Genomic DNA, 72,089 nt, shown 5'->3' with positions numbered 1-72,089 from the left:
CTGTAATTTTTCTAGCATTGCCAAACCATTGACCGATTTGACCAAGAAGGGTGCTGATTTGGTTAATTGGTCTTCTGCTGCTGTGGAAGCTTTTCAGGAGTTGAAGCGTCGTTTTTGTTCTGCCCCTGTGTTGTGTCAGCCAGATGTTTCTCTTCCGTTCCAGGTCGAGGTTGATGCTTCTGAGATTGGAGCAGGGGCGGTTTTGTCACAGAGAGGTTCTGATTGCTCAGTGATGAAACCATGTGCTTTCTTTTCCAGGAAGTTTTCGCCCGCTGAGCGTAATTATGATGTGGGCAATCGAGAGTTGCTGGCCATGAAGTGGGCATTCGAGGAGTGGCGTCATTAGCTTGAAGGAGCTAAGCATCGTGTGGTGGTATTGACTGATCATAAGAACTTGACTTATCTCGAGTCTGCCAAGCGCTTGAATCCTAGACAGGCCCGTTGGTCGTTATTTTTTGCCCGCTTCGACTTTGTGATTTCGTACCTTCCGGGCTCTAAAAATGTGAAGGCGGATGCTCTGTCTAGGAGTTTTGTGCCCGACTCTCCGGGTTTATCTGAGCCAGCGGGTATCCTCAAGGAAGGAGTCATTGTGTCTGCCATCTCCCCTGATTTGCGGCGGGTGCTGCAAAAATTTCAGGCGAATAAACCTGATCGTTGTCCAGCAGAGAAACTGTTCGTCCCTGATAGGTGGACTAATAAACTTATCTCTGAACTTCATTGTTCGGTGTTGGCTGGTCATCCTGGAATCTTTGGTACCAGAGAGTTAGTGGCTAGATCCTTCTGGTGGCCATCTCTGTCACGGGATGTACGTACTTTTGTGCAGTCCTGTGGGATTTGTGCTAGGGCTAAGCCCTGCTGTTCTCGTGCCAGTGGGTTGCTTTTGCCCTTGCCGGTCCCAAAGAGGCCTTGGACACATATTTCGATGGATTTCATTTCTGACCTTCCCGTTTCTCAAAAGATGTCAGTCATTTGGGTGGTCTGTGATCGCTTTTCTAAAATGGTCCATCTGGTGCCCTTGGCTAAATTGCCTTCCTCCTCTGATTTGGTACCTTTGTTCTTTCAGCATGTGGTTCGGTTGCATGACATTCCTGAGAATATTGTTTCTGACAGAGGTTCCCAGTTTGTTTCAAGGTTTTGGCGAGCCTTTTGTGGTAGGATGGGCATTGACCTATCCTTTTCCTCGGCTTTCCATCCTCAGACTAATGGCCAGACCGAACGAACCAATCAGACCTTGGAAACATATCTGAAGATGTTTTGTTTCTGCAGACCAGGATGATTGGGTGTCCTTTTTGCCGTTGGCTGAGTTCGCCCTTAATAATCGGGCCAGCTCGGCTACCTTGGTTTCTCCATTTTTTTGCAATTCTGGGTTCCATCCTCGTTTCTCTTCAGGACAGGTTGAGTCTTTGGACTGTCCTGGTGTGGATTCTGTGGTGGATAGGTTGCAGCAGATCTGGACTCAGGTAGTGGACAATTTGATCTTGTCCCAGGAGAAAGCTCAACTTTTCGCTAATCGCAGACGCCGTGTGGGTCCCCGACTTCGTGTTGGGGATCTGGTTTGGTTATCTTCTCGTCATATTCCTATGAAGGTTTCCTCTCCTAAATTTAAACCTCGTTTTATTGGTCCGTATAGGATTTCTGAGGTTCTCAATCCTGTGTCTTTTCGTTTGACCCTCCCAGACTCCTTTTCCATACATAATTTATTCCATAGGTCGTTGTTGCGGAGATACGTGGCACCTATGGTTCCATCTGTTGAGCCTCCTGCCCCGGTTTTGGTGGAGGGGGAATTGGAGTATATTGTGGAGAAGATTTTGGATTCTCGTGTTTCTAGACGGAAACTCCAGTATCTGGTTAAATGGAAGGGTTATGCTCAGGAAGATAATTCCTGGGTTTTTGCCTCTGATGTTCATGCTTCCGATCTTGTTCGTGCCTTTCATGCGGCTCATCCTGGTCGGCCTGGGGGCTCTGGTGAGGGTTCGGTGACCCCTCCTCAAGGGGGGGTACTGTTGTGAATTCTGTGGCTGAATTCACTCCTGTGGTCACAAGTGGTACTGCAGCTTCTGAGCTTCCTCCCTCAGGTGTTCTGGTGAGCTCGTTAACTGCTTCATTACTTAACTCCGCCTGATGCTGCTATCCTTGCTCCTTGTCAATGTTTCAGTGTTGGATCTGAGCTTCTCCTGATTGTTCCTGTGACCTGCTGCTCTGTATAGCTAAGTGCTTTTTGCTTTTTTGTTGCTTTTTTTCTGTCCAGCTTGTCTTTTGTTTTGCTGGTAGCTCTGAGACGCAAAGGGTGTACCGCCGTGCCGTTAGTTCGGCACGGTGGGTTTTTTTTTGCCCCCTTTGCGTGGTTTTGCTTTAGGGTTTTTTGTAGACTGCAAAGTTCGCTTTACTGTCCTCGCTCTGTCCTAGAATATCGGGCCCCACTTTGCTGAATCTATTTCATCCCTACGTTTTGTCTTTTCATCTTACTCACAGTCATTATATGTGGGGGGCTGCCTTTTCCTTTGGGGAATTTCTCTGGGGCAAGTCAGGCCTATTTTTCTATCTTCAGGCTAGCTAGTTTCTTAGGCTGTGCCGAGTTGCCTAGGTAGTTGTTAGGCGCAATCCACAGCCGCTTTTAGTTGTGTTTAGGATAGGATCAGGTGTGCAGTCTACAGAGTTTCCACGTCTCAGAGCTCGTTCTTGTATTTTTGGGTATTTGTCAGATCACTGTGTGCGCTCTGATCGCTAAGCACACTGTGTTTCTGAATATCCTTCATAACACCTGTCATTAGCAAACATAACAGGTGCTACATTATACCCATTGAGGGGGCTGCATTATACCCTATCAGAGTTTCCATCATGGCCGATTAATCCCCCTTCTGCCAAATTAAATAAATACCATTAAAACGAAGGCGACGTGCTCCTTCTCAGCACAGGAATAGAAGCAATCAGATGCTTCTGGCTCCTCTGTTGCAAAACACAACAGAAAAAATACAGTGAAAAAAGGTCCAAGAAGGTAATAAGATATATTGCAACAAGTATATTTATTAACCCCTTTACCCCCAAGGGTGGTTTGCACGTTAATGACCAGGCCAATTTTTACAATTCTGACCACTGTCCCTTTATGAGGTTATAACTCCGAAACGCTTCAACGGATCCTGGTGATTCTGACATTGTTTTCTCGTGACATATTGTACTTCATGATAGTGGTAAAATTTCTTTGATAGTACCTGCGTTTATTTGTGAAAAAAACGGAAATTTGGCGAAAATTTTGAAAATTTCGCAATTTTCAAACTTTGAATTTTTATGCAATTAAATCACAGAGATATGTCACACAAAATACTTAATAAGTAACATTTCCCACATGTCTCCTTTACATCAGCATAATTTTGGAACCAAATTTTTTTTTTGTTAGGGAGTTATAAGGGTTAAAAGTTGACCTGCAATTTCTCATTTTTACAACACCATTTTATTTTAGGGACCACGTCTCATTTGAAGTCATTTTGAGGGGTCTATATGATAGAAAATGCCCAAGTGTGACACCATTCTAAAAACTGCACCCCTCAAGGTGCTCAAAACCACATTCAAGAAGTTTATTAACCCTTCAGGTGTTTAATAGGAATTTTTGGAATGTTTAAATAAAAATGAACATTTAACTTTTTTACACAAAAAATTTACTTCAGCTCCAATTTGTTTTATTTTACCAAGGGTAACAGGAGAAATTGGACCCAAAAAGTTGTTGTCCAATTTGTCCTGAGTACGCTGATACCCCATATGTGGCAGTAAACCACTGTTTGGGCGCATGGGAGAGCTCGGAAGGGAAGGAGCGCTATTTGACTTTTCAATGCAAAATTGACAGGAATTGAGATGGGACGCCATGTTGCGTTTGGAGAGCCACTGATGTGCCTAAACATTGAAACCCCCCACAAGTGACACCATTTTGGAAAGTAGACCCCCTAAGGAACTTATCTGGATGTGTGGTGAGCACTTTGACCCACCAAGTGCTTCACAGAAGTTTATAATGCAGAACCGTAAAAATAAAAAATCATATTTTTTCACAAAAATTATATTTTTGCCCCCAATTTTTTATTTTTCCAAGGGTAAGAGAAGAAATTGGACCTCAAAAGTTGTTATCCAATTTGTCCTGAGTACGCTGATACCCCATATGTGGCAGTAAACCACTGTTTGGGCGCATGGGAGAGCTCGGAAGGGAAGGAGTGCAGTTTGACTTTTCAATGCAAAATTGACAGAAATTGAGATGGGACGCCATGTTGCGTTTGGAGAGCCACTGATGTGCCTAAACATTGAAACCCCCCACAAGTGACACCATTTTGGAAAGTAGACCCCCTAAGGAACTTATCTGGATGTGTGGTGAGCACTTTGACCCACCAAGGGCTTCACAGAAGTTTATAATGCAGAGCCATAAAAATAAAACAAAATTTTTTTCCCACAAAAATTATTTTTTAGCCCCCAGTTTTGTATTTTCCCTAGGGTAACAGGAGAAATTGGACCCCAAAAGTTGTTGTCCAATTTGTCCTGAGTACGCTGATACCCCATATGTGGGGGGGAACCACCGTTTGGGCGCATGGGAGGGTTCGGAAGGGAAGGAGCGCCATTTGGAATGCAGACTTAGATGGAATGGTCTGCAGGCGTCACATTGCGTTTGCAGAGCCCCTAATGTACCTAAACAGTAGAAACCCCCCACAAGTGACACCATTTTGGAAAGTAGACCCCCTAAGGAACTCATCTTGATGTGTTGTGAGAGCTTTGAACCCCCAAGTATTTCACTACAGTTTATAACGCAGAGCCATGCAAATAAAAAATTTTTTTTTTTCCACAAAAATTATATTTTAGCCCCCAGTTTTGTATTTTTCCAAGGTTAGCAGGAGAAATTGGACCCTAAATGTTGTTGTCCAATTTGTCCTGAGTACGCTGATACCCCATATGTGGGGGGAACCACCGTTTGGGCGCATGGGAGGGTTCGGAAGGGAAGGAGCGCCATTTGGAATGCAGACTTAGATGGAATGGTCTGCAGGCGTCACATTGCGTTTGCAGAGCCCCTAATGTACCTAAACAGTAGAAACCCCCACAAGTGACACCATTTTGGAAAGTAGGCCCCTAAGGAACTCATCTTGATGTGTTGTGAGAGCTTTGTACCCCCAAGTATTTCACTACAGTTTATAACGCAGAGCCATGCAAATAAAAAATATTTTTTTTTCCACAAAAATTATATTTTAGCCCCCAGTTTTGTATTTTTCCAAGGTTAGCAGGAGAAATTGGACCCTAAATGTTGTTGTCCAATTTGTCTTGAGTACGCTGATACCCGATATGTGGGGGGGAACCACCGTTTGGGCGCATGGGAGGGCTCGGAAGGGAAGGAGCATCATTTGGAATGCAGACTTAGATGGATTGATCTGCAGGCGTCACATTGCGTTTGCAGAGCCCCTAATGTACCTAAACAGTAGAAACCCCCACAAGTGACCCCATATTGGAAACTAGACCCCTCAATGAACTTATCTAGATGTGTTGTGAGAACTTTGAACCCCCAAGTGTTTCACTACAGTTTATAACGCAGAGCCGTGAAAATAAAAAATCTTTTTGTTTTCCCACAAAAATTATTTTTTAGCCCCCAGTTTTGTATTTTCCCAAGGGTAACAGGAGAAATTGGTCCACAAAAGTTGTTGTCCAATTTGTCCTGAGTACGCTGATACCCCATATGTTGGGGTAAACCCCTGTTTGGGCACACAGGAGAGCTCGGAAGGGAAGGAGCACTGTTTTACTTTTTCAACGCAGAATTGGCTGGAATTGAGATCGGACGCCATGTCGTGTTTGGAGAGCCCCTGATGTGCCGAAACAGTGGAAACCCCCCAATTATAACTGAAACCCTAATCTAAACACACCCCTAACCCTAATTCCAACGGTAAACCTAACCACACCTCTAACCCTGACACACCCCTAACCCTAATCCCAACCCTATTCCCAACTGTAAATGTAATCTAAACCCTAACCCTAACTTTAGCCCCAACCCTAACTGTAGCCCCAACCCTAGCCCTAACCCTAGCCCTAACCCTAGCCCTAACCCTAGCCCTATCCCTAGCCCTAGCCCTAACCCTAGCCCTAACCCTAGCCCTAGCCCTAACCCTAGCCCTAACCCTAGCCCTAACCCTAACCCTAGCCCTAACCCTAGCCCTAACCCTAGCCCTAACCCTAGCCCTAACCCTAGCCCTAACCCTAGCCCTAGCCCTAACCCTAGCCCTAACCCTAGCCCTAATGGGAAAATGGAAATAAATACATTTTTTTTTATTTTTCCCTAACTAAGGGGGTGATGAAGGGGGGTTTGATTTACTTTTATAGCGAGTTTTTTAGCGGATTTTTATGATTGGCAGCCGTCACACACTGAAAGACCCTTTTTATTGCAAAAAATATTTTTTGCAATACCACATTTTGAGAGCTATAATTTTTCCATATTTTGGTCCACAGAGTCATGTGAGGTCTTGTTTTTTGCGGGACGAGTTGACGTTTTTATTGAAAACATTTTTGGGCACGTGACATTTATTTATCGCTTTTTATTCCGATTTTTGTGAGGAAGAATGACCAAAAGCCAGCTATTCATGAATTTCTATTGGGGGAGGCGTTTATACCGTTCCGCGTTTGGTAAAATTGATAAATCAGTTTTATTCTTCGGGTCAGTACGATTACAGCGACACCTCATTTATATCATTTTTTTATGGTTTGGTGCTTTTATACGATAAAAACTATTTTACAGAAAAAATAATTATTTTTACATCGCTTTATTCTCAGGACTATAACTTTTTTATTTTTTTGCTGATGATGCTGTATGGCGGCTCTTTTTTTGCGGGACAATATGACGCTTTCAGCAGTACCATGGTTATTTATATCTGTCCTTTTGATCGCGTGTTATTCCACTTTTTGTTCGGCGGTATGATAATAAAGCGTTGTTTTTTGCCTCGTTTTTTTTTTTTTTTTCTTACGGTGTTTACTGAAGGGGTTAACTAGTGGGACAGTTTTATAGGTCGGGTCGTTACGGACGCGGCGATACTAAATATGTGTACTTTTATTGTTTTTTTTTTTTTTATTTAGATGAAGAAATGTATTTATGGGAATAATATTTTTTTTTTTTTTTCATTATTTTGGAATATTTTTTTTTATTTTTTTTACACATTTGGAAAATTTTTTTTTTACTTTTTTACTTTGTCCCGGGGGGGGACATCACAGATCAGTGATCTGACAGTTTGCACAGCACTCTGTCAGATCACTGATCTGACATGCAGCGCTGCAGGCTTCACAGTGCCTGCTCTGAGCAGGCTCTGTGAAGCCACCTCCCTCCCTGCAGGACCCGGATCCGCGGCCATCTTGGATCCGGGGCTGGAGGGAGCAGGGAGGGAGGTGAGACCCTCGCAGCAACGCGATCACATCGCGTTGCTCCGGGGGTCTCAGGGAAGCCCGCAGGGAGCCCCCTCCCTGCGCGGTGCTTCCCTGCACCGCCGGCACATCGCGATCATCTTTGATCGCGGTGTGCCAGGGGTTAATGTGCCGGGGGCGGTCCGTGACCGCTCCTGGCACATAGTGCCGGATGTCAGCTGCGATAAGCAGCTGACACCCGGCCGCGATCGGCCGCGCTCCCCCCGTGAGCGCGGCCGATCGGCTATGACGTACTATCCCGTCCAGGGTCAGATAAGCCCAGGGCACCTCGACGGGATAGTACGTCTAAGGTCACAGAGGGGTTAATACAAAAAGGTCAACTGACAAAGACATGACTAAAAGGTTACAGACAATGCCACATACACGCAGGCGGTGATAAACAGCATGATACCCCTGGAATGATGAATAAATACAGACATATACAGTTAGGGCCAGAAATATTTGGACAGTGACACAAGTTTTGTTATTTTAGCTGTTTACAAAAACATGTTCAGAAATACAATTATATATATAATATGGGCTGAAAGTGCACACTCCCAGCTGCAATATGATAGTTTCCACATCCAAATCGGAGAAAGGGTTTAGGAATCATAGCTCTGTAATGCATAGCGTCCTCTTTTTCAAGGGACCAAAAGTAATTGGACAATGGACTCTAAGGGCTGCAATTAACTCTGAAGGCGTCTCCCTCGTTAATCTGTAATCAATGAAGTAGTTAAAAGGTCAGGGGTGGATTACAGGTGTGTGGTTTTGCATTTGGAAGCTGTTGCTGTGAGCCGACAACATGCGGTCAAAGGAACTCTCAATTGAGGTGAAGCAGAACATCCTGAGGCTGAAAAAAAAGAAAAAATCCATCAGAGAGATAGCAGACATGCTTGGAGTAGCAAAATCAACAGTTGGGTACATTCTGAGAAAAAAGGAATTGACTGGTGAGCTTGGGAACTCAAAAAGGCCTGGGCGTCCACGGATGACAACAGTGGTGGATGATCGCCGCATACTTAATTTGGTGAAGAAGAACCCGTTCACAAGATCAACTGAAGTCCAGAACACTCTCAGTGAAGTAGGTGTATCTGTCTCTAAGTCAACAGTAAAGAGAAGACTCCATGACAGTAAATACAAAGGGTTCACATCTAGATGCAAACCATTCGTTAATACCAAAAATAGACAGGCCAGAGTTAAATTTGCAGAAAAACACCTCAAGAAGCCAGCTCAGTTCTGGAAAAGTATTCTATGGCAGATGAGACAAAGATCAACCTGTACCAGAATGATGGGAAGAAAAAAGTTTGGAGAAGAAAGGGAACGGCACATGATCCAAGGCACACCACATCCTCTGTAAAACATGGTGGAGGCAACGTGATGGCATGGGCATGCATGGCTTTCAATGGCACTGGGTCACTTGTGTTTATTGATGACATAAGAGCAGACAAGAGTAGCCGGATGAATTCTGAAGTGTACCGGGATATACTTTCAGCCCAGATTCAGCCAAATGCTGCAAAGTTGATTGGACGGCGCTTCATAGTACAGATGGACAATGACCCCAAGCATACAGCCAAAGCTACCCAGGAGTTCATGAGTGCCAAAAAGTGGAACATTCTGCAATGGCCAAGTCAATCTCCAGATCTAAACCCAATTGAGCATGCATTTCACTTGCTCAAATCCAGACTTAAGACGGAAAGACCCACAAACAAGCAAGACCTGAAGGCTGCGGCTGTAAAGGCCTGGCAAAGCATTAAGAAGGAGGAAACCCAGCGTTTGGTGATGTCCATGGGTTCCAGACTTAAGGCAGTGATTGCCTCCAAAGGATTTGCAACAAAATATTGAAAATAAAAATATTTTGTTTGGGTTATGTTTATTTGTCCAATTACTTTTGACCTCCTAAAACGTGGAGTGTTTGTAAAGAAATGTGTACAATTCCTACATTTTCTATCAGATATTTTTGTTCAACCCTTCAAATTAAACGTTACAATCTGCACTTGAATTCTGTTGTAGAGGTTTCATTTCAAATCCAATGTCGTGGCATGCAGAGCCCAAATCGCGAAAATTGTGTCACTGTCCAAATATTTCTGGCCCTAACTGTAACTGCCCAAATAGTAGTACATAATATCAACATGAAAGTCACATACCTAGTGGTACAAAACAGAGGCGCATGCAATCTCCCGCCCTCCCCGACGCGCGTTTCGGAAGTTCTCCTTCCTTCCTCAGGGAAATATTGTCAATATTTACATCGAGTATGTTGCATTCCTATAGCTATATGTATTTTTCTGCTTGTTTCCTCTCTGTTGCAGTAATCCCATGACACATTGTATATCTGTATGCCTTCACTTTAATTGTATTATCATCTGACTCCACTAGGTGGATTTATTGTGCAATGAATTGTTGATTCATATGACCCTTTTTGTGATATACTTGTATTTTTTTCTGTGATTTTTTTACCAATATTAATCACAATTTCTCCATATGGTCTCATAGTTCTTTTAGTATTTTCTGTACCATCTAATGAATGCTTCATAAATAATATAGCTAATATATAATAAATATTATTATATTAATATATATAACATAGCTAATCTTTTATATTTCCAGTGATATGACTTTGCAGTCAGGGTCGGACTGGCCCACTGGAGAACTGGAGGATTCTTCGGTGGGCACAGGCACTGACATCTGCTGGCATACAGGGCCGGCTGCTGCCTAGGGTTCTCGCTGCCTCAGGGGCCCGCAGCTAGTGGCGAGTCGCTAATAGCGGCACACTACGCAGCTGCTATGGGGCCCATGAGTTAGGAGGCCCACCTGGCATCAGCGGAGCAGCAGTAGTGTAGCAGCGAGTGACAATAGGCAGGAGCCAGATGCTGCTGTTAAAGCCTGTGTCTGCTGCTAAAGAGAAATTAATATTCACTGCTCCCCATTCTCCCATGGGGGGGCTGCATTATACCCTATGAGGGGGCTGCATTATACCCTGTGAGGAGGGACTGATTATATCCTATCAGGGGGGCTACATTATATTTTATGGGGTGGCTGCATTATACCATATGGGGGGCTGCATTATACTATTTGAGGGGGTTAAATTATATTCTGTGGGAGGGTTGCATTATACCCTATGAAAGGACTACATTATATTCTATGGGTGGGCTGCATAATACCCTATGAAGGAGCTACATTACACCATATAAAGTGGCTACATTATATTCTATGGGGGCTGCATTATACCCTATAAGGGGGATACATTATATTCTATTGGGGGACTGCATTGTATCCCATGAGGGGGTTACATTATACTCTGGGGGGCTGTATTATACCCTATGAGGAGGCTGCATTATACCCTATGGGGGGCTGCATAATATTCTATGGGGGGCTACATTATATTCTATGGGTGGGCGGCATTATACTATTTGAGGGGGCTACTTTATAATCTATGGAGGACTGCATTATACGCTATGAAGGGCTACATTATATTCTATGAAGAGGGGCTGCATTATAGCTTATGAGGGGGTACATTATATTCTATGGGGGTCTGTATTATACCCTATGAGGAGACAGCATTATACCCTATCGGGGGCGACATTATTCCCTATGAGGGGGCTGCATGCTGCATTATACCGTATGAGGGGGCTGTACTATACTCTGCGGTAGCTGCATTATATTCTATGGGGGGCTGCATTATACCCTATGAGGGGGCTGCATTACACTCTGAGAGGGCTGCATTATATTTTATGGGGGCTGCATTATATCCTATGAGGAGGCTGCATTATACCCTATGGGGCTGCATTATATCCTGTGAGGGGCTGCATTATATCCTATGAGGGGGCTGCATTATACAGTTAAGTCCATATATATTTGGACCGAGGCAACATTTTTCTAATTTTGGTTATAGACATTAACACAATAAATTTAAAAAAAATTAAGATGCAGTTGAAGTTCAGACTTTCAGCTTTCATTTGAGGGTATCCACATTAAAATTCGATGAAGGCTTTAGGAGTTTCAGCTCTTTAACATGTGCCACCCTGTTTTTAAAGGGACCAAAAGTAATTGGACAGATTAAATAATTTTAAATAAAATGTTAATTTCTAGTACTTGGTTGAAAACCCTTTATAGCAATGACTACCTGAAGTATTGAACACATGGACATCACCAGACTCGGTGTTTTCTCCTTTTGGTGCTCTGCCAGGCCTTCACTGCGGTGGTTTTCAGTTGCTGTTTGTTTGTGGGCCTTTCTGTCTGAAGTTTAGTCTTTAACAAGTGAAATGCATTCTCAATTGGGTTGAGATCAGGTGACTGACTTGGCCATTCAAGAATATTCCACTTCTTTGCTTTAGGATAAGCAGGAATTAAAACATAAATTTTAATGTGTATATATAAAAAGAAAACAAAGTACAAAAAATAGTGTCACCTAAAGAGGAATATAAAAAGGGTACTACATAATGTGACCTGTCAGGTACTACATCATAACTGGATTAGTACTCCTAAGGGTATAATAAAACAACACTCGCAATGCCCCAGTGTGTTTATTAATCAACCAAGGTACCTTATTTGATAAGGGTAACACACACATGCAAAAGTACTGATTGAGTGCCAAAACAAATAAATGGATAACCTTGGTTGCATAAATATCAGCAGGTATCACAAAAAAGGAGCAGGGGTCAAATGGCGTGAAACATGAACAAATATATAAAATGGAACAGTCTCACCAATTGCCAAGGACCAGTAAAGTGGAGCCAAAACTTGCTGGAATGAAAGAATCCATCATGCCACAGCGTCGGCAGACAATACCCTGTCAATCCCTATAGGGGCTATCAATAAAGCTGAATCCCCAAGCTCCCGCCTTTACAAGGGCAGTCCACATCAACCCTTAAAATATAACGTGCCCTGCACTGTCCCTATATCGGTATCCCAACGCGTTTCTTTCAAGCTGGATCATCAGGGGACTAGCTTGCATGGGAGATAAAGTGCTAAAGTGCTACATGAAAAGGCATAGAGACTTGCCACCCTCTATGCTACACTGCAGAGAGTACGAGGAACAATCAGTTCCCCTTAAAAAGGTGTGCTGCAAGGCTTAAAAAGCCTATCACCAACTTCACAAGAATCATGTGACAGGCTTAATTAGACAGATGGTATAATATGTACGACATTTATAATGGATGAAACTGATGCTATGGGATTTACCCAAAATACATCTCTAATAGAGAGACATGCCGCGATGTATAACGCCCCATAATTCATGAAAATGACCTGTTTAATCTTTTCTGACAGGCTGGAAAATGCTAAGCGTACATTGTAGAGCCACAAGAACAACAACTTCCGGTAGCGACCGGAAGTTGACGTTGCTCAGACAACGGGACGCCAGCAGACGCATGAGACCAGGCATCAGAGCATCCGCCAGTGGGCGGTAAGCCATAAAGTGTTGCTGTACTATAAATGAGGGCAGATACATCATTGACAATATTATATCAAGGCGTTGGATTCATAGAAAGCTGCCCCAATTCGTCAATCAAACGGCGCATGCGCGCATGTTGATTAGAGGCAAAAAACATATTGTTGGCGTCTACATGGATACGTATACTAATAAACAATAGGGCATTACAGGCCAATATATTAAGCTTTGAAACAGCCCGTCTCCAAAAGGGCGCATTGCGCCAACAAATCGAAACTTTTTAATTATCAAAAAGATCAAGCTGCGTATGCGCACGTATGGAAAGCCTATTTCATCCTATATTTCCCGGCATATCATAAGCGAAACCTCATTAAATCCCCACAAGTGTTATATGGAAATGCTCAAGATAAAATCTAGCTGACATTGCTCAGACAACGGAACGCCAGCCGAACGACGCGTGAAACCAGGCATCACAGTCAGAGGATCCGCTAGTGGGCAGTAAGCCATAACGTGCTGCTGTACTGTAAATAAGGGCAAATACATCATTTATAATAACATGTCAAGGCACTTGATTAATAAAAAAGCTGCCCCAATTTGCCAAACAAACGGCGCATGCGCGCATGTGGATTAAAGGCAAAGAACATATTGTTGGCGTCTACTTGGATACGTATGCTAATAAATAATAGGTTATTACAGGCCAATATATTAAGCTTTGAAACAGCCCTTCTCCAAAAGGGTGCATTGCGCCAACAAATCAAAACTTTTTAATTATCAAAAAGATCAAGCAGCGTATGCGCACGTTTGGAAAGCCTATTTCATCCTATATTTCCCGGCATATCATAAGCGAAACCTCATTAAATCCCCACAAGTGTTATATGGGAATGCTCAAGGTAAAATCTAGTTGACATTGCTCAGACAACGGGACGCCAGCCAAACGACGCGTGAAACCAGGCATCACAGTCAGAGGATACGCCAGTGGGCGGTAAGCCATAATGTGCTGCTGTACTGTAAATAAGGGCAAATACATCATTTACAATAACATGTCAAGGCGCTTGATTCATAAAAAAGCTGCCCAAATTCGCCAAACAAACGGCGCATGCGCGCATGTGGATTAAAGGCAGAGAACATATTGTTGGCATTTACATGGATACATACAGTAAAGACCAAAAGTTTGGACACACCTTGTCATTTAAAGATTTTTCTGTATTTTCATGACTATGAAAATTGGTAAATTCACACTGAAGGCATCAAAACTATGAATTAACACATGTGGAATTATATACTTAACAAAAAAGTGTGAAACAACTGAAAATATGTCTTATATTCTAGGTTCTTCAAAGTAGCCACCTTTTGCTTTGATGACTGCTTTGCACACTCTTGGCATTCCCTTGATGAGCTGCAAGAGGTAGTCACCGGAAATGGTCTTCCAACAATCTTGAAGGAGTTCCCAGAGATGCTTAGCACTTGCTGGTCCTTTTGCCTTCACTCTGCGGTCCAGCTCACCCCAAACAATCAGGTCATCTGGCGTAGCACTCCATCACTCTCCTTCTTGGTCAAATAGCCCTTAAACAGCCTGGAGGTGTGTTTGGGGTCATTGTCCTGTTGAAAAATAAATGATGAACCAACTAAGTGCAAACCGGATGGAATAGCATGCCACTGCAAGATGCTGTGGTAGCCATGCTGGTTCAGTATGCCTTCAATTTTGAATAAATCCCCAACAGTGTCACCAGCAAAGCACCCCCACACCATCACACCTCCTCCTCCATGCTTCACGGTGGGAACCAGGCATCTAGAGTCCATCCGTTCATCTTTTCTGTGTCGCACAAAGACACTGTGGTTGGAACCAAAGATCTCATATTTGGACTCATCAGAACAAAGCACAGATTTCCACTGGTCTAATGTCCATTCCTTGTGTTCTTTAGCCCAAACAAGTCTCTTCTGCTTGTTGCCTGTCCTTAGCAGTGGTTTCCTAGCAGCTATTTTACCATGAAGGCCTGCTTCACAAAGTCTCCTCTTAACAGTTGTTGTAGAGATGTGTCTGCTGCTAGAACTCTGTGTGGCATTGACCTGGTCTCTAAGGCTACGTTCACACTAGCGTTCGGCTAGTGTGCGTCGCGCTAGCGTCGGGCGACGCAGCGGCGACGCACGCGTCATGCGCCCCTATGTTTAACATGGGGGACGCATGCGTTTTTGTGTGTTGCGTTTTCCGACACGTGCGTCTTTTTTTACGCTAGCGTCGGACCAAGAAAACGCAACAAGTTGCATTTTTCTTGCGTCCGATTTTCGTCAAAAAACGACGCACGCGTCGAAAAACGCAGCGTTTTTGCGTGCGTTTGCACGCGTTTTTCGGTGTGTTGTGCGTCGTGTCGCCGACGCAGCGGCGCACAACGCTAGTGTGAACGTAGCCTAATCTGAGCTGCTGTTAACCTGCAATTTCTGAGGCTGGAGACTCAGATAAACTTATCTTCAGAAGCAGAGGTGACTTTCCTGGGGCGGTCCTCATGTGAGCCAGGTTCTTTGTAGCGCTTGATGGTTTTTGCAACTGCACTTGGGATACTTTAAAAGTTTTCCCAATTTTTTGGACTGACTGACCTTCATTTCTTAAAGTAATGATGGACACTCGTTTTTCTTTACTTAGAATTTGTATTATGGCAAGAAAAAATCAGCTAACAGTCTATTCAGAAGGACTATCAGCTGTGTATCCACCAGACTTCTGCTCAAAAAAACTGATGGTCCTAACCCCATTTATAAGGCAAGAAATCCCACTTATTAAACCTGTCAGGGCACACCTGTAAAGTGAAAACCATTCTTGGTGACTACCTCTTGAAGCTCATCAAGAGAATGCCAAGAGTGTGCAAAGCAGTTATCAAAGCAAAAGGTGGCTACTTTGAAGAACCTAGAATATAAGACGTATTTTCAGCTGTTTCACACTTTTTTGTCAAATATAATTCCACATGTGTTAATTCATAGCTTTGATGCCTTCAGTGTGAATTTACAATTTTCATAGTTATGAAAATAAGGAAAAATCTTTAAATGAGAAGGTGTGTCCATACTTTTGGTCTGTACTGTATGCTAATAGACAATAAGGCATTACAGGCCAATTTTTTGGACTGACTGACCTTCATTTCTTAAAGTAATGATGGCCACTCGTTTTTCTTTACTTAGAATTTGTATTATGGCAAGAAAAAATCAGCTAACAGTCTATTCAGAAGGACTATCAGCTGTGTATCCACCAGACTTCTGCTCAAAAAAACTGATGGTCCTAACCCCATTTATAAGGCAAGAAATCCCACTTATTAAACCTGTCAGGGCACACCTGTAAAGTGAAAACCATTCTTGGTGACTACCTCTTGAAGCTCATCAAGAGAATGCCAAGAGTGTGCAAAGCAGTTATCAAAGCAAAAGGTGGCTACTTTGAAGAACCTAGAATATAAGACGTATTTTCAGCTGTTTCACACTTTTTTGTCAAATATAATTCCACATGTGTTAATTCATAGCTTTGATGCCTTCAGTGTGAATTTACAATTTTCATAGTTATGAAAATAAGGAAAAATCTTTAAATGAGAAGGTGTGTCCATACTTTTGGTCTGTACTGTATGCTAATAGACAATAAGGCATTACAGGCCAATTTATTAGGCTGCCATCACACTCGCAGTATTTGGTCAGTGTTTTACCTCAGTATTTGTAAGCCAAAACCAGGAGAGGAACAAATAGAGGAGAAGTATAATAGAAACATATGCACCACTTCTGCATTTATCACCCACTCCTGGTTTTGGCTTACAAATACTGATGTAAAATACTGACCAAATACTGATAGCGTGACGGCAGCCTTAGACTTTGAAACAGCCCATCTACAAAAGGGCGCATTGTGCCAACAAATCAAAACATTTCAATTATCCAAAGGATACACACATCAAAGGATCAAACAGCGCATGCGCACATATAGAAAGCCTCTTTAACCCTATATTTCCCGGCATGTCATGAGCAAAACCTCATTAAGTTTCCACACATGTTATATGGGAATGCTCGAGGTGGAAAATACCATCTAGTATCAACAATTTAATATAACAAGTATGCCCCATATTACGTTAATATATTAGAGGCCATGATGATAACAGTCAATAAAAATGCAAAAACCCAAAAGGGTGACAAAACAAAAAGGATTAATGGAGAGGCACACTATGTGTGAAAGACAATTGGATATCAACAGAGAAAGTTCAACAGAAACATCAAATAAAACATCCATTCGATTTGTTGGCGCAATGCGCCCTTTTGGAGACGGGCTGTTTCAAAGCTTAATATATTGGCCTGTAATGCCCTATTGTTTATTAGCATACGTATCCATGTAGATGCTAACAATATGTTTTTTGCCTTTAATCCACATGCGCGCATGCGCCGTTTGTTTGGTGAATTGGGGCAGCTTTTTTATGAATCAAGCGCTTTGACATGTTATTATAAATTATGTATTTGCCCTTATTTACAGTACAACAGCACATTATGGCTTACCGCCCACTGGCGGATCCTCTGACTGTGATGCCTGGTTTCACGCGTCATTCGGCTGGTGTCCCGTTGTCTGAGCAATGTCAACTAGATGTTACTTCGAGCATTCCCATATAACACTTGTGGAGATTTAATGAGGTTTCGCTTATGATATCCCGGGAAATATAGAATGAAATAGGCTTTCCATACGTGCGCATACGCAGCTTGATCTTTTTGATAATTAAAAAGTTTCGATTTGTTGGCGCAATGCACCCTTTTGGAAACGGGCTGTTTCAAAGCTTAATATATTGGTCTGTAATGCCCTATTGTTTATTAGTATACATATCCATGTAGACGCCAACAATATGTTTTTTGCCTCTAATCAACATGTGCGCATGTGCCGTTTGATTGACGAATTGGGGCAGCTTTCTATGAATCCAACGCCTTGATATAATATTGTCAATGATGTATCTGCCCTCATTTATAGTACAGCAACACGTTATGGCTTACCGCCCACTGGCGGATTCTGTGATGCCTGGTCTCATGCGTCTGCTGGCGTCCCGTTGTCTGAGCAACGTCAACTTCCGGTCGCTACCGGAAGTTGTTGTTCTTGTGGCTCTACAATGTACGCTTAGCATTTTCCAGCCTGTCAGAAAAGATTAAACAGGTCATTTTCATGAATTATGGGGCGTTATACATCGCGGCATGTCTCTCTATTAGAGATGTATTTTGGGTAAATCCCATAGCATCAGTTTCATCCATTATAAACGTTGTACATATTATACCATCTGTCTAATTAAGTCTGTCACATGATTCTTGTGAAGTTGGTGATAGGCTGTTTAAGCCTTGCAGCACACCTTTTTAAGGGGAACTGATTGTTCCTCGCACTCTCTGCAGTGTAGCATAGAGGGTGGCAAGTCTCTATGCCTTTTCATGTAGCACTTTAGCACTTTATCTCCCATGCAAGCTAGTCCCCTGATGATCCAGCTTAAAAGAAACGCGTTGGGATACCGATATAGGGACAGTGCAGGGCACGTTATATTTTAGGGGTTGATGTGGACTGCCCTTGTGAAGGCGGGAGCTTGGGGATTCAGCTTTATTGATAGCCCCTATAGGGATTGACAGGGTATTGTCTCCCGACGCTGTGGCATGATGGATTCTTTCATTCCAGCAAGTTTTGGCTCCACTTTACTGGTCCTTGGCAATTGGTGAGACTGTTCCATTTTATATATTTGTTCATGTTTCACACCATTTGACCCCTGCTCCTTTTTTGTGATACCTGCTGATATTTATGCAACCAAGGTTATCCATTTATTTGTTTTGGCACTCAATCAGTACTTTTGCATGTGTGTGTTACCCTTATCAAAAAAGGTACCTTGGGTTGATTAATAAACACACTGGGCCATTGTGAGTGTTGTTTTATTAAACCCTTAGGAGTACTAATCCAGTTATGATGTAGTACCTGACAGGTCACATTATGTAGTACCCTTTTTATATTCCTCTTTAGGTGACACTATTTTTTGTACTTTGTTTTCTTTTTATATATACACATTAAAATTTATGTTTTAATTCCTGCTTATGCTATGTTCCCAGATATTTGGTAGGATCATTTGATGCGTTCAAATTGTTGTTATATATTGCTTTTTTCATATCACTTCTTTGCTTTAATAAACTCCTGGGTTGCTTTGGCTTTATGTTTTGGGTCATTGTCCATCTGTAGTATGAAATGACGACCAATCAGTTTGGCTGCATTTGGCTGGATCTGAGCACACAGTATGTCTCTGAATACCTCAGAATTCATTCCTGTGTCACATCATCAATAAACACTAGTGACCCAGTGCCACTGGCAGCCATGCATGCCCGAGGCATCACACTGCCACCGCCGTGTTTTACAGATGATGTGGTATGCTTTGGATCATGAGCTGTACCACGCCTTCGCCATACTTTTCTCTTTCCATCATTCTGGTAGAGGTTGATCTTGGTTTCATCTGTCCAAAGAATGTTGTTCCAGAACTGTGCTGGCTTTTTTAGATGTGTTTAGCAAAGTCCAGTCTAGCCTTTTTATTCTTGATACTTATGAGTGGCTTGCACCGTGCAGTGAACCCTCTGTAGTTACTTTCATGCAGTCTTCTCTTTATGGTAGATTTGGATATTGACACGCCTACCTCCTGGAGAGTGTTGGTCACTTGGTTGGCTGTTGTGAAGGGGTTTCTTTTCACCATGGAGATTATTCTGCGATCATCCACCACTGTTGTCTTCCGTGGGTGCCCAAGTCTTTTTGCACTGATGAGTTCACCAGTGCTTTCTTTCTATCTTTCTCAGGATGTACTAAACTGTAGATTTTGCCACTCCTAATATTGTAGCAATTTCTCGGATGGGTTTTTTCTGTTTTCGCAGCTTAAGGATGGCTTTTTTCACCTGCATGGAGAGCACCTTTGACTGCATGTTTACTTCACAGCAAAACCTTCCAAATGCAAGCACCACACCTCAAATCAACTCCAGGCCTTTTATCTGGTTAATTGAGAATGACATAACGAAGGGATTGCCCACACCTGTCCATGAAATAGCCTTAGAGTCAATTGTCCAATTACTTTTGGTCCCTTTAAAAACAGGGTGGCACATGTTAAGGAGCTGAAACCCTCAAATGAAAGCTGAAAGTCTGAACTACAACTGCATCTGAATTGTTTTGTTTAAAATTCATTGTGGTAATGTCTATAACCAAAATTAGAAAAATCTTGATCTCTGTCCAAATATATATGGACTTAACTGTATACTATGAGGAGCTGCATTATACCCTTTGAGAACAAACAGAAAAAATGAAGTTAACAGCTTAAATGAGAAGAAAATCAGTATCTGAACATCAAACATAAATAATAGTAGCATGTACGTCATAAACATTGAATGGCAAACCATTCAGGAGTAGAGAAAACCGAAGAAACCCCTGAACATGAGTTATAAAATAAGATAGGTAATGGGACACTGGTATAGATTACGGTATATAAAACGCCTTTATTGAAAGGTGAACGGCAAAAGTTGGCACTGTGTGGAAGAGTGCCCCCACAAATTAAATAATGAAATAAAAAGGACAATTAAAAAAAGGCAGCTCTGTACAACATATAATTAATGCAAGTGAATAGGGGACCACAAAAAAGATGTTACAAGAACCTGCTAATCAAAGGTGCAAAAGCTCTGAAAATGATCATAGGAAGGGGTACATGGGGCACATATATTAAAGTTTATATAAATAGGAAATAATAAAACGTATTGTTAGACGTATGAATAGCAGAGTGCCCATCACGGTATACATGAATACCAAGCAGGTGTAGGTGGTGCCACCACTCTATATATAGCCAAGTTTTCAGCAGTGCAAAAAATGAATCCATGCTGTATAATGTAAGTCAATATCCTAATTAAGAAAGAAAGTAATCATGAGAAAGAGATGTACTGACCGCATAATACACAGAGATAAAAGGTATGGATGGAAGTAATATGGAAGTAATATACATATCATCAATGGATGTTACCTGGTGGTGGTCCAGTTCCCGGTTCGAGGTGTGGCACACACCCCGACGCGCCTTCCGGAACTGCATCCTTCGCATATACCCTATGGGGGGCTGCATTATACTCTGAGGGATCTACATTATATTCAATGGGGGCTGCATGACACTATATGAGGGGGCTGCATTATACCCTATGAGGGGGTAGCATTATACTCTGTGAGGGGACTGCATTATACCCTATGAGGGGGCTGCACTATACCCAATGAGGGGGCTACATTATATTCTATGAAGGGGGCTACATTATATTCTATGTGGGGGCTACCTTAACCCTTGCTATATCATTAAGAAGTGTACTATGCTATACCCTGATATTAGCGTGTTTTACCACATAATTGGTGGTCATTTATTTATTTCTATGTAGCTACATAGGGGGCCCCAAGAATGATTTTCTCTGATTGGCCCAAGGTGTTCCAGTCTGAAGCTGTTTACAGTAGATTCCCTTTTAATCTTGTTTTGACGGTTTTGTTTGAATATATGTTAATTCTTAATAAAATGTATATTTTAACTATTCTATATGGGGGTATCTCTTTTGGCTATATGATCTATTTAAACTCCCATAAACTTGTAAGATCTTTTCTGCCTTTCTGAATAAAATGTAAAGTAGCAATGTTGTAACCCCTGTGCCCTGAAGCTGGTTTTCACCTTCCTGACCAGGCCCGTTTACAATTTTGACCACTGTCAATTTATTTGGTCATAACTCTAAAAAGCTTCAAAGCATACCACTGATTCTGAGCATGTTTTCTCATGACATATTGTACTTCATGATAGTGATAACATTTGTTTGATATGACTTGCTGTTATTTGTGAAAAAAAATGGAAATTTTCAAAAATTTTGTAAATTTCACAATTTTCAAACTTTTAATTTTTATTCCTTTAACTCAGAGAGTCATATCACACAAAATAATTAATAGATAACATTTCCAACATGTCTACTTTACATCAACATAATTTTTGAAACATAATTTTCTTTGTTAGGAAGTTATAAGCGTTAAAACTTGACCAGCGATTTCTCATTTTTACAACAAAATTTGCAAAAACATTTTTTTAAGGGATCACCTCTCATTTGAAGTGACTTTGAGAGGCCTATATAACAGAAAACACCCAAAAGTAACAGCATTCTAAAAACTGCACCCCTCAAGTTTCTCAAAACCACATTCAAGAAGTTTATTAACCCTTCAGGTGCTTCACAGAAATTTTTGGAATGTGGAAGGAAAAGATAAACAGCACCATTTGACTTTTTGAATGTAAAATTTGCAGAAATAATTAGGGGATGCCATGTCGTATTTGGAGAGCCCCTGATGTGCCTAAACAGTGGAAATTCCTCACAAGTGACACCATTTTGGAAACTAGACCCCTTTAGGAACTTATCTAAATATGTTTTGAACACCTTGAACCCCCAGGTGCTTCACAGAAGTTTATAATGTTAAGCCATGAAAATAAAAAAAAATCACATTTTTCCCAGATAAATCTTTTTATCTCCAAATTTTGCATTTTCATAAGGGTAACAAGAAATTGCTTCATACAATTTGTTGTGCAATTTGTGGAGGAAAACAATAGTTTGGGCGCACGGCAGAGCTTGGAAGGGAAGTGTCACGAATAGTGTTGAGCGATACCTTCCGATATCGGAAAGTATCGGTATCGGTTTGGATCGGCCGATATTCAAAAAATATCGGATATCGCCGATACCGATACCCGATCCCAATGCAAGTCAATGGGACCAAAATATCGGAATTAAAATAAACCCTTTCTTTCCTTGTAGGTTCATTCTACATGAAGGAAAACAACTAAGAATAATGCCGGATGTATTTGGGGAGGTGGCGGAGACATTAAAGTCATAGAGGTTTATCCCAATCAAATAGAATAGCATGTTTTTTGTTTTCTTTTAAGACGTTCGGAGTGACAAAGATATTGACTATGTAAATTTTTTTTTTATTTTGTCAGATATTGATGTTTCACTATTCCACGCCCTTCCCCTTCTTTTTTTTCTTTTTTTTTTTCTTTTCCCACACTTTCATCTTCATCATCATCAGCATCTTTGACATCAACTTCTTCACCTTATTCATCTTCTTCTTCATCTTCTACCTATTTTTTTTTTTTTATTACATTCTTCATATTCATTTTATTCAACTATTATTATTCTTCTTATTCTACATATTCTTTTTATTCCACTGTTATTATTCTTCCTATTCTACTTCTTCATCATATTCTCATTTGTGACAGGCATTCCCGTAGTTGTTATCTATAAAAGTTTGAAGATTACACCTTCCGTTCTGCCAGTCACAAAAGTTACATTTGTCCGCGTTCAGTTTGGCCTGCAGCATCAGGCTTTATCCAGGGGCACCACGAGGAGGAACGGACTCACCCCCATACACTGCTTAGTCTTCTTCTGCATATAATTTAGATAATATCTTTTGCTCTGATATTAAGTCTTATGCTTAATGTTCTTCTGCTCTTTGTTCTGCAGCCTCTTGTTCTTCTGCTTCTCGGTCTTCCATGTTGTCGTCTCCAGGGTCGTCGTCTCCAGTGTCGTCATCTCCGCCGTCGTCGTCGTCGTCATCGGGGTGGTCTTCCGTGTCGTCGTCATCGTGGTGGTCTTCCGGGTCGTCGACGTTAGGGTCTTCAACTTGGAAATGTAGCAGAAGGTACAAGAAGGCTGAGAAAATGCCAAGAACCAGCTGATGGAACTGGAACTCGGATGGCTACCCGAAGGTTCAAGAGCCTATGGAACTACCGAGGACCAGCTGACGTTACTGGAACCCGGTTACTAAGCAGGAGGTACCCGTGCTAAAAAGCACTACCAAGGACCGCCTGACGTTGACGGAACTCGGATACCCAGAAGGAGGCACCTAAGCCAAAGGCTCTGCCCGGAACCAGCTGACGTTACTGGAACCAGGATGGGGAGCAGAAGGTACAAGAGCAAAAGACACTGCCGAGAACCAGCTGACGGTACTGGAACCCGGATGGGTAGCCGAAGGTCCAAGAGCCAATGGAACTACCGAGGACCAGCTGACGTTACTGGAACCCGGTTACTAAGCAGGAGGTACCCGTGCCTGAAAGCACTACCAAGGACCACCTGACGTTGGTGGAACTTGGATACCCAGAAGGAGGCACCTAAGCCAAAGGCTCTGCCCGGAACCAGCTGACGGTACTGGAACCAGGATGGGGAGCAGAAGGTACAAGAGCAAAAGACACTGCCGAGAACCAGCTGACGGTGCTGGAACCAGGTGGTGGACCCGAAGGCCCACAGGAGAGGAGAGAACAGCTAGGCCGCGAGGCAGCCGCAGTTACCGAACCCCAACAGTCCTACAGGGGGAGCTGGGCCTACTGGCACTACAGAACCAGCCTTGACTACCAGTTCACGCAGCCCACATAGGAAGCTCCTAAACTGGAGGCACCCTGGAGTTGGCTAACCCGACCGCACCACGACGAGGCAAGCATAGGTGTCTCAGTGAGCTTGACACAACCCGGAAACAGCTGACGGTGCTGAAACCAGGCTTGGCACGAGGGAGTACCTGTGACAAAAACACTGCCGAGAACCAGCTGGCGGTGCTGGAACCCGGATGCGTTGCCCCAGTGTGCAAGAGCCAATGGCACGACCGAGGACCAGCTGACGGTGCTGGAACCCGGTTACTAAGCTGTAGGTGCCCGCGCTTAAAAGCACTACCAAGGACCGCCTGGCGTTGGCGGAACTCGGATACCCAGGAGGAGGCACCTAAGCCAAAGGCTCGGCCCGGAACCAGCTGACGGTGCTGGAACCAGGTGGTGGACCCGAAGGTCCACAGGAGAGGAGAGAACAGCTAGGCCGCGAGGCAGCCGCAGTTACCGAACCCCAACAGTCCTACAGGGGGAGCTGGGCCTACTGGCACTACAGAACCAGCCTTGACTACCAGTTCACGCAGCCCACATAGGAAGCTCCTAAACTGGAGGCACCCTGGAGTTGGCTAACCCGACCGCACCACGACGAGGCAAGCATAGGTGTCTCAGTGAAGTTGACACAACCCGGAAACAGCTGACGGTGCTGAAACCAGGCTTGGCACGAGGGAGTACCTGTGACAAGAACACTGCCGAGAACCAGCTGGCGGTGCTGGAACCCGGATGCGTTGCCCCAGTGTGCAAGAGCCAATGGCACGACCGAGGACCAGCTGACGGTGCTGGAACCCGGTTACTAAGCTGTAGGTGCCCGCGCTTAAAAGCACTACCAAGGACCGCCTGGCGTTGGCGGAACTCGGATACCCAGGAGGAGGCACCTAAGCCAAAGGCTCGGCCCGGAACCAGCTGACGGTGCTGGAACCAGGTGGTGGACCCGAAGGTCCACAGGAGAGGAGAGAACAGCTAGGCCGCGAGGCAGCCGCAGTTACCGAACCCCAACAGTCCTACAGGGGGAGCTGGGCCTACTGGCACTACAGAACCAGCCTTGACTACCAGTTCACGCAGCCCACATAGGAAGCTCCTAAACTGGAGGCACCCTGGAGTTGGCTAACCCGACCGCACCACGACGAGGCAAGCATAGGTGTCTCAGTGAAGTTGACACAACCCGGAAACAGCTGACGGTGCTGAAACCAGGCTTGGCACGAGGGAGTACCTGTGACAAGAACACTGCCGAGAACCAGCTGGCGGTGCTAGAACCCGGATGCGTTGCCCCAGTGTGCAAGAGCCAATGGCACGACCGAGGACCAGCTGACGGTGCTGGAACCCGGTTACTAAGCTGTAGGTGCCCGCGCTTAAAAGCACTACCAAGGACCGCCTGGCGTTGGCGGAACTCGGATACCCAGGAGGAGGCACCTAAGCCAAAGGCTCGGCCCGGAACCAGCTGACGGTGCTGGAACCAGGTGGTGGACCCGAAGGTCCACAGGAGAGGAGAGAACAGCTAGGCCGCGAGGCAGCCGCAGTTACCGAACCCCAACAGTCCTACAGGGGGAGCTGGGCCTACTGGCACTACAGAACCAGCCTTGACTACCAGTTCACGCAGCCCACATAGGAAGCTCCTAAACTGGAGGCACCCTGGAGTTGGCTAACCCGACCGCACCACGACGAGGCAAGCATAGGTGTCTCAGTGAGCTTGACACAACCCGGAAACAGCTGACGGTGCTGAAACCAGGCTTGGCACGAGGGAGTACCTGTGACAAAAACACTGCCGAGAACCAGCTGGCGGTGCTGGAACCCGGATGCGTTGCCTTGCCTATTAAAGATTGTCTTCCTAGAGCCCCAACTAGCGGTGTTGGAGCAAAGGGTAAGCAGGGGGAGATGAGTGTAGGCCGAAGCCTGCACTGGAGGCAGCTTTGTGTCTGCGTTGCGTTTGCAGGACACTTTGCCGGCTACACACTGGGGGAACAGCTGGCGTTGCTGAACCCCACTAACACAATGGCGTGTGTTTTTCTCTGTGCAGCTAGCACTTGCGGGCAAAAACTAGCGATGTTAGAGCCCGTGTTGAAGCAGGAGGAGGAGGAGAGGAGCAGAGTGTAGGCCGAAGCTTAGTTGAACCAATTTCAAAGGAAACCTTTAACCCCCCCCTCAGGTGTTACAAAGTACAAGAGACACACCTTGTGCAGTATTAATGCTGCACAAGTGAAAGGTTGCTCTATTAATTTGTCTACTTGCACACGCTGAATGAAAGACATACACAATTTACCCCATTCTACAGTCAAACTGTAGTGGATGCGTGACTTGGTTTTTTGATGAGACGCAGCACAGGTGTCCAAAATAACGCCTTGGTGCTTGGAGCAGCTTCCTGAGCGTTGTTATTTGCTGTACAGGAGTCTGCGCTCTTGTGTTATCCCTTGGCAATGCCCTGTTAGCGCTGCCCATCTTATGACATCATTTCATGTTGGCCGGTGCGGTTAACGATGGCCATAAATCCCAGACCCACAGTGTCTTTTCATAAAGCCACACTGCGGTGCTGGGATTCGTGGCCTTGAGCAGTAAATATTTTGGCCGCTCACACACGTCCTTACACCTGCTTCAGACTGGGCGGCCTCTGCTGATCCCTTCTTGCATGCCGCGGCCATGAGGCTGCACAGTCTGAAGAAGGCTGAAGGAGATGAGTTAAGACAGGCGAAGATATGCACTGCTCGTGCCCATCAATCACACCCTCGCAGTCAAAATAATTAAGACAACGAGGAGCATTTTATTCAGGCAGGGCGGACGAACAGGCGCAAGTAGCCAACCAATGATGTCAGAAGACGGGAAGCGCTACCAAGGGGGGTGCTGCGTATCATTAGAAAGGAAAGTCACACCTCAGGGACAGTGGAATGGTCTCAAAGAGACACATTTTGTACGTGTTGAGTTCCACGTGGGCAAGGAGAAAACATCAGCCACCTTGTACAAATGCAGCAGTACTGCTGTACAAGGTGGCTGTTATACATAGAAACACCTGGGGGTGGGGGCCAGGCTCCCTTCAATTTCAGTTCATGTGCCTGCGTGGCGTTTGCAGGTCACGTTGCAAGCTGCACAGCAGGGGAACAGCTGGCGGTGCTGAACCCCACTAACACATTGGCTGGTGTTTTTCTCTGTGCAGCTAGCATTTCCGGGCAAAAACTAGCGGTGTTTGAGCCCAGGGTCAGCAGGAGGAGGAGGAGAGGAGCAAAGTGTAGGCCGAAGCCTGCACTGGTGGCAGCTTTTGGTCGGTTGTGCCAGCGTGGCTTGTGCTGGACACGATGCCGGCTACACAGCGGGGGAACAGCTGGCGTTGCTGAACCCCACTAACACATTGGCTGGTGTTTTTCTCTGTGCAGCTAGCATTTCCGGGCAAAAACTAGCGGTGTTTGAGCCCAGGGTCAGCAGGAGGAGGAGGAGAGGAGCAAAGTGTAGGCCGAAGCCTGCACTGGTGGCAGCTTTTGGTCGGTTGTGCCAGCGTGGCTTGTGCTGGACACGATGCCGGCTACACAGCGGGGGAACAGCTGGCGTTGCTGAACCCCACTAACACATTGGCTGGTGTTTTTCTCTGTGCAGCTAGCATTTCCGGGCAAAAACTAGCGTTGTTAGAGCCCAGGGTCAGCAGGAGGAGGAGGAGAGGAGCAAAGTGTAGGCCGAAGCCTAGTTGAACCAATTTCAAAGGTTACCTTTAACCCCCCCTCAGGTGTTACAAAGAACAAGAGCCACTCCTTCTGCAGCATTAATGCTGCACAAGTAAAAGGTTGCTCTATTAATTTGTCTACTTGCACAAGCTGAATGCAACACGTAGACTATTTAGCCCATTATACTGTTTAACAGTAGTGGAGGCGTGACTTGTCTTTTTAAAGAAAAGCAGCACAGGTGTCGAAAACACCTTTTTGCATGGGCGCAGCTTCCTGAGCGTTGTTAGTTGCTGTACAGGAGTCTGCGCTCTTGTGATCCTTTGGCCATGCGCTGTGAGCGCTTCCTGTCTTATGACCTCATTTCATGTTGGCCGTTGCGGTTAGCGATGGACATGAATCCCAGACCCACAGTGTGTTTTTAAAAAATCACACTGCGGTGCTGGGATTCGTGCCCTGGTGCAGTAAATATGTTTGCCGCTCACACATGTCCTTACACCTGCTTCAGACTGGACGGCCTCATCTGATCCCTTATCGCCTGCCGAGGCCATGAGGACACCCAGTCTGAAGAAGGCGGAAGGAGATGAGTGAACACAGGCAAACATATGCACTGCACATGCCCATCAATCACACCCTCGCTGTCCAAAAAAATAAGACACCGAGGGGCGTTGTTTCGAGCAGGGGAGATGCACAGGCGCAGCCAGCTAACCAATGATGTCAAAAGACGGGCAGCGCTAACAAGGGTGGTGCTGCGTGTCATTACAAAGGAAAGTCACACCTCAGGGACATTGTAATGGTCTCTAATGAGACACATTTTGTACGTGTTGAGTTCCACGTGGGCAAGGAGAAAAAGTCAGCCACCTCGTACAAATGCAGCAGTACTGCTGTACAAGGTGGCTGTTATACATAGAAACACCTGTGGGTGGGGGGCAGGCTCCCTTCAATTTCAGTTCATGTGCCTGCGTGGCGTTTGCAGGTCACGTTGCAAGCTACACAGCAGGGGAACAGCTGGCGTTGCTGAACCCCACTGACACATTGACTGGTGTTTTTCTCTGTGCAGATTGCATGTCCGGGCAAAAACTAGCGGTGTTAGAGCCCAGGGTCAGCAGGAGGAGGAGGAGAGGAGCAAAGTGTAGGCCGAAGCCTGCACTGGTGGCAGCTTTTGGTCGGTTGTGCCAGCGTGGCTTGTGCTGGACACGATGCCGGCTACACAGCGGGGGAACAGCTGGCGGTGCTGAACCCCACTAACACATTGGCTGGTGTTTTTCTCTGTGCAGCTAGCATTTCCGGGCAAAAACTAGCGGTGTTTGAGCCCAGGGTCAGCAGGAGGAGTAGAGGAGCAGAGTGTAGGCCGAAGCCTAGTTGAACCAATTTCCAAGGTTACCTTTAACCCCCCCCCTCAGGTGTTGCAAGGTACAAGAGCCACACCTTGAACAGCATTAATGATGCACAAGTCAAAGGTTGCTCTATTTAATTTTGCTCCTTGCACACGCTGAATTAAACACGTACACTATTTAGCCCATTATACTGTCAAACAGTAGTGGAGGCGTGACTACTAGTCTTTTTAAGGAGACGCAGCACAGGTGTACAAATTTACACCTAGGTGCTGTGCGCAGATTCCTTACCGTTGTTATTTGCAGTACAGGAAACTGCGCTCTTGTGTTATCCCTTGGCAATACCCTGTTAGTGCAGGCCGTCTCATGACCTCATTTCATGTTGGCCGGTGCGGTTAACGATGGCCATAAATCCCAGACCCACAGTGGCTTTTCCTAAAGTCACACTGCGGTGCTGGGATTCGTGGCCTTGTGCAGTAAATATGTTCGCCGCTCACACATGTCCTTACACCTGCTTCAGACTGGGCGGCCTCAGCTGATCCCTTATCGCATGCCGCGGCCATGAGGCCGCACAGTCAGAAGAAGGCGGAAGGAGGGGAGTGAAAACAGGGGAACATATGCACTGCTCGTGCCCATCAATCACACCCTCGCAGTCAAAATATATGAGACAACGGGGGGCGTTGTGTCGGGCAGGGGGGACGCACAGGCACAGCCAGCCAACCAATGATGTCAGGAGACGGGCAGCGCTAACAATGGGGGTGCTGCGTGTCATTAAAAAGGAAAGTCACACCTCAGGGACATTGTAATGGTCTGTAATGAGACACATTTTGTACTTGTTGAGTTCCACGTGTGCAAGGAGAAAAAGTCAGCCACCTTGTACAAATGCAGCAGTACTGCTGTACAAGGTGGCTGTTATACATAGAAACACCTGGGGGTGTGGGGGGCAGGCTCCCTTCAATTTCAGTTCATGTGCCTGCGTGGCGTTTGCAGGTCACGTTGCAAGCTACACAGCAGGGGAACAGCTGGCGTTGCTGAACCCCACTGACACATTGACTGGTGTTTTTCTCTGTGCAGATTGCATGTCCGGGCAAAAACTAGCGGTGTTAGAGCCCAGGGTCAGCAGGAGGAGGAGGAGAGGAGCAAAGTGTAGGCCGAAGCCTGCACTGGTGGCAGCTTTTGTTCTGTTGTGCCAGCGTGGCTTGTGCTGGACACGTTGCCGACTACACAGCAGGGGAACAGCTGGCGGTGCTGAACCCCACTAACACATTGGCTGGTGTTTTTCTCTGTGCAGCTAGCATTTCCGGGCAAAAACTAGCGGTGTTTGAGCCCAGGGTCAGCAGGAGGAGTAGAGGAGCAGAGTGTAGGCCGAAGCCTAGTTGAACCAATTTCAAAGGTTACCTTTAACCCCCCCCTCAGGTGTTGCAAGGTACAAGAGCCACACCTTGAACAGCATTAATGATGCACAAGTCAAAGGTTGCTCTATTTAATTTTGCTCCTTGCACACGCTGAATTAAACACGTACACTATTTAGCCCATTATACTGTCAAACAGTTGTGGAGGCGTGACTTGTCTTTTTAACGAGACGCAGCACAGGTGTCAAAATTTGCACCTAGGTACTGGGCGCAGATTCCTGAGCGTTGTTATTTGCTGTACAGGAGTCTGCGCTCTTGTGTTATCCCTTGGCAATACCCTGTTAGTGCAGGCCGTCTCATGACCTCATTTCATGTTGGCCGGTGCGGTTAACGATGGCCATAAATCCCAGACCCACAGTGGCTTTTCCTAAAGTCACACTGCGGTGCTGGGATTCGTGGCCTTGTGCAGTAAATATGTTCGCCGCTCACACATGTCCTTACACCTGCTTCAGACTGGGCGGCCTCAGCTGATCCCTTATCGCATGCCGCGGCCATGAGGCCGCACAGTCAGAAGAAGGCGGAAGGAGGGGAGTGAAAACAGGGGAACATATGCACTGCTCGTGCCCATCAATCACACCCTCGCAGTCAAAATATATGAGACAACGGGGGGCGTTGTGTCGGGCAGGGGGGACGCACAGGCACAGCCAGCCAACCAATGATGTCAGGAGACGGGCAGCGCTAACAATGGGGGTGCTGCGTGTCATTACAAAGGAAAGTCACACCTCAGGGACATTGTAATGGTCTCTAATGAGACACATTTTGTACGTGTTGAGTTCCACGTGGGCAAGGAGAAAAAGTCAGCCACCTCGTACAAATGCAGCAGTACTGCTGTACAAGGTGGCTGATATACATAGAAACACCTGTGGGTGGGGGGCAGGCTCCCTTCAATTTCAGTTCATGTGCCTGCGTGGCGTTTGCAGGTCACGTTGCAAGCTACACAGCAGGGGAACAGCTGGCGTTGCTGAACCCCACTAACACATTGGCTGGTGTTTTTCTCTGTGCAGCTAGCATGTCCGGGCAGAAACTGGCGTTGTTTGAGCCCAGGGTCAGCAGGAGGAGGAGAGGAGCAAAGTGTAGGCCGAAGCCTGCACTGGTGGCAGCTTTTGGTCGGTTGTGCCAGCGTGGCTTGTGCTGGACACGATGCCGGCTACACAGCGGGGGAACAGCAGGCGGTGCTGAACCCCACTAACACATTGGCTGGTGTTTTTCTCTGTGCAGCTAGCATGTCCGGGCAGAAACTGGCGTTGTTTGAGCCCAGGGTCAGCAGGAGGAGGAGAGGAGCAAAGTGTAGGCCGAAGCCTGCACTGGTGGCAGCTTTTGGTCGGTTGTGCCAGCGTGGCTTGTGCTGGACACGATGCCGGCTACACAGCGGGGGAACAGCAGGCGGTGCTGAACCCCACTAACACATTGGCTGGTGTTTTTCTCTGTGCAGCTAGCATGTCCGGGCAGAAACTGGCGTTGTTTGAGCCCAGGGTCAGCAGGAGGAGGAGAGGAGCAAAGTGTAGGCCGAAGCCTGCACTGGTGGCAGCTTTTGGTCGGTTGTGCCAGCGTGGCTTGTGCTGGACACGTTGCCGACTACACAGCAGGGGAACAGCTGGCGGTGCTGAACCCCACTAACACATTGGCTGGTGTTTTTCTCTGTGCAGCTAGCATTTCCGGGCAAAAACTAGCGGTGTTTGAGCCCAGGGTCAGCAGGAGGAGTAGAGGAGCAGAGTGTAGGCCGAAGCCTAGTTGAACCAATTTCAAAGGTTACCTTTAACCCCCCCCTCAGGTGTTGCAAGGTACAAGAGCCACACCTTGTGCAGCATTAATGCTGCACAAGTAAAAGGTTGCTCTATTTGTTTTGCTCCTTGCACACGCTGACTAAAACACGTACACTATTTAGCCCATTATACTGTCAAACAGTTGTGGAGGCGTGACTTGTCTTTTTAACGAGACGCAGCACAGGTGTCAAAATTTGCACCTAGGTACTGGGCGCAGATTCCTGAGCGTTGTTATTTGCTGTACAGGAGTCTGCGCTATTGTGATCCCTTGGCCATGCGCTGTGAGCGCTTCCTGTCTTCTGACCTCATTTCATGTCGGCCGTTGCGGTTAGCGATGGACATGAATCCCAGACCCACAGTGTGTTTTTAAAAAATCACACTGCGGTGCTGGGATTCGTGCCCTGGTGCACTAAATATGTTTGCCGCTCACACATGTCCTTACACCTGCTTCAGACTGGGCGGCCTCATCTGATCCCTTATCGCCTGCCGCGGCCATGAGGACACCCAGTCTGAAGAAGGCGGAAGGAGATGAGTGAACACAGGCAAACATATGCACTGCACATGCCCATCAATCACACCCTCGCTGTCCAAAAAAATAAGACACCGAGGGCCGTTGTTTCGAGCAGGGGAGATGCACAGGCGCAGCCAGCTAACCAATGATGTCAAAAGACGGGCAGCGCTAACAAGGGTGGTGCTGCGTGTCATCACAAAGGAAAGTCACACCTCAGGGACATTGTAATGGTCTCTAATGAGACACATTTTGTACGTGTTGAGTTCCACGTGGGCAAGGAGAAAAAGTCAGCCACCTCGTACAAATGCAGCAGTACTGCTGTACAAGGTGGCTGATATACATAGAAACACCTGTGGGTGGGGGGCAGGCTCCCTTCAATTTCAGTTCATGTGCCTGCGTGGCGTTTGCAGGTCACGTTGCAAGCTACACAGCAGGGGAACAGCTGGCGTTGCTGAACCCCACTGACACATTGACTGGTGTTTTTCTCTGTGCAGATTGCATGTCCGGGCAGAAACTGGCGTTGTTTGAGCCCAGGGTCAGCAGGAGGAGGAGAGGAGCAAAGTGTAGGCCGAAGCCTGCACTGGTGGCAGCTTTTGGTCGGTTGTGCCAGCGTGGCTTGTGCTGGACACGATGCCGGCTACACAGCGGGGGAACAGCAGGCGGTGCTGAACCCCACTAACACATTGGCTGGTGTTTTTCTCTGTGCAGCTAGCATGTCCGGGCAGAAACTGGCGTTGTTTGAGCCCAGGGTCAGCAGGAGGAGGAGAGGAGCAAAGTGTAGGCCGAAGCCTGCACTGGTGGCAGCTTTTGGTCGGTTGTGCCAGCGTGGCTTGTGCTGGACACGTTGCCGACTACACAGCAGGGGAACAGCTGGCGGTGCTGAACCCCACTAACACATTGGCTGGTGTTTTTCTCTGTGCAGCTAGCATTTCCGGGCAAAAACTAGCGGTGTTTGAGCCCAGGGTCAGCAGGAGGAGTAGAGGAGCAGAGTGTAGGCCGAAGCCTAGTTGAACCAATTTCAAAGGTTACCTTTAACCCCCCCCTCAGGTGTTGCAAGGTACAAGAGCCACACCTTGTGCAGCATTAATGCTGCACAAGTAAAAGGTTGCTCTATTTGTTTTGCTCCTTGCACACGCTGACTAAAACACGTACACTATTTAGCCCATTATACTGTCAAACAGTTGTGGAGGCGTGACTTGTCTTTTTAACGAGACGCAGCACAGGTGTCAAAATTTGCACCTAGGTACTGGGCGCAGATTCCTGAGCGTTGTTATTTGCTGTACAGGAGTCTGCGCTATTGTGATCCCTTGGCCATGCGCTGTGAGCGCTTCCTGTCTTCTGACCTCATTTCATGTCGGCCGTTGCGGTTAGCGATGGACATGAATCCCAGACCCACAGTGTGTTTTCAAACAATCACACTACGTGGCTGGGATTCGTGGCCTTGTGCAGTAAATAGGTTTGCCGCTTACACATGTCCTTACACCGGCTCCAGACTGGGCGGCCTCAGCTGATCCCTTATCGCCTACCACGGCCAGGAGGCCGCACAGTCTGAAGAAGGCGGAAGGAGATGAGTTAAGACAGGCGAACATATGCACTGCTCGTGCCCATAAACCACACCCTCGCTGACAAAATAAATATGACAACGAGGGGCGTTGTTTCTAGCAGGGCGGATGCACAGGCGCAGCCAGCTAACCATGATGACAAAAGACGGGAAACGCTACCAAGGGGGGTGCTGCGTATCATTACAAAGGAAAGTCACACCTCAGGGACAGTGGAATGGTCTCAATGAGACACATTTTGTACGTGTTGAGTTCCACGTGGGCAAGGAGAAAAAGTCAGCCACCTTGTACAAATGCAGCAGTACTGCTGTACTAGGTGGCTGTTATACATAGAAACACCTGGGGGGGTGGGGCCAGGTTCCCTTTTAATTTCAGTTCCTGTGCCTGCATGGCGTTTGCAGGTCACGTTGCCGGCTACACAGCAGGGGAACAGCTGGCGTTGCTGAACCCCACTAACACATTGGCTGGTGTTTTTCTCTGTGCAGCTAGCACTTCCGGGCAAAAACTAGCGGTGTTTGAGCCCAGGGTCAGCAGGAGGAGGAGAGGAGCAGAGTGTAGGCCGAAGCCTGCACTGGTGGCAGCTTTTGTTCTGTTGTGCCAGCGTGGCTTGTGCTGGACACGTTGCCGACTACACAGCAGGGGAACAGCTGGCGGTGCTGAACCCCACTGACACATCACCTAGTGTTTTTTTCTGTGTAGACAACACTTCCAGGTGGCAACTGACAGTGTTGAAACCCAGGGAATCAAAGAGGAGCAGAGTGTAGGCCGAAGCCTGCAGTGGAGCAAGTTGAAAGGGAACCTTTAACCCCCCCCCCCAGGCATTTGTTGCTGAAAGAGCCATCTTGTACAGCAGTAATACTGCACATGGAAAATGGTGGCTCCGAAAATTATGCTCCTTGCAAACGCTGAAGTACACACTCATATAATGTGTCCCCTCACACCGTCAAACCATCCCGGAAGTGGGACTTTCCTTTGTAATGTGACACAGCACAGCCGTCATTCCAACCCCCTTGGTGCCGGGCACCACCTCCTCAACGTTGTTTGGTTCTGTCACGGAGCCCGCACTGTAATGTTATCCCTTGGCCATGCACAGTTAGCGGTGCCCGTCTTCTGACATCATGTAGGTGTCAGGCTGGCAGTGCCTGTGCGTCCAAGCTGCCCGAGATCCAACCTTGCAGTGTCATCTAATGTAGTCCCACTGCGGGCCAGGGATCCATGGGCATGCGCAGTGCATATCATCGCCTCTCACTCACCTCCTTCCTGCTTCTTCAGACTGTGCGGCGTCACGGCCGTGGCATGCTATTAGGGATCAGCTGACGCCGCCTAGTCTGAAGAAGCGTGAAGAAGGGGAGTGAGAGGCTAGTATATGCACTGCGCATGGCCATGGATACCAGGCCCACTGTGGGATCACATTAGACGACACTGCGAGGTGTGATTTCGGGCAGCGTGGACGCACAGGCGCAGCCAGGACGACAACAAATGATGTCAGAGGACGGGCAGCGCAAACTGTGCATGGCCAAGGGATAACATAACAGCGCAGGGTCCATGACGGAATCAAACAACGCTAAGGAGGCAGCGCACGGTGCCAAGGGGGTAGCAATGACGGCTGTGCTGTGTCACATTACAAAGGAAAGTCCCACCTCCGGGACGGTTGGACGGTGTGAGGGGACACATTACATGAGTGTGTAGTTCAGCGTTTGCAAGGAGCATAATTTCAAGAGCGACCTTTCCCTTGTGCAGTATTAGTGCTGCACATGGTGGCTCTTTCAGTAACAAACGCCTAGGGGGGGGGGGGGGGACAGGTCCCCTTACATTTTAGTTGTGCCAGCGTGGCGGTCGCATGACACGTTGCCGGATACACAGCTGGGGATCAGCTGACGTTACTGAACCCCAATAACAGAGGAGCGACTGTTGACTGTGCACACAGCACTTCCAGGCACCAACTGGCGGTGTTAGAGCCCAGGGACAGCAGGAGGAGCAGATTGGAGGTATTGCCGCACACACAGCTGGGGATCAGCTGACGTTACTGAACCCCAATAACAGAGGAGCGACTGTTGACTGTGCACACAGCACTTCCAGGCACCAACTGGCGGTGTTAGAGCCCAGGGACAGCAGGAGGAGCAGATTGGAGGTATTGCCGCACACACAGCTGGGGATCAGCTGACGTTACTGAACCCCAATAACAGAGGAGCGACTGTTGACTGTGCACACAGCACTTCCAGGCACCAACTGGCGGTGTTAGAGCCCAGGGACAGCAGGAGGAGCAGAGGAACAGAGTGTAGGCCGAAGCCTGATTGGAGCAAGTTGAAAGGAAACCTTTAACCCCCCCCCCCAAGACGTTTGTAGCTGAAAGAGCCATGTTGTGCAGCACTAAGGATGCAAAAGGAAAAGGTTGCTCTTTTAATTATGCTCCTTGCAAACACCGAAGTAAACACTAAAAATGTGTCCCTTTATACCGTTAAACCGTTCCGGAGGTGCGAATTTCCTTCGTAATGGGACACAGCACAGCTGTCATTCCTATCCCCTTGATGCCGTGCGCTGCCTCCTCAGCGTTGTTTTAAGCTGCCACGGAGCCTGCGCTGTTCTGTTAGCCCTTGGCCATGCCCAATTAGCGCTGCCTGTCTTCTGACATAATTTGGTGTCAGGCTGTCAGTGCCTGTGCGTCCACGCTGCTCCAGATCCCACCTCGCAGTCTCATCTAACGTAATCCCACTGCGGGCCTTGGAACCATGGGCATGCACAGTGCATAACCTCGACTCTCACTCCCCTCCTTCCCTCTTCTTCAGACTGTGCGGTGTCACGGCCGTGGCATGCTAGGGATCAGCTGACGGCGCACAGTCTAAAGAAGGCGGAGGGAAATGAGCGAGAGCCCGAGGGGAAGATATGCACTGCGCATGCCCATGGATCCCAGGCCCGCAGTGTGACTCAATCAGAAGACACTGCGAGGCGGGATCTCGGGCACCGCGGCCGCACAGGCGCAGCCAGCCTGACACCAAATTATGTCAGAAGACAGGCAGCGCAAATAGGGCATGCCCAAGGGATAACAGAACAGCGCAGGCTCCGTGACAGCTTAAAACAACGCTGAGGAGGCAGCGCATGGCACCAAGGGGGTAGGAATGACGGCTGTGCTGCGTCACATTACGAAGGAAAGTCCCAGCTCCGGGACGGTATAACGGTATCAGTGAACACATTTTATAAGTGTTAAGTTCTGCGTGTGCAAAGAGCTAAAAAAAAAGAGCTACCTTTTCCTTGTGCAGCATTACTGCTGCACAAGATGGCTCTTTCAGTAACAAACGACGGGGGGGGGGGGGACAGGTTCCCTTACATTTAGGTTGTTGTGCCAGCGTGGCGGTCGCAGGACACATTGCCGGCTACACAGCTGGGGATCAGCTGACGTTACTGAAACCCAATAACACTGGGTCGTATGTTTTTACTGTGCAGCCTGCACTTCTGAGCCGCAACTGGCGGTGTTGGAGCCCAGGAATAGCAGTTCAGGTGGTAGAAAGATGAACACAGCAGGAGACCTGGATGACACCCAATTACTTAATCAGGCAGAGGAGTGGCAAATTCCTGCGAGATCCAGGCCTGGTTCATTTTCAGGAAAGTAAGCCGGTCAACGTTATCGGAGGATAGTCGCATGCGACGGTCTGTTAGTACACCACCTGCGGCACTAAAGACACGTTCCGATAAGACACTAGCCGCAGGGCAAGCCAGCACCTCCAATGCATACTGGCTTAGCTCTGGCCATGTATCCAGCTTAGAGACCCAAAACTTGAACGGGGAAGAGCCGTCTGGGAGTACAGTAAGAGGGCAAGCCATGTAGTCTGTCACCATCTGACGGAACCGTTGCCTCCTGCTGACTGGAGCCGCCGGTGATGGTGTAGACATTTGGGGCGGGCACACAAAGTGTGCCAGAGTTGTGCCATACTGGGCTTGCCTTGGGCAGAGGCACTGCTTCTGCTCCCTCTTTGGGCAGAGCCTCCCCCACTGCCTCGACGCACTGAGCTGCTTTGTAAAGCACTAGCAGCACTCCTCTCAGTTGGACAGGAGAAGATGATGGAATTCACCAGTGTGTCGTGGTACTCCCGCAATTTACGCTCCCGGGTCAACGCAGGGATGAGGTTTTGGACGTTGTCCCGGTAGCGAGGATCGAGGAGGGTGAACACCCAATAATCAGGCATGTTGAGAATGTGGTCGATGCGGCGGTCGTTTCTCAGGCACTGCAGCATGAAATCCACCATGTGCTGCAGAGTGCCAACCGGCCCAGAAACGCTGTCCCCTGCTTGAGACATGATCTCTGCCCGCTCGTCATCACCCCACCCTCGCTGTACACACTGACCACTGGACAATTGTGTCGCTCCCTCCTCTGGACGGAGCTCTTCCTCCTCCATTGACTCCTCCTCATCCTCCTCACAAATTGGCCCCTGCGTACCCCTTTGTGAGGAACCACGTGGCGCTGACTCTCCAGAAGCTGATGGAAAAGGTGACTCCTCATCCTCCACCTCTTCCACCACATCATCCCTTAACCCTTGCAAAGTTTGCTGAAGCAGGCAGATAAGGGGGACAGTCATGCTGACTAGTGCATCATCTGCACTTGCCATCCGCGTGGAATAATCAAAAGGACGCAAAACCTGGCAGACGTCCTTCATAGTGGCCCACTCTGTGGTTGTGAAGTCTGATCGGCGCTGACTGCGACTTCTTTGCGCCTGATGCAGCTGGTACTCCATAACTGCTTGCTGCTGCTCACACAACCGCTCCAACATATGTAACGTGGAATTCCACCGGGTAGGTAGGTCACATATGATGCGGTGTTCCGGAAGGCGGAATCGGCGCTGCAGAGCAGCAATGCGGGATCTGGCCAAGCTGGAACGCCGCAAGTGAGCACACTCTAGGCGGACCTTGTGCAGCAGGGCATCAAGATCCGGATAGTCCCTCAGAAAACTCTGCACAACCAAATTGAGCACATGTGCCAGACATGGGATGTGAGTGAGGTTGCCAAGGGCCAAAGCTGCCACCAGATTTCGGCCATTGTCACACACTACCATGCCTGGCTGGAGATTCGCTGGCAGTAACCACACATCGCTCTCCTGCTTGATGGCATTCCAGAGCTCCTGCGCTGTGTGGCTTCGATGCCCCAATGAAACTAGTTTCAAGACGGCCTGCTGACGTTTGGCCACGGCTGTGCTCATGTCGGTCATAGGTAAACGTTCACGGGTCCATGTGGAGGTGGACTGTGACGGATCCTGCAGAGAGGAATCAGAGGAACTGGTGTAAGAGGAGGAGTCGATGCGTACAGACTGGATTCCTGCAATCCTTGGAGTGGGCAGGACACGTCCTGCGCCACTCGCACGATCTGTACCTGGCTCAACAACATTAACCCAATGGGCAGTGAGGGAAACATATCGCCCCTGTCCATGCTGACTGGTCCACGCATCGGTGGTGAGGTGGACCTTGCTACTGACGGCGTTCAGTAGCGCATGTTTTATGTTTGCCTCAACATGCCTGTGCAGGGCAGGGACAGCCTGCCTGCTGAAGTAAAAGCGGCTGGGCACCTTGTACTGTGGGACTGCCAATGCCATCAAGTCACGGAAGCTGTCAGTCTCCACCAGCCTGAACGAGAGCATTTCCAGGGACAACAGTTTGGCAATGCCTGCATTCAGAGCCTGTGCTCGGGGGTGGTTGGCCGAGAATGCCCGCCTTTTCTCCCATGCCTGTACTACCGATGGCTGTAGAGTAGACTGGGAGTGTGAGGATGACTGGGAAGGTGGTGCTGTGGGTGGAATTACACAAGGTCTCTGGGAGGAAGCCAAACCAGCTGTGCGTGAGCTGGAGGAAGAGGCAACACGAGCTGAAGAGGTGGTAGCTGCCGCTGTTGGTTGGCCTACATCTTCAGTGTGTTTCTGTAACTCCACCGCGTGCCTGGTCCGCACATGTTTCCACATATTTGTGGTATTGAGGTTGCTGACATTTTTCCCTCTTTTTACTTTATGATGACACAGCTTGCATTTGACAAAACAAATGTCATCTGCAACTGTGTCAAAAAAGGACCAGGCACTGCAAGTCTTGGGAGCGCCCTTTTTGGCTTTGGAAAGAGACAGGCTCCTAACGGGTGCCAAAGTGGAGGCTACAGGCTCCGCAGTCTTCCCCCTCCCTCTCCCTCTTTGGCCCGTAAGAGGAAGCTCTTCCTCTGAGCTGCTCCCACCACCTTCCTGTTCCTCACGCCACGATGGGTCAAGGACCTCATCATCTCCACTACCCTCTGCCACCAACTGCTCCTCCTGGGTAGTCTCAGCAGCACAGTACGCACGAGAAAGCGGCACCTGAGTTTCATCATCAGATGCGTACTGCGCTGTGGTCACCGGAGGCACTGGCCCACCTGCCTCTTCAGAGTCAGAGAGAAAAAGGTGTTGGGCATCACTGCACACTGCCTCTTCTTCCATTTCTCCAATGCTGCTTGGCTGGCCCCCTGTTTCCAAGCCAAGAGATTCAGAGAACAGAAGTAGAGACGGCTCCTGTCCTGGGCTCTCTGACTGCCTGGCCAATTTGGCAGGTGGTGAAGAGACAGATGGCTGCTCTCCAGTGCTCTGTGCCTGAGAGGATGTGGCACTAACTGAAGTCGATGCCGAGGCGTTAGCTGCCATCCACCCGACAACGGCTTCAATTTGGTCTTCACGCAGCAGCGGTGCACGGCGCTCTCCGACAAAGCTGCGCATGAAGGACTGTTCCCTGCTGAAACTGAGTGACGACGAGTCACCGGCGCCCGCAGCAGGCACAGAATCACCACGTCCTCTCCCTGCTCCTCTCCCTGCTCCGCGCCCACGCCCACGTGCCTTACTCCCTGCCCTCTTCATCTTGGTTGACAGATAAAGATAAGCAGAAAAGTACTAAGGCCTTAGTGTGCTTATTCCTGTAATGCTCCTCCTAACAGGTGTAAGAAACACTAATGTTGTAAATTGTGGACTAAACTTTATTATTTTTCAAATGTGGCCTACACAAGTGTAAGTTGTGTTTGGTGAACTTAACCTTTTTTTTGGTGCAGATCGGGCTACAGAGCTAGTTTAAATCACACGGAGACCGTGCAGACAGCCGTAAACGGCGCTGCAAGGCCAAGAAACCCTCCTCTAGGTTATCCTATATAGTGTTTTTCCACTATTTAGCTGGATACAAGTGGAAAGACACTAATAGGAATTTTTTTTTTAAAATTTTAAACTGGCTGCACTATTTGAAAAAAAGGAAATTGTTTTTCAAGGTATGAGGCAGTAACGCACCCTGAGCTGAATCCAACCGGCTATGGCTGCACACAGACTACAGGGCGAGCTGGGCTCACACGGAGACCGTGCAGACAGCCGTAAACGGCGCTGCAAGGCCAAAAAACCCTCCTCTAGGTTATCCTATATAGTGTTTTTCCACTATTTAGCTGGATACGAGTGGAAAGACACTAATAGGAATTTTTTTTTTCAAATTTTAAACAGGCTGCACTATTTGAAAAAAAGGAAAATTTTTCTCAAGGTATGAGCCAGTAACGAACCCTGAGCTGAATCCAACCGGCTATGGCTGCACACAGACTACAGGGCGAGCTGGGCTCACACGGAGACCGTGCAGACAGCCGTAAACGGCGCTGCAAGGCCAAAAAACCCTCCTCTAGGTTATCCTATATAGTGTTTTTCCACTATTTAGCTGGATACGAGTGGAAAGACACTAATAGGAATTTTTTTTTTCAAATTTTAAACAGGCTGCACTATTTGAAAAAAAGGAAAATTTTTCTCAAGGTATGAGCCAGTAACGAACCCTGAGCTGAATCCAACCGGCTATGGCTGCACACAGACTACAGGGCGAGCTGGGCTCACACGGAGACCGTGCAGACAGCCGTAAACGGCGCTGCAAGGCCAAAAAACCCTCCTCTAGGTTATCCTATATAGTGTTTTTCCACTATTTAGCTGGATACGAGTGGAAAGACACTAATAGGAATTTTTTTTTTCAAATTTTAAACAGGCTGCACTATTTGAAAAAAAGGAAAATTTTTCTCAAGGTATGAGCCAGTAACGAACCCTGAGCTGAATCCAACCGGCTATGGCTGCACACAGACTACAGGGCGAGCTGGGCTCACACGGAGACCGTGCAGACAGCCGTAAACGGCGCTGCAAGGCCAAAAAACCCTCCTCTAGGTTATCCTATATAGTGTTTTTCCACTATTTAGCTGGATACGAGTGGAAAGACACTAATAGGAATTTTTTTTTTCAAATTTTAAACAGGCTGCACTATTTGAAAAAAAGGAAAATTTTTCTCAAGGTATGAGCCAGTAACGAACCCTGAGCTGAATCCAACCGGCTATGGCTGCACACAGACTACAGGGCGAGCTGGGCTCACACGGAGACCGTGCAGACAGCCGTAAACGGCGCTGCAAGGCCCAAAAACCCCCCTCTAGGTTATCCTATGTAGTGTTTTTCCACAATAGAGCTGGAGACTGGTGGAAAAACACTAATAGGAAATTTGAGAAAAAATGTGCAGCAGGCTGCACTAAGAGCAAAAAAGAACAACTGTGTGAGGCAGTGTGAACCCCCCCTGAGCTGAATACAACCGGGTATATGGCTGCACACAGACTACAGAGTGAGCTGCACACACACACACACAGAGACCTTGCAGAACGCTGTTAAAACAGCGCTGCAAGGCAAGAGCAAGGTGAACAGTGAAGAACACACAGCGTTTTGCTAAATTAGCCTTTGGAAAGGAAAATAAAGCAATTAGCTAGCTCAACTGGCCCTCAGTTAGAACACAGCGTCCTGTCCCTAACTGAAATCACAGCAGAGTGAGCGCAAAATGGCGGCAGCGCTTTTTTATAGTGCAGAGTGACATCATTTCAGCAGCCAATCCAAGCCTTGCCAGTACTTACATGCCCACCATGCTAAACAGGATGTGCCCACACTTTCATTCATTCCTCATTGGCTGCTGCGTTCAATTTGAATTCTGGGAACTTCCGATTCCGGTATCCGATACGCGGGAAGTATCGGAATTCAGTATCGGAATTCCGATACCGCAAATATCGGCCGATACCCGATACTTGCGGTATCGGAATGCTCAACACTAGTCACGAAGCAATATGGTTAAAGTCCAGAGGACGACACAACGTACACCAATAGGATGGAATGGGGAGTGGAAGGACCTCGCAGTAGGGACCAAGGGATGGGGCACCTCCTGATCTCCAACCTGTGCCTGTCTCTAGACTCCTCTAATGCCCTAAGCGGGTCTTTCCCCCCACTGCAATCTCGTGCCTAAACCCTGTTTGTCTCCTCACTATTCCCTGGCTAGTGCACTGGCCAGCAAGGACAGCCTCATCACTGCATATGGTGAACAACACAGGGAGAGGGAGAACGACAAGACAGGAAAAGGGAAAATAGAACTTGTCAGGAAATAGGAAGAATGTCTTGTTGTCCCAATTACACTTCCGGAACTTTCCACTGCATTTGCTGGTCTCAAAAGCAGTGTGCCCAATAGCCAGTACCTAGCAAGGCAGTCTTTCTGGCAACTAATTACCCTAGGTGCAGTTCCCTGACTGACATCAGGGTAAGAGGGGCACCATAGAGCTGCAAAATCCAAACCAGAACTGGAAAGTGAGATATAAATAAATCCCTGATGAAGAACGTGGGGCAACCAAACCCCCACGGTTCATGATATATTGGTCATAGTGGTGGGATAATAGAGCATTAGTGATTGGGTTTGAGCAATCATTCCTCTCACTAAAAACTTGCACAGTTCTTGCGAGGACCCCACGCAAAAAGTTTTGGAAAATGAACTCGGTGTTTATTAGTGCTGAGACAATACAATGTATAAGTAGTGTTGAGCGATACCTTCCGATATCGGAAAGTATCGGTATCGAATTGGATCGGCCGATATTCAAAAAATATCGGATATCGCCGATACCGATACCCGATCCCAATGCAAGTCAATTGGACCAAAATATCGGAATTAAAATAAACCCTTTCTTTCTTTGTTGGTTCATTCTACATGAAGGAAAACAACTAAGAATAATGCAGGATGTATTTGGGGAGGTGGCGGAGACATTAAAGGCATAGAGGTTTAGCCCAATCAAATAGAATAGCATGATTTTTTTTTTTTTTAAAGACGTTCAGAGTGACAAAGATATTGACTATGTAAATTTTTTTTTATTTTGTCAGATATTGATGTTTCACTATTCCACGCCCTTCCCCTTCTTTTTTTTTACTTTTCCCACACTTTCATCTTCATCATCATCAGCATCTTTGACATCAACTTCTTCACCTTATTCATCTTCTTCTTCATCTTCTACATTTTTTTTTTAATTACATTCTTCATATTCATTTTATTCAACTATTATTATTCTTCCTATTCTACATATTCATTTTATTCAACTATTATTATTCTTCCTATTCTACTTCTTCATCATATTCTCATTTGTGACAGGCATTCCCGTAGTTGTTATCTATAAAAGTTTGAAGATTACACCTTCCATTCTGCCTGTCACAAAAGAGTTACATTTGTCCGCGTTCAGTTTGGCCTGCAGCATCAGGCTTTATCCAGGGGCACCACGAGGAGGAACGGACTCACCCCCATACACTGCTTAAGGTACCGTCACACTGGACTATATCGCTAGCGATCCGTGACGTTGCAGCGTCCTGGCTAGTGACATCGTCCAGTGTGACAGGCAGCAGCGATCAGGCCCCTGCTGTGATATCGCTGGTTGGGGAAGAAAAGCCAGAACTTTATTTCGTCGCTGGATCTCCCGCAGACATCGCTGAATCGGCGTGTGTGACGCCGATTCAGCGATGTCTTCGCTGGTAACCAGGGTAAACATCGGGTTACTAAGCGCAGGGCCGCGCTTAGTAACCCGATGTTTACCCTGGTTACCATCGTTAAAGTAAAAAAAAAAACACTACATACTTACCTACCGCTGTCTGTCCCCGGCACTGGGCTTCTCTGCTCTGGCTGTGAGCACAGCGGCCGGAAAGCACAGCGGTGACGTCACCGCTCTGCTTTCCGGCTGCCCGGCAGCTCTCCAGCGACCAAACAGCGACGCTGCAGCGATCCGGATCGTTGTCGGTATCGCTGCAGCGTCGCTAAGTGTGACGGTACCTTTAGTCTTCTTCTGCATATAATTTAGATAATATCTTTTGCTCTGATATTAAGTGTTATGCTTAATGTTCTTCTGCTCTTTATTCTGCAGCCTCTTGTTCTTCTGCTTCTCGGTCTTCCATGTCGTCGTCTCCCGGGTCGTCGTCTCCAGGGTCGTCGTCTCCGCCGTCGTCGTCTCCGCCGTCGTCGTCTCCGCCGTCGTCGTCTCCGCCGTCGTCGTTGTCATCGGGGTGGTCTTCAGGGTCGTCATCTCCAGGGTCGTCGTCATCTCACTGGTTGTCGTCTCTGGTGTCGTCGTCATCTTAGGGGTGGTCTTCCGGGTCGTCGTCTTTAGGGTCTTCAACTTGGAAATGTAGCAGAAGGTACAAGAAGGCTGAGAAAATGCCAAGAACCAGCTGATGGAACTGGAACTCGGATGGCTACCCGAACGTTCAAGAGCCTATGGACTACCGAGGACCAGCTGACGTTACTGGAACCCGGTTACTAAGCAGGAGGTACCCGTGCTAAAAAGCACTACCAAGGACCGCCTGATGTTGGCGGAACTCGGATACCCAGAAGGAGGCACCTAAGCCAAAGGCTCTGCCCGGAACCAGCTGACGTTACTGGAACCAGGATGGGGAGCAGAAGGTACAAGAGCAAAAGACACTGCCGAGAACCAGCTGACGGTACTGGAACCCGGATGGGTAGCCGAAGGTCCAAGAGCCACTGGAACTACCGAGGACCAGCTGACGTTACTGGAACCTGGTTACTAAGCAGGAGGTACCTGTGCCTGAAAGCACTACCAAGGACCACCTGACGTTGGTGGAACTTGGATACCCAGAAGGAGGCACCTAAGCCAAAGGCTCTGCCCGGAACCAGCTGACGGTACTGGAACCAGGATGGGGAGCAGAAGGTACAAGAGCAAAAGACACTGCCGAGAACCAGCTGACAGTGCTGGAGCCAGGATGTGGACCAGAAGGTCCACAGGAGAGGAGAGAACAGCGAGGCAGCCGCAGTTACCGAACCCCAACAGTCCCACAGGGGGAGCTTCGCCTACTGGCACTACAGAACCAGCCTTGACTGCCAATTCACGCAGCCCACATAGGAAGCTCATAAACTGGAGGCACCCTGGAGTTGGCTAACCCGACCGCAACACGACGGGGCAAAGCATAGGCGTCTCAGTGAGCTTGACACTACCCGGAAACAGCTGACAGTGCTGGAACCAGGCTGGGCACGAGGGAGTACCCGTGACAAATACACTGCCGAGAACCAGCTGGTGGTGCTGGAACCCGGTTACTAAGCTGTAGGTGCCTGCACTTAAAAGCACTACCAAGGACCGCCTGGCGTTGGCGGAACTCGGATACCCAGGAGGAGGCACCTAAGCCAAAGGCTCTGCCCGGAACCAGCTGACGGTGCTGGAACCAGGATGTGGACCAGAAGGTCCACAGGAGAGGAGAGAACAGCTAGGCCGCGAGGCAGCCGCAGTTACCGAACCCCAACAGTCCTACAGGGGGAGCTTGGCCTACTGGCACTACAGAACCAGCCTTGACTGCCAATTCACGCAGCCCACATAGGAAGCTCCTAAACTGGAGGCACCCTGGAGTTGGCTAACCCGACCGCAACATGACGGGGCAAAGCATAGGCGTCTCAGTGAGCTTGACACTACCCGGAAACAGCTGACGGTGCTGGAACCAGGCTGGGCACGAGGGAGTACCCGTGACAAAAACACTGCCGAGAACCAGCTGGCGGTGCTGGAACCCGGATGCGTTGCCTCAGTGTGCAAGAGCCAATGGCACCGAGGACCAGCTGACGGTGCTGGGACCCGGTTACTAAGCTGTAGGTGCCTGCGCTTAAAAGCACTACCAAGGACCGCCTGGCGTTGGCGGAACTCGGATACCCAGGAGGAGGCACCTAAGCCAAAGGCTCTGCCCGGAACCAGCTGACGGTGCTGGAACCAGGATGTGGACCAGAAGGTCCACAGGAGAGGAGAGAACAGCTAGGCCGCGAGGCAGCCGCAGTTACCGAACCCCAACAGTCCTACAGGGGGAGCTTCGCCTACTGGCACTACAGAACCAGCCTTGACTGCCAATTCACGCAGCCCACATAGGAAGCTCCTAAACTGGAGGCACCCTGGAGTTGGCTAACCCGACCGCAACACGACGGGGCAAAGCATAGGCGTCTCAGTGAGCTTGACACTACCCGGAAACAGCTGACGGTGCTGGAACCAGGCTGGGCACGAGGGAGTACCCGTGACAAAAACACTGCCGAGAACCAGCTGGCGGTGCTGGAACCTGGATGCGTTGCCCCAGTGTGCAAGAGCCAATGGCACCGAGGACCAGCTGACGGTGCTGGAACCCGGTTACTAAGCTGTAGGTGCCTGCGCTTAAAAGCACTACCAAGGACCGCCTGGCGTTGGCGGAACTCGGATACCCAGGAGGAGGCACCTAAGCCAAAGGCTCTGCCTGGAACCAGCTGACGGTGCTGGAACCAGGATATGGACCAGAAGGTCCACAGGAGAGGAGAGAACAGCTAGGCCGCGAGGCAGCCGCAGTTACCGAACCCCAACAGTCCTACAGGGGGAGCTTAGCCTACTGGCACTACAGAACCAGCCTTGACTGCCAATTCACGCAGCCCACATAGGAAGCTCCTAAACTGGAGGCACCCTGGAGTTGGCTAACCCGACCACAACATGACGGGGCAACGCATAGGCGTCTCAATGAGCTTGACACTACCCGGAAACAGCTGACGGTGCTGGAATCAGGCTGGGCACGAGGGAGTACCCGTGACAAAAACACTGCCGAGAACCAGCTGGCGGTGCTGGAACCCGGATGCGTTGCCTATTCAAGATTGTCTTCCTAGAGCCCCAACTAGCAGTGTTGGAGCAAAGGGTAAGCAGGGGGAGCATAGTGTAGGCCGAAGCCTGCACTGGAGGCAGCTTTGTGTCTGCGTTGCGTTTGCAGGACACGTTGCCGGCTACACAGCGGGGGAACAGCTGGCGTTGCTGAACCCCACTGACACATTGGCTGGTGTTTTTCTCTGTGCAGCTAGCACTTCCGGGCAAAAACTGGCGGTGTTAGAGCCCAGGGTCAGCAGGAGGAGGAGAGGAGCAGAGTGTAGGCCGAAGCCTAATTGAACCAATTTCAAAGGTAACCTTCAACCCACCCTCAGGTGTTACAATGTAGAAGAGCCACACCTTGTGCAGCAGTAATGCTCCACAAGTGAAAGGTTGCTCTTTAAATTTTGCTCATTGCACACGCAGAATGAAAGACGTACACAATTTTGCCCATTGTACAGTAGAACTGTATTGGAGGCGTGACTTGTCTTTTTAAGGAGACGCAGCACAGGTGTCCAAAAATAACGCCTTGGTGCTGGGCGCAGCCTCTTGAGCGTTGTTATTTGCTGTACAGGATTCTGCGCTCTTGTTATCCATTGGCCATGCGCTGTGAGCGCTGCCTGTCTTCTGACCTCATTTCATGTTGGCCGGTGCGGTTATCGATGGCCATGAATCCCAGACCCACAGTGTCTTTTCATAAAGTCACACTGCAGGGCTGGGATTCATGGCCTTGCACAGTAAATATGTTTGCCGCTCACACATGTCCTTACACCTGCTTCAGACTGGGTGGCCTCAGCTGATCCCTTATCGCATGCCACGGCCATGAGGCCGCACAGTCTGAAGAAGGCGGAAGGAGATGAGTGAAGACAGGCGAACATATGCACTGCATATGCCCATCAATCACACCCTCGCAGTCAAAATATATGAGACAACGAGGGGCGTTGTGTCGGGCAGGGCGGATGCACAAGCACAAACAGCCAACCAATGATGTCAGAAGACGGGCAGCGCTAACAAGGGGAGCGCTGCGTATCCTTAACAAGGAAAGTCACACCTTGTTACACAGCAGGGGAACAGCTGGCGGTGCTGAACCCCACTGACACATTGGCTGGTGTTTTTCTCTGTGCAGCTAGCACGTCCGGGCAAAAACTGGCGGTGTTAGAGCCCAGGGTCAGCAGGAGGAGGAGAGGAGCAGAGTGTAGGCCGAAGCCTGCACTGGTGGCAGATTTTGTTCTGTTGTGCCAGCGTGGCTTGTGCTGGACACGTTGCTGACTACACAGCAGGGGAACAGCTGGCGGTGTGTTGTGAATTCTGTGGCAGAGCTCCCTCCTGTGGTCACAAGTGGTACTTCGGCTGATTCTCTCTGGGAGCTTCCGTTTGTGGAGGAAACTGGTACTGCTGCTTCTGAGTTTCCTCCCTCAGGTGATCTGGTGAGGTCGTTAGGTGCTTCTCTACTTAACCCCACCTAATGCTTTGATTCATGCTTCCTGTCAATGTTCCAGTGTTGGACTTGTGTTTCTCTGGATCATTCCTGTGGCCTGCTGCTCTGCATAGCTAAGTGCTTCTTTGCTATTTGTTGCTATTTTTTCTGTCCAGCTTGTCTATTTGTTTTGCTGGAAGCTCTGGAACGCAAAGGGTGTACCTCCGTGCCGTTAGTTCGGTACGGAGGGTCTTTTTGCCCCTTTGCGTGGTTTTCTTTAGGGTTTTGTGTAGACAAAGTTATCTTTCCTATCCTCGTTCTGTCTAGAATATCGGGCCTCACTTTGCTGAATCTATTTCATCCCTACGTTTGTCTTTTCATCTTACTCACAGTCATTATATGTGGGGGGCTGCCTTTTCCTTTGGGGTATTTCTCTGAGGCACGTTAGGCTTATTTTTTCTATCTTCAGGCTAGTTAGTTTCTCAGGCTGTGCCGAGTTGCATAGGTAGCGTTAGGTGCAATCCACGGCTGCCTCTAGTTGTGTTTGGAGAGGATCAGGGATTGCGGTCTGCAGAGTTCCCACGTCTCAGAGCTCATTCTATTATTTTGGGTTATTGTCAGATCACTGTATGTGCTCTGACCTCCATGTCCATTGTGATACTGAATTGCCTCTCATAACAGTACAGGAAGCCAAAAGTACTAATGATTCTCAATAGAGGGAAAAAAGAAGTTCTGAGACCATTTTTTTTTTCTTTGCTTTGTGTTTTGTCTTTTTTTTTCCCCTAGACATTTGGGTGGTTCAGTACACAGGTGTAGCGATGGACATTAGAAGTCTGTCTTCATTTGTGGATCAGCTCTCGGCAAGAGTACAAAAGATTCAAGACACTATTGATCAGAAATCTATGTTAGAACCAAGAATTCCTATTCCTGATTTGTTTTTTGAAGATAGAACTAAGTTTCTGAGTTTCAAAAATAATTGTAAGTTATTTCTGGCCTTGAAACCTCGTTCCTCTGGTGATCCAGTTCAACAGGTTTTGATTATTATTTCTTTTTTGCGCGGCGACCCTCAGGACTGGGCATTTTCTCTTGCGCCAGGAGATCCTGCATTGAGTAATATCAATGTGTTTTTCCTGGCGCTCGGATTGCTGTACGATGAGCCTAATTCAGTGGATCAGGCAGAAAAGAATTTGCTGGCTCTTTGTCAGGGTCAGGATGAGATAGAGGTATATTGCCAGAAATTTAGAAAATGGTCAGTGCTCACTCAATGGAATGAATCTGCGCTGGCAGCTATGTTCAGAAAGGGTCTCTCTGAAGCCCTTAAGGATGTCATGGTGGGATTTCCTATGCCTGCTGGTTTGAATGAGTCTATGTCTTTGGCTATTCAGATCGGTCGACGCTTGCGTGAGCGTAAATCTGTGCACCATTTGGCGGTATTACCTGAGCTTAAACCTGAGCCTATGCAGTGCGATAGGACTTTGACCAGAGTTGAACGGCAAGAACACAGACGTCTGAATGGGTTGTGTTTCTACTGTGGTGATTCCACTCATGCCATCTCTGATTGTCCTAAGCGCACTAAGCGGTTCGCTAGGTCTGCCACCATTGGTACGGTACAGTCAAAATTTCTTCTGTCCGTTACCTTGATCTGCTCTTTGTCATCATATTCTGTCATGGCGTTTGTGGATTCAGGCGCTGCTCTGAATTTGATGGACGTGGAATATGCTAAGCGTTGTGGGTTTTTCTTGGAGCCCTTGCAGTGTCCTATTCCATTGAGAGGTATTGATTAGGGTTGAGCGAAACGGGTCGAACATTTTCAATAGTCGCCGACTTTTCACAAAGTCGGGTTTCATGAAACCCGATCCGACCCCTGTGCGGGGTCGGCCATGCGGTACGCGACTTTCGCGCCAAAGTCGCGTTTCAATGACGCGAAAAGCGCCATTTCTCAGCCAATGAAGGTAAACACAGAGTGTGGGCAGCGTGATGACATAGGTCCTGGTCCCCACCATCTTAGAGAAGGGCATTGCAGTGATTGGCTTGCTGTCCGCGGCGTCACAGGGGCTATAAAGGGGCGTTCCCGCCGACCGCCATGTTACTGCTGCTGATCTGAGCTTAGGGAGAGGTTGCTGCCGCTTCGTCAGAAGCAGGGATAGCGTTAGGCAGGGTCCATTAACCACCAAACCGCTTGTGCTGTAGCGATTTCCACTGCCCAACACCACCTTCGGTGTGCAGGGACAGTGAAAGCTACATCTTTTTTTTTTTCCCCTCAGCGCTGTAGCTCATTGGGCTGCCCTAGAAGGCTCCCTGATAGCTGCATTGCTGTGTGTACGCCGCTGTGCAAACCAACTGCTTTTTTCAAAGCACAAATCCTCTTGTTCCTTCCTTTCTGCACAGCTATCTTGTTTGTTTGTCCACACTTTTTATTTAATTTGTGCATCAGTCCACTCCTTATTGCTGCCTGCCATACCTGGCTGAGATTACTGCAGGGAGATAGTAATTGAAGGACAGTTCCTTTTTTGTTTTTTTTTTTGTGGGAGATTAAGATTGACATTTCTGCTAGAGTGCCATCCCTGTCTGTGTCATCTCTCACTCAGTGGGCCATAGAAAGCCTATTTATTTTTTTGCTTGATTTGGGTTCTAAAATCTACCTGAAAAAATCACTACATCAATCAGTGGGAGAAAAATATTGGCCTCAGGGCTTGTGTGCCACTCCTTACTCCTGTGTGTGCCATCTCTCACTTAGTGGGCCATAGAAAGCCTATTTATTTTTTTGCTTGATTTGGGTTCCAAAATCTACCTGAAAAAATCACAACATCAATCAGTGGGAGAAAAATATTGGCCTCAGGGCTTGTGTGCCATTCCTGACTCCTTTGTGTGCCATCTCTCACTCAGTGGGCCATAGAAAGCCTATTAATTTTTTTGCTTGATTGGGGTTCTAAATTCTACCTGAAAAAATCAATAAATCAATCAGTGGGAGATTAATATTGGCCTTTGGGCTTGTGTGCCAGTCCTAAGCGTGCCATCTCTCTCTCTCAGATAGTGGACCATAGAAAGCCTATTTATTATTTTTTTATTGGGTTTATAAATTTTCCCTGGAAAAAAAAAAAAAAAGTGGGAGATTAATATTGGCCTCTGGGTTTGTGTGCCAGTCCTGAGCGTGCCATCTCTCTCACAAATAGTGGGCCATAGAAAGCCTATTTATTTTTTTGGTTGATTTGGGTTCTAAATTCTACCTGAAAAAATCAATAAATCAATCAGTGGGAGATTAATATTGGCCTTTGGGCTTGTGTGCCAGTCCTAAGCGTGCCATCTCTCTCTCTCAGATAGTGGGCCATAGAAAGCCTATTTATTATTTTTTTTATTGGGTTTATAAATTTTCCCTGGAAAAAAAAAAAAAGTGGGAGATTAATATTGGCCTCTGGGCTTGTGTGCCAGTCCTGAGCGTGCCATCTCTCTCACAAATAGTGGGCCATAGAAAGCCTATTTATTTTTTTAGTTGATTTGGGTTCTAAATTCTACCTGAAAAAATCAATAAATCAATCAGTGGGAGATAAATATTCGCCTCTGGGCTTGTGTGCCACTCCTGACTCCTGTGTGCGTCATCTCTCACTCAGTGGGCCCTAGAAAGCCTATTTTTTGTTTTATTTGTTTTCTAAATTCTCCCTGAAAAAATCATTTTATTTTATTTGGTTTCTAAATTATTCCTGAAAAAATCATTTTTTTTTGTATTTTTTTTTTCTAAAGTCTCCCTGAAAAAAAAAAAAAATCAAATCAGTGGGAGATTAATATTGCCCTTTCTGCTTGTGTGCCAGTCTTGACTCCTGGGTGTGCCATCTCTCTCTCTCCAATTGTGGGCCATAGAAAGCCTATTAATTTTTTTGCTTGATTTGGGTTCCAAAATCTACCTGAAAAAATCACTAAATCAATCAGTGGGAGATAAATATTGGCCTCTGGGCTTGTGTGCCACTCCTGACTCCTGTGTGCGTCCTCTCTCACTCAGTGGGCCCTACAATGCCTATTTTTTTTCTTATTTGTTTTCTAAATTCTCCCTGAAACAATCATTTTATTTTATTTTGTTTCTAAATTCTTCCTGAAAAATTCTTTTTTTTGTATTTTTTTTTTCTAAAGTCTCCCTGAAAAAAAAAAAAAAATCAAATCAGTGGGAGATTAATATTGCCCTTTCTGCTTGTGTGCCAGTCTTGACTCCTGGGTGTGCCATCTCTCTCTCTCCAATTGTGGGCCATAGAAAGCCTATTAATTTTTTTGCTTGATTTGGGTTCCAAAATCTACCTGAAAAAATCACTAAATCAATCAGTGGGAGATAAATATTGGCCTCTGGGCTTGTGTGCCACTCCTGACTCCAGGTTCGTCGTCTGGCTACACAAGGCCTCGAACGCTCCCTTTTCTGGGAGTAGGAAAACCGCTTTTAAAGCCGGAGCAGCAAGAGCAAGTTTTGGCTTATCTTGCTGACTCAGCCTCTAGCTCTTTTGCCTCCTCTCGTGAAACTGGTAAAAGTAAAAGCAGCGCGTCGTTAGTGGATGTTCACGGTCAGGGACAAGTCGCTTCCTTGTCCTCTTCAGCAAAAACAACAACAGAGAAGAATGCAGCAGGCGACACAACAGGTTACTCCATGGAGCTCTTTACACATACCGTCCCTGGCTTAGAAAGTGAAGCAGTTAACAGTCCATGCCCATTACAAGTTGAATCTGACATGGAGTGCACTGATGCACAGCCACAGCCAGACTACTATGCTGGTCCTTTGACTCAGACCACAACATTGCCCTCGCAGGGTGCTGATCAAGAATCAGACCCTGATGAGACTATGTTGCCCCATCACGAACGCTATACCACCGACCGACACGGTGGCACAGACGAAGTTGCACACGAGCTACAAGAAGAGGTAATAGATGACCCAGTTCTTGACCCCGATTGGCAGCCATTGGGGGAACAGGGTGCAGGCGGCAGCAGTTCTGAAGCGGAGGAGGAGGGGCCGCAGCAGGCATCAACATCACAACAGGTTCCATCTGCCGGGCCCGTATCTTGCCCAAAACGCGTGGCAAAGTCAAAACCTGTTGGAGGACAGCGCGGCCATCCGGTTAAAGCTCAGTCTTCAATGCCTGAAAAAGTATCCGATGCTAGAAAGAGTGCAGTCTGGCATTTTTTTAAACAACATCCAATGGATCAGCGCAAAATCATCTGTCAAAAATGTTCAACTACCTTAAGCAGAGGGCAGAATCTGAAAAGTCTCAATACAAGTTGCATGCATAGACATTTAACCACCATGCATTTGCAAGCTTGGACTAACTACCAAACGTCCCTTAAGGTTGTAGCACCCTCGGCCAATGAAGCTAGTCATCAACGCAACATCCCTTCCGGCAGTGTAGGGCCACCATTTTCTGTACCACCTGCAGTATCTGTGCAGGTTTCTTTGCCAGGCCAAAGAAGTCAGGGTCAGGGAATCACCAGTTTCGTAGTAGGAAACACTGAATCTAGGGCACCGGCGGCAACAATACCATCTCCCACCGTCTCTCAGTCTGCCATGTCCACCGGCACCCCCGCTAGTTCCACGATCTCCAGCTCTCCAGTCCAGCTCACTCTACATGAGACTATGGTTAGAAAAAGGAAGTACTTAGCCTCGCATCCGCGTACACAGGGTTTGAACGCCCACATAGCTAGACTAATCTCGTTAGAGATGATGCCCTACCGGTTAGTTGAAAGCGAAGCTTTCAAAGCCCTGATGGACTACGCTGTACCACGCTACGAGCTACCCAGTCGACACTTTTTTTCCAGAAAAGCCATACCAGCCCTCCACCAGCATGTTAAAGAGCGCATCGTCCATGCACTCAGGCAATCTGTGAGCACAAAGGTGCACCTGACAACAGATGTATGGACCAGTAGGCATGGCCAGGGACGTTACGTGTCCATCACGGCACACTGGGTAAATGTGGTGGATGCAGGGTCCACAGGGGACAGCAAGTTTGGGACAGTTCTGCCTAGCCCACGGTCTAGGAAACAGTTGGCTGTAGCCGTTCGCACCCCCTCCTCCTCCTCCTCGTCCTCCTGCAGAAGCGAGACCTCGTCCACAGACCGCAGTCGCACAACCACTCCATCCGCAGCTGCCACTGTTGCACACCAGGTCTCCCATTATGGGGCAGCTACTGGCAAACGTCAGCAGGCTGTATTGGCTATGAAGTGTTTGGGCGACAACAGACACACCGCTGAAGTTCTGTCCGAGTTCTTGCAGAAAGAAACGCAGTCGTGGCTGGGCACTGTAGATCTTGAGGCAGGCAAGGTAGTGAGTGATAACGGAAGGAATTTCATGGCTGCCATCTCCCTTTCCCAACTGAAACACATTCCTTGCCTGGCTCACACCTTAAACCTGGTGGTGCAGTGCTTCCTGAAAAGTTATCCGGGGTTATCCGACCTGCTCCTCAAAGTGCGTGGACTTTGCTCACATATCTGCCGTTCGCCCGTACACTCCAGCCGTATGCAGACCTATCAGCGTTCTTTGAACCTTCCCCAGCATCGCCTAATCATAGACGTTGCAACAAGGTGGAACTCAACACTGCACATGCTTCAGAGACTGTGTGAACAGAGGCGGGCTGTTATGTTTTTGTGGGAGGATACACATACACGGGCAGGCAGTAGGATGGCAGACATGGAGTTGTCAGGTGTGCAGTGGTCGAAGATTCAAGACATGTGTCAAGTCCTTCAGTGTTTTGAGGAATGCACACGGCTGGTTAGTGCAGACAACGCCATAATAAGCATGAGCATCCCCCTAATGCGTCTGCTGATGCAAAGTTTGACGCACATAAAGGATCAGGCGTCTGCAGCTGAGGAAGAGGAAAGCCTTGATGACAGTCAGCCATTGTCTGGCCAGGGCAGTGTACAGGACGAGGTAGCGGGCGAAGAGGAGGAGGAGGACGAGGAGGATGATGGGGATGATTATATTTTTAATGAGGAAGCTTTTCCGGGGCCAGTGGAAATTGTTGGCGCGGCAAGGCCGGGTTCTGGTTTTTGGAGGGACACAAGTGACGTGGATTTGCCTGAAACTGCCCCTCAACCAAGCACAACCACAGATTTGAGAACTGGAACTTTGGCCCACATGGCGGATTATGCCTTACGTATCCTCAAAAGGGACACACGCATCACAAAAATGATGAACGATGACGATTACTGGTTGGCCTGCCTCCTTGATCCTCGCTATAAAGGCAAATTGCAAAATATAATGCCACATGAGAACTTGGAACTAATATTAGCAACCAAACAATCAACTCTTGTTGACCGTTTGCTTCTGGCATTCCCTGCACACAGCGCCCGTGATCGTTCTAACACGAGCTGCAGGGGCCAGCAGACCAGAGGTGTTAGAGGGGCAGAAATCAGAAGTGGCGTTGGCCAGAGGGGTTTTCTGACCAGGTTGTGGAGTGATTTTGCTATGACCGCAGACAGGACAGGTACTGCAGCATCAATTCAAAGTGACAGGAGACAACATTTGTCCAGTATGGTTACTACCTATTTTTCATCCCTTAACCAACGTTCTCCCTCAACCGTCATTCCCATTTGATTACTGGGCATCAAAATTAGACACCTGGCCAGAATTGGCAGAATATGCATTGCAGGAGCTTGCTTGCCCGGCAGCTAGTGTCCTATCAGAAAGAGTATTCAGTGCTGCAGGTTCAATACTAACAGAAAAAAGGACTCGTCTGGCTACCCAAAATGTAGATGATCTAACCTTCATTAAAATGAACCACAACTGGATTTCGAAATCTTTTGCCCCACCTTGCCCGGCTGACACCTAGCTTTCCTATGTAAAGGTCTTGCCCGTGGACTATTCTGAACGACTTTTCCAATCTCGTAATTTGCAGCACCTGATTGTCCAGCATCCGACATGTTAACACCTCCCTAAATGGCCAAAGTCCCCACACGGGGCCGTGGTATCGCCACTTGGCGCCAGCACCCGTGAGAGTACTGTTTGTCTGAAGAGGTGGGTGTGCCCGCTTTTGGTCGACGGCACTGCCACTAGGTCCCTCATAGTACAATAAAGTGTCTGGCGGTGGTGGTGCGCACCCAACGTCAGACACACCGTTGTAATATGAGGGGCCCTGGGCCTGTACCGCCGGCCACAAGACAGTCCCCCCCCCCAGCTCAAACAGTGCTCTACCACTTGCAAAATTTTCTCTCACAGCTCCACCAATGTTTAGTCTATGCGCTGACATCCTTCAATGCCTGGCACTGTCAATACCATTGTATTGACATTTTTCTTATGTTAGGCCTTCGAAGCCTGTCTGCGGTCCCTCCTTCCACTAGGCCTCCACTGACCTGTCTACTGCTGCCCGTGTTCCCCTGGAACCAATTTTAAATTGCCTACAGCCCAATTTTTGTTATGTTAGGCCTTCGAAGCCTGTCTGCGGCCCGTTCTTTCCACTACTACTACACTGACCAGGCCACTGCTGCCCGTGTTCCCCTGGAACCAATTTTAAATTGCCTACAGCCAGCCCAATTTATTATGTTAGGGCTTCGAAGCCTGTCTGCGGTCCCTCCTTCCACTAGGCCTCCACTGACCTGTCTACTGCTGCCCGTGTTCCCCTGGAACCAATTTTAAATTGCCTACAGCCCAATTTTTGTTATGTTAGGCCTTCGAAGCCTGTCTGCGGCCCGTTCTTTCCACTACTACTACACTGACCAGGCCACTGCTGCCCGTGTTCCCCTGGAACCAATTTTAAATTGCCTACAGCCAGCCCAATTTATTATGTTAGGGCTTCGAAGCCTGTCTGCGGTCCCTCCTTCCACTAGGCCTCCACTGACCTGTCTACTGCCGCCCGTGTTCCCCTGGAACCAATTTTAAATTGCCTACAGCCAGCCCAATTTATTATGTTAGGGCTTCGAAGCCTGTCTGCGGTCCCTCCTTCCACTAGGCCTCCACTGACCTGTCTACTGCTGTCCGTGTTCCCCTGGAACCAATTGTAAATTGCCTACAGCCCAATTTTTGTTATGTTAGGCCTTCGAAGCCTGTCTGCGGCCCGTTCTTTCCACTACTACTACACTGACCAGGCCACTGCTGCCCGTGTTCCCCTGGAACCAATTTTAAATTGCCTACAGCCAGCCCAATTTATTATGTTAGGGCTTCGAAGCCTGTCTGCGGTCCCTCCTTCCACTAGGCCTCCACTGACCTGTCTACTGCCGCCCGTGTTCCCCTGGAACCAATTTTAAATTGCCTACAGCCAGCCCAATTTATTATGTTAGGGCTTCGAAGCCTGTCTGCGGTTCCTCCTTCCACTAGGCCTCCACTGACCTGTCTACTGCCGCCCGTGTTCCCCTGGAACCAATTTTAAATTGCCTACAGCCAGCCCAATTTATTATGTTAGGCCTTCGAAGCCTGTCTGCGGTCCCTCCTTCCACTAGGCCTCCACTGACCTGTCTACTGCTGCCCGTGTACCCCTTGAACCAACATCAGAGAATATAAAAATAAGTATTTTGCTTATAAAAAAGAAAATACTGGAGAGATATCAAATGCAGACATTTTAACATTAAAAACAAACACATACAACAAAAATCTGGTACAGTACTAAAAATGGCCACCAGCTACAATAACTTTCTCCTGCAAGTAGTTAACTGAAAGTTTTTTTCAATTTAAAACACAGATATGGCATCCACCGAGTGTTGTCCTGTCGCGTCTTCTTTATATTATTGCTAAGAAGATGCAAAACAATGAAAATAATAAAATCATTATTTACCAAAAAAATAGAGTAAGTCAAAAACACATTGCAAATAAACATTCATTACAAATAAAGAAGCAGGGCGCGTCCGAGGGTGAGTATATACCTAATAAGAATATAATCACCCTCGGACGCGCCCTGCTTCTTTCCGACAGCCTTCCTTCCTAAGAATCAGCCCTTCCGTGGTGTAGAGAGAGGGTGTGTTACACTCCAAGGTGTTCCCCAGGTTGCCTTTCCTGAGCTTCGATCTTCATGCTCTCGTTTAGTAGTTGTCGGAAAGTAGGCTGCATTAGGCCTACAAATTGGGTATGGCGTGGAGAGAGATGGTGTGTTACACTCCAAGGTGTTCCCCAGGTTTCCTTGCCATTGCTTCGGTCTTACGACTCTCGTTTAGTAGTTGTAGAAAACTACACTGCATTAGGCCTACAAAATGGGTATAGGGTGGAGAGAGATGGTGTGTTCCACTCCAAGGTGTTCTCCAGGTTGCCTTTCCAGAGCTTCGATCTTAATGCTCTCGTTTAGTAGTTGTTGGAAACTACACTGCATTAGGCCTCCAAATTGGCTATGGGGTGGAGAGAGATGGTGTGTTACACTCCAAGGTGTTCTCCAGGTTTCCTCGCCATTGCTTTGATCTTCCGACTCTCGTTTAGTAGTTGTAGAAAACTACACTGCATTAGGCCTACAAAATGGGTATCGGGTGGAGAGAGATGGTGTGTTACACTCCAAGGTGTTCCCCAGGTCTCCTTGCCATTGCTTCGGTCTTCAGACTCTCGTTTAGTAGTTGTAGAAAACTACACTGCATTAGGCCTACAAAATGGGTATAGGGTGGAGAGAGATGGTGTGTTCCACTCCAAGGTGTTCTCCAGGTTGCCTTTCCAGAGCTTCGATCTTAGTGCTCTCGTTTAGTAGTTGTTGGAAACTACACTGCATTAGGCCTCCAAATTGGCTATGGGGTGGAGAGAGATGGTGTGTTACACTCCAAGGTGTTCTCCAGGTTTCCTCGCCATTGCTTCGATCTTCCGACTCTCGTTTAGTAGTTGTAGAAAACTACACTGCATTAGGCCTACAAAATGGGTATCGGGTGGAGAGAGATGGTGTGTTACACTCCAAGGTGTTCCCCAGGTTTCCTTGCCATTGCTTCGGTCTTCAGACTCTCGTTTAGTAGTTGTAGAAAACTACACTGCATTAGGCCTACAAAATGGGTATGGGGTGGAGAGAGATGGTGTGTTACACTCCAAGGTGTTCTCCAGGTTTCCTCGCCATTGCTTCGATCTTCCGACTCTCATTTAGTAGTTGTAGAAAACTACACTGCATTAGGCCTACAAAATGGGTATCGGGTGGAGAGAGATGGTGTGTTCCACTCCAAGGTGTTCTCCAGGTTGCCTTTCCTGAGCTTCTATCTTCAGGCTCTCGTTAAATTGTGGTTAAATGGAACAACTGCATTTGGCGTACTAGTTGGTTTGGGGCCTACTAACAGTGTCTGCCGCTCCTTGCTGTTCTCCTGGTTTCCTGTCCTGAAATTCCGTTTTCAGGCGCTCGTTAAGTAGTTGTTAATGTTAGACTGCATTTGGCCTACTAGTTGGGTTGGGGCCTACTATCGGTGTCTGCCACTCCTTGCTGTTCTCCTCCACTGAACAAAGCTGTGCCGCCTGTTTACTACGGTTGCCAATTTTGAACTGCATTTCGACTACTTACTGATTTGGGCCTACTCTCTGTGTCAGCCTCTCATTCCAGTTGTCCTCCACTGCAATGCCCGCTGGTTATTCCTGTGTTACCAATTTTGAACTGCATTTAGCCCACTTTATTATTTGGGCCTATATCTGTGTTTCCTCCTCATCCTGCCCATTGCCCAGCCAGTGATAGATGAGTCTGCTGGTACATTGACCCATAACGCAACATTCCCCGTGCACGCTACACAACAACATTGTGACCCTGCTGAAAGTCAGGTTGCTCTTCCCGCATACCATACCACCTTACACGGGGACAAAGAGGAAGGTGCAGATGAAAGTGCAGGTTCCTTCATCAGGTGGGGGGAGGAATACTAGTTGGCGACGTCACTGGCACAGGGCCTCTCATAGTACGCAAAAGTGTTGCTGCCGGTGGGAGGCGCCCCCGCCGTGCAAACACACCGCTGTACTTTGAGGGGCCCTGTGCCAGTGCCAATGCCAACGAGTGGGCCCCCCTGCTTGCTCAGGTTCACAGCACTTGCAAAGTTGAAATACTTACCTCTCCCTGCTCCACTGCCGTGACGTGGTCCAGATTTCCTGGGCCCACTAATTACTTGAACCAGCCCTACCCACCACAACTTTAGCCAAATGACCCCCAATTTCAAATGCCTTCCAATTATTATAAGGTAAATTACGCTTGACAAGCTTCATTAAGAAGAATGGATGGTTTTGACATTAAAATGGGCACTCTAGGTGTTTTCCTGGCCCCCACTCACTGCCGACTATGCTGCCCCATTGACTTGCATTGGGTTTCGTGTTTCGGTCGATCCCGACTTTACGTCATAATCGGCCGATTCCACTCGACCCGACTTTTGAGATAGTCGGGTTTCGCGAAACCCGGCTCGACTCTAAAAAGGTCAAGGTCGCTCAACTCTAGTATTGATGCTACGCCTTTGGCCAAGAATAAGCCTCAATACTGGACCCAGCTGACCATGTGCATGGCTCCTGCACATCAGGAGGATATTCGCTTTCTGGTGTTGCATAATCTGCATGATGTGGTCGTGTTGGGGTTGCCATGGCTAAAAGCCCATAATCCAGTATTGGATTGGAAATCCATGTCGGTGTCCAGCTGGGGTTGTCAGGGGGTACATGGTGATGTTCCATTTTTGTCAATTTCGTCATCCACCCCTTCTGAGGTTCCAGAGTTCTTGTCTGATTACCGGGATGTATTTGATGAGCACAAGTCCGATGCCCTACCTCCGCATAGGGATTGTGATTGTGCTATCAATTTGATTCCTGGTGGTAAATTCCCAAAAGGTCGACTGTTTAATTTATCCGTGCCTGAGCACACCGCTATGCGCAGTTATGTGAAGGAATCCCTGGAGAAGGGGCATATTCGCCCGTCATCGTCGCCATTAGGAGCAGGGTTCTTTTTTGTAGCCAAAAAGGATGGTTCTCTGAGACCTTGTATAGATTATCGCCTTCTTAATAAGATCACTGTTAAAATTTCAGTACCCCTTGCCTTTGTTATCTGATTTGTTTGCTCGGATTAAGGGGGCTAGTTGGTTCACCAAGATTGATCTTCGTGGTGCGTATAATCTGGTGCGAATCAGGCGAGGCGATGAATGGAAAACTGCATTTAATACGCCCGAGGGTCATTTTGAGTATCTAGTGATGCCATTCGGACTTGCCAATGCTCCATCAGTGTTTCAGTCCTTTATGCATGACATCTTCCGAGAGTACCTGGATAAATTCCTGATTGTGTACTTGGATGACATTTTGATCTTCTCGGATGATTGGGACTCTCATGTGAAACAGGTCAGAACGGTTTTTCAGGTCCTGCGTGCTAACTCTTTGTTTGTGAAGGGATCAAAGTGTCTCTTTGGTGTGCAGAAGGTTTCATTTTTGGGGTTCATCTTTTCCCCTTCTACTATCGAGATGGATCCTGTTAAGGTCCATCCATCCATGATTGGACTCAGCCGACATCTCTGAAAAGTCTGCAAAAGTTCCTGGGCTTTGCTAATTTTTATCGTCGCTTCATCTGCAATTTTTCTAGTATTGCCAAACCATTGACCGATTTGACCAAGAAAGGTGCTGATTTGGTCAATTGGTCTTCTGCTGCTGTGGAAGCTTTTCAAGAGTTGAAGCGTAGTTTTTCTTCTGCCCCTGTGTTGTGTCAACCAGATGTTTCTCTTCCGTTCCAGGTCGAGGTTGATGCTTCTGAGATTGGAGCAGGGGCTGTTTTGTCGCAGAGAGGTTCTGATTGTTCAATGATGAAACCATGCGCTTTTTTTTCCAGGAAGTTTTCGCCTGCTGAGCGGAATTATGATGTGGGCAACCGAGAGTTGCTGGCCATGAAGTGGGCATTTAAGGAGTGGCGTCATTGGCTTGAAGGAGCTAAGCATCGCGTGGTGGTCTTGACTGATCATAAGAACCTGACTTATCTCGAGTCTGCTAAGCGTTTGAATCCTAGACAGGCTCGTTGGTCGCTGTTTTTCGCCCGTTTTGACTTTGTGATTTCGTACCTTCCGGGCTCTAAAAATGTGAAGGCGGATGCTCTGTCTAGGAGTTTTGTGCCCGACTCTCCGGGTTTATCTGAGCCGGCGGGTATCCTCAAGGAAGGAGTAATTGTGTCTGCCATCTCCCCTGATTTGCGGCGGGTGCTGCAAAAATTTCAGGCTAATAAACCTGATCGTTGTCCAGCGGAGAAACTGTTTGTCCCGGATAGGTGGACTAATAAAGTGATCTCTGAGGTTCATTGTTCGGTGTTGGCTGGTCATCCTGGAATCTTTGGTACCAGAGAGTTAGTGGCTAGATCCTTTGGTGGCCGTCTCTGTCGCGGGATGTGCGTTCTTTTGTGCAGTCCTGTGGGATTTGTGCTCGGGCTAAGCCCTGCTGTTCTCGTGCCAGTGGGTTGCTTTTGCCCTTGCCGGTCCCGAAGAGACCTTGGACACATATCTCTATGGATTTTATTTCAGATCTTCCCGTCTCTCAAAAGATGTCAGTCATTTGGGTGGTCTGTGATCGCTTTTCTAAGATGGTCCATCTGGTACCCTTGTCCAAGTTGCCTTCCTCCTCTGATTTGGTGCCATTGTTCTTCCAGCATGTGGTTCGTTTGCATGGCATTCCAGAGAATATAGTTTCTGACAGAGGTTCCCAGTTTGTTTCGAGGTTTTGGCGATCCTTTTGTGGTAGGATGGGCATTGACTTGTCTTTTTCCTCGGCTTTTCATCCTCAGACTAATGGCCAGACCGAACGAACCAATCAGACCTTGGAAACCTATCTGAGATGCTTTGTTTCTGCCGATCAGGATGACTGGGTGTCCTTTTTGCCTTTGGCTGAGTTCGCCCTTAATAATCGAGCCAGCTCGGCTACCTTGGTTTCGCCATTTTTCTGCAATTCTGGGTTCCATCCTCGTTTCTCTTCAGGACAGGTTGAGTCTTCGGACTGTCCTGGTGTGGATACTGTGGTGGACAGGTTGCAGCAGATTTGGACTCATGTAGTGGACAATTTGACCTTGTCCCAGGAGAAGGCTCAACGTTTCGCTAATCGCAGACGCCGTGTGGGTCCCCGACTTCGTGTTGGGGATCTGGTTTGGTTATCTTCTCGTCATATTTCTATGAAGGTTTCCTCTTCAAAGTTTAAACCTCGTTTCATTGGTCCTTATAGGATTTCTGAGGTTATTAATCCTGTGTCTTTTCGTCTGACCCTCCCAGATTCTTTTTTCATACATAACGTCTTCCATAGGTCATTGTTGCGGAGATACGTGGCACCTATGGTTCCATCTGTTGACCCTCCTGCCCCGGTTTTGGTGGAGGGGGAAGTGGAGTATATTGTGGAGAAGATTTTGGATTCTCGTGTTTCAAGACGGAAACTCCAGTATCTGGTCAAATGGAAGGGTTATGCTCAGGAGGATAATTCCTGGGTTTTTGCCTCTGATGTCCATGCTCCCGATCTTGTTCGTGCCTTTCATGTGGCTCATCCTGGTCGGCCTGGGGGCTCTGGTGAGGGTTCGGTGACCCCTCCTCAAGGGGGGGGTACTGTTGTGAATTCGTGGCAGAGCTCCCTCCTGTGGTCACAAGTGGTACTTCGGCTGATTCTCTCTGGGAGCTTCCGTTTGTGGAGGAAACTGGTACTGCTGCTTCTGAGTTTCCTCCCTCAGGTGATCTGGTGAGGTCGTTAGGTGCTTCTCTACTTAACCCCACCTAATGCTTTGATTCATGCTTCCTGTCAATGTTCCAGTGTTGGACTTGTGTTTCTCTGGATCATTCCTGTGGCCTGCTGCTCTGCATAGCTAAATGCTTCTTTGCTATTTGTTGCTATTTTTTCTGTCCAGCTTGTCTATTTGTTTTGCTGGAAGCTCTGGGACGCAAAGGGTGTACCTCCGTGCCGTTAGTTCGGTACGGAGGGTCTTTTTGCCCCTTTGCGTGGTTTTCTTTAGGGTTTTGTGTAGACCGCAAAGTTATCTTTCCTATCCTCGTTCTGTCTAGAATATCGGGCCTCACTTTGCTGAATCTATTTCATCCCTACGTTTGTCTTTTCATCTTACTCACAGTCATTATATGTGGGGGGCTGCCTTTTCCTTTGGGGTATTTCTCTGAGGCAAGGTAGGCTTATTTTTCTATCTTCAGGCTAGTTAGTTTCTCAGGCTGTGCCGAGTTGCATAGGTAGCGTTAGGTGCAATCCACGGCTGCCTCTAGTTGTGTTTGGAGAGGATCAGGGATTGCGGTCTGCAGAGTTCCCACGTCTCAGAGCTCGTTCTATTATTTTGGGTTATTGTCAGATCACTGTATGTGCTCTGACCTCCATGTCCATTGTGATACTGAATTGCCTCTCATAACAGCGGTGCTGAACCCCACTGACACATTGGCTGGTGTTTTTCTCTGTGCAGCTAGCATGTCCGGGCAAAAACTGGCGGTGTTAGAGCCCAGGGTCAGCAGGAGGAGGAGAGGAACAGATTGTAGGCCGAAGCCTGCACTGGTGGCAGCTTTTGTTCTGTTGTGCAAGCGTGGCTTGTGCTGGACACGTTGCCGGCTACACAGCAGGGGAACAGCTGGCGTTGCTGAACCCCACGAACACAATGGCTGGTGTTTTTCTCTGTGCAGCTAGCACGTCCGGGCAAAAACTGGCGGTGTTAGAGCCCAGGGTCAGCAGGAGGAGGAGAGGAGCAGAGTGTAGGCCGAAGCCTAATTGAACCAATTTCAAAGGTAACCTTTAACCCTCCCTCTGGTGTTACAAAGTAGAAGAGCCACACCTTGTGCAGCAGTAATGCTCCACAAGTGAAAGGTTGCTCTTTACATTTTGCTCATTGCACACGCAGAATGAAAGACGTACACAATTTTGCCCATTGTACAGTAGAACTGTATTGGAGGCGTGACTTGTCTTTTTAAGGAGACACAGCACAGGTGTCCAAAAATAACGCCTTGGTGCTGGGCGCAGCCTCCTGAGCGTTGTTATTTGCTGTACAGGAGTCTGCGCTCTTGTTAGCCCTTGGCCATGTGCTGTGAGCGCTGACTGTCTTCTCACCTCATTTCATGTTGGCCGGTGCGGTTAGCGATGGCCATGAATCCCTGACCCGCAGTGTCTTTTCATAAAGTCACACTGCAGGGCTGTGATTCATGGCCTTGCGCAGTAAATATGTTTGCCGCTCACTCATGTCCTCACACCTGCTTCAGACTGGGCGGCCTCAGCTGAACCCTTATCGCATGCCGCGGCCATGAGGCCGCACAGTCTGAAGAAGGCGGAAGGAGATGAGTGAAGACAGGCGAAGATATGCACTGCTCGTGCCCATCAATCACACTCTCGCAGTCAAAATATATGAGACAACGAGGGGCGTTGTGTCGGGCAGGGCGGACGCACAGGCACAGGCAGCCAACCAATGATGTCAGAAGACGGCCAGCGTTACCAAGGGGGGTGCTGCGTGTCATTTAAAAAGGAGAATCACACCTCAGGGGCAGTGAAATGGTCTCTAATGAGACACATTTTGTACGTGTTGAGTTCCATGTGGGCAAGGAGAAAAAGTCAACCACCTTGTACAAATGTTAGAGCCCAGGGTCAGCAGGAGGAGGAGAAGAGCAGAGTGTAGGCCGAAGCCTGCACTGGTGGCAGCTTTTGGTCTGTTGTGCCAGCGTGGCTTGTGCTGGACACGTTGCTGACTACACAGCAGGGGAACAGCTGGCGTTGCTGAACCCCACTGACACATCAGCTAGTGTTTTTTCTGTGTAGACAACACTTCCAGGTGGCAACTGACAGTGTTGAAACCCAGGGAATCAAAGAGGAGCAGAGTGTAGGCCGAAGCCTGCAGTGGAGCAAGTTGAAAGGGAACCTTTAACCTCCCCCCCCAGGCATTTGTTGCTGAAAGAGCCATCTTGTACAGCAGTAATACTGCACATGGAAAATGGTGGCTCCTAAATTTATGCTCCTTGCAAACGCTGAAGTACACACTCATATAATGTGTCCCCTCACACCGTTAAACCGTCCCGGAGGTGGGACTTTCCTTTGTAATGTGACACAGCACAGCCGTCATTCCAACCCCCTTGGTGCCGTGCGCCACCTCCTCAACGTTGTTTGGTTCTGTCACGGAGCCACAGTTAGCGGTGCCCGTCTTCTGACATCATTTAGGTGTCAGGCTGGCAGTGCCTGTGCGTCAAAGCTGCCCGAGATCCAACCTCGCAGTGTCATCTAATGTAATCCCACTGCGGGCCTGGGATCCATGGGCATGCGCAGTGCATATCATCGCCTCTCACTCCCCTCCTTCCTGCTTCTTCAGACTGTGCGGCGTTACGGCCGTGGCATGCTATTAGGGATCAGCTGACACTGCCTAGTCTGAAGAAGCGTGAAGAAGGGGAGTGAGAGGCTAGTATATGCACTGCGCATGGCCATGGATACCAGGCCCACTGTGGGATCACATTAGACGACACTGCGAGGTGGGATTTCGGGCAGCGTGGACGCACAAGCGCAGCCAGGACGACAACAAATGATGTCAGAGGACGGGCAGCGCAAACTGTGCATGGCCAAGGGATAACATAACAGCGCAGGGTCCATGACAGAATCAAACAACGCTAAGGAGGCAGCGCATGGAGCCAAGGGGGTAGGAATGATGGTTGTGCTGCGTCACATTACAAAGGAAAGTCCCACCTCCGGGACGGTTTGACGGTGTGAGGGGACACATTACATGAGTGTGTAGTTCAGCGTTTCCAAGGAGCATAATTTCAAGAGCGACCTTTTCCTTGTGCAGTATTAGTGCTGCACAAGGTGGCTCTTTCAGTAACAAACGCCTGGGGGGGGGACAGGTTCCCTTACATTTTTGTTGTGCCAGCGTGGCGGTCGCATGACACGTTGCCGGATACACAGCTGGGGATCAGCTGACGTTACTGAACCCCGATAACAGAGGAGCGACTGTTGACTGTGCACACAGCACTTCCAGGCACCAACTGGCGGTGTTAGAGCCCAGGGACAGCAGGAGGAGCAGAGGAACAGAGTGTAGGCCGAAGCCTGATTGGAGCAAGTTGAAAGGGAACTTTTAACCCCCCCCCCAAGATGTTTGTAGCTGAAAGAGCCATCTTGTGCAGCACTAAGGATGCAAAAGGAAAAGGTTGCTCTTTTAATTATGCTTCTTGCAAACACAGAAGTAAACACTAAAAATGTGTCCACCTTATGCCGTAAAACCGTCCCGGAGGTGGGAATTTCCTTTGTAATGGGACGCAGCACAGCTGTCATTCCTATCCCCTTGGTGCCGTGCGCTGCCTCCTCAGCGTTGTTTTAAGCTGTCACGGAGCTTGCGCTGTTTTGTTATCCCTTGGCCATGCCCAATTTGCGCTGCCTGTCTTCTGACATAATTTGGTGTCAGGCTGTCAGTGCCTGTGCGTCCACGCTGCTCCAGATCCCACCTCGCAGTGTCGTCTAATGTAATCCCACTGCGGGCCTTGGATCCATGGGCATGCACAGTGCATATCCTCGCCTCTCACTCCTCTCCTTCCCTCTTGTTCAGACTGTGCGGCGTCACGGCCGTGGCATGCTATTAGGGATCAGCTGACGGCGCACAGTCTAAAGAAGGCGGAGGGAGATGAGCGAGAGCCCAAGGGGAAGATATGCACTGCGCATGCCCATGGATCCCAGGCTCGCAGTGTGATTCAATCAGAAGACACTGCGAGGCGGGTTCTCGGGCAGCGCGGGCACACAGGCGCAGCCAGCCTGACACCAAATTATGTCAGAAGACAGGCAGCGCAAATTGGGCATGGCCAAGGGATAACAGAACAGCGCAGGCTCCGTGACAGCTTAAAACAACGCTGAGGAGGCAGCGCATGGCACCAAGGGGGTAGGAATGACGGCTGTGCTGCGTCACATTACGAAGGAAAGTCCCAGCTCCGGTACGGTATAACGGTATCAGTGAACACATTTTATAAGTGTTAAGTTCTGCGTGTGCAAGGAGCTAAACTAAAAGAGCTACCTTTTCCTTGTGCAACATTACTGCTGCACAAGATGGCTCTTTCAGTAACAAACTCCAGGGGGGGGGGACAGGTTCCCTTACATTTAGGTTGTTGTGCCAGCGTGGCGGTCGCAGGACACATTGCCAGCTACACAGCTGGGGATCAGCTGACGTTACTGAAACCCAATAACACTGGGTCGTATGTTTTGACTGTGCAGCCTGCACTTCTGAGCCGCAACTGGCGGTGTTGGAGCCCAGGAATAGCAGTTCAGGTGGTAGAAAGATGAACACATCAGGATACCTGGATGACACCCAATTACTTAATCAGGCAGAGGAGTGGCAAATTCCTGCGAGATCCAGGCCTGGTTCATTTTCAGGAAAGTAAGCCGGTCAACGTTATCGGAGGATAGTCGCATGCGACTGTCTGTTAGTACACCACGTGCGGCACTAAAGACACGTTCCGATAAGACACTAGCCGCAGGGCAAGCCAGAACCTCCAATGCATACTGGCTTAGCTCTGGCCATGTATCCAACTTAGAGACCCAAAACTTGAACGGGGAAGAGCCGTCTGGGAGTACAGTAAGAGGGCAAGCCATGTAGTCTGTCACCATCTGACGGAACCGTTGCCTCCTGCTGACTGGAGCCGCCGGTGATGGTGTAGACATTTGGGGCGGGCACACAAAAGTTTGCCACAGTTGTGCCATACTGGTCTTGCCTTGGGCAGAGGCACTGCTTCTGCTCCCTCTTTGTGCAGAGCCTCCCCCACTGCCTCGACGCACTGAGCTGCTTTGTAAAGCACTAGCAGCACTCCTCTCAGTTGGACTGGAGAAGATGATGGAATTCACCAGTGTGTCGTGGTACTCCCACATTTTACGCTCCCGGGTCAACGCTGGGATGAGGTTTTGGGCGTTGTCCCGGTAGCGAGGATCGAGGAGGGTGAACACCCAATAATCAGGCATGTTGAGAATGTGGTCGATGCGGTGGTCGTTTCTCAGGCACTGCAGCATGAAATCAACCATGTGCTGCAGACTGCCAACTGCCCCAGAAACGCTGCTCCCTGCTTGAGACATGATCTCTGCCCGCTCGTCATCACCCCACCCTCGCTGTACACACTGACCACTGGACAATTGTCTCACTCCCTCCTCTGGACGGAGCTCTTCCTCCTCCATTGACTCCTCCTCATCCTCCTCACAAAGTGGCCCCTGCGTACCCCTTTGTGAGGAACCACGTGGCGCTGACTCTCCAGAAGCTGATGGAAAAGGTGACTCCTCATCCTCCACCTCTTCCACAACATCATCCCTTAACACTTGCAAAGTTTGTTGAAGCAGGCAGATAAGGGGGACAGTCATGCTGACTAGTGCATCATCTGCACTTGCCATCCGCGTGGAATAATTGAAAGGACGCAAAACCTGGCAGACGTCCTTCATAGTGGCCCACTCTGTGGTTGTGAAGTCTGATCGGCGTTGACTGCGACTTTTTTGCGCCTGATGCAGCTGGTACTCCATTACTGCTTGCTGCTGCTCACACAACCGCTCCAACATATGTAACGTGGAATTCCACCTGGTAGGTAGGTCACATATGATGCGGTGTTCCGGAAGGCAGAATCGACGCTGCAGAGCAGCAATGCGGGATCTTGCCAAGCTGGAACGCCGCAAGTGAGCACACTCTAGGCGGACCTTGTGCAGCAGTGCATCAAGATCCGGATAGTCCCTCAGAAAACTCTGCACAACCAAATTGAGCACATGTGCCAGACATGGGATGTGAGTGAGGTTGCCAATGGCCAAAGCTGCCACCAGATTTCGGCCATTGTCACACACTACCATGCCTGGCTGGAGATTCGCTGGCACTAACCACACATCGCTCTCCTGCTTGATGACATTCCAGAGCTCCTGCGCTGGGTGGCTTCGATTCCCCAAAGAAACTAGTTTCAAGACGGCCTGTTGACGTTTGGCCACAGCTGTGATCATGTCGGTCGTAACAGGTAAACGTTCACGGGTCCATGTGGAGGTGGACTGTGACGGCTCCTGCAGTGATGATTCTGAGGAACTTGTGTATGAGGAGGAGTCAATGCGTACAGACTGGATTCCTGCAATCCTTGGAGTGGGCAGGACACGTCCTGCGCCACTCGCACGATCTGTACCTGGCTCAACAACATTAACCCAATGGGCAGTGAGGGAAATGTATCGCCCCTGTCCATGTTGACTGGTCCACGCATCGGTGGTGAGGTGGACCTTGCTACTGACGGCGTTCAGTAGTGCGTGTTTTATGTGTCCCTCCACATGCTTGTGCAGGGCAGGGACAGCTTGCCTGCTGAAGTAAAAGCGGCTGGGCACCTTGTACTGTGGGACTGCCAATGCCATCAAGTCACGGAAGCTGTCAGTCTCCACCAGCCTGAATGAGAGCATTTCCAGGGACAGAAGTTTGGCAATGCCTGCATTCAGAGCCTGTGCTCAGGGGTGGTTGGCCGAGAATGCCCGCCTTTTCTCCCATGCCTGTACTACCGATGGCTGTAGAGTAGACTGGGAGTGTGACGATGA

The sequence above is a fragment of the Ranitomeya imitator genome, chromosome 4, assembly GCF_032444005.1.
Source record: "Ranitomeya imitator isolate aRanImi1 chromosome 4, aRanImi1.pri, whole genome shotgun sequence".
In the NCBI taxonomy this organism is placed as follows: Eukaryota; Metazoa; Chordata; class Amphibia; order Anura; family Dendrobatidae; genus Ranitomeya; species Ranitomeya imitator.
The sequence above is the reverse complement of the archived record's forward strand: the minus strand, read 5'-3'. Positions refer to the sequence as shown.